Source organism: Apostichopus japonicus, chromosome 8, assembly GCF_037975245.1.
Source record: "Apostichopus japonicus isolate 1M-3 chromosome 8, ASM3797524v1, whole genome shotgun sequence".
NCBI classification, from domain to species: Eukaryota; Metazoa; Echinodermata; class Holothuroidea; order Aspidochirotida; family Stichopodidae; genus Apostichopus; species Apostichopus japonicus.
In genome coordinates this window covers 26,406,330-26,478,418 of record NC_092568.1, presented here as the reverse complement: position 1 = coordinate 26,478,418, position 72,089 = coordinate 26,406,330, and the positions used below count along the sequence as shown (strand labels likewise).

General features: G+C 37.9%; 1 protein-coding gene across 1 annotated transcript; it reads right to left on the bottom strand.

Moving 5' to 3' along the window:
- Positions 1–14,497: 14,497 nt before the first annotated feature.
- Positions 14,498–39,247, bottom strand: LOC139971353 (uncharacterized). Its single transcript, XM_071977714.1, has 11 exons — positions 38,296–39,247; positions 37,736–38,035; positions 37,093–37,159; positions 33,396–33,659; positions 29,901–29,952; positions 29,529–29,659; positions 26,242–26,402; positions 25,768–25,981; positions 22,675–23,821; positions 20,222–20,273; positions 14,498–16,832 (listed from the first exon to the last, which is right to left on the bottom strand). Exons 1-11 carry the CDS (start codon positions 38,365–38,367, stop codon positions 16,827–16,829), a joined length of 2,466 nt encoding a protein of 821 aa, XP_071833815.1. The 5' UTR covers positions 38,368–39,247; the 3' UTR covers positions 14,498–16,826.
- Between the last annotated feature and the right edge of the window lie 32,842 nt (positions 39,248–72,089).

Genomic DNA, 72,089 nt, shown 5'->3' with positions numbered 1-72,089 from the left:
TATGACTAAGTACAGAAGGTGCCCCTTCTTTCTATTTTCCTCAATTTTGCAATACCATGCCTACTTCATACGTCATACTACTCTTATACGACAAAAACACGAGGGGATTGGGTGGCGGTGAGGGGAGAGGGAGGGGTTACGCTACCAAGCCCACCTCACATACCCACCCCCCCCCCCATCTTCAAGTTTTCATCAAGTTTTCGTGCAGCTTATATGAGAAAACTAAAGCGAACGACTCCACACAATGCTACGACTATTCTCGTATCGACCAGAATGTATCTTATGTAAAAAAAGGCTACATAATGCCTTTGTAATTCTGCCTGGCATGGCACATTTTGTGAGTAGACTATATATAAATCTCTTGTAGTTAACATTTTAGGCAATATCTTTGCTTAAAGCAGCTGCTTCTGTCGCCTTCCAAATATAGTAACCATAGCAACTAGACGGCATTGCAGTGTTCCCGCCTTAACAACGCTTCGAACCTATCTATAGCATATTTCTTTTGCACAGTCCAATTGGCTATAGTATATTGTAATAATCAGCCTAGCAGATAATGAAAACAAGACCCAGAACTCGACTTTACATGTATATAATTATGATGGCTTGGCTTTATTTATGGATCTGCTATAACACTGTAGGTCCGGCAGGATAAGTGCTTTGTTTTCAAAACCAACAAACGTTTCAAAATGAAGTGAACAGCTGTCCAATTCTGAGTGAATGCAACAACGGCCTTACGTACGGCATACTTTGCTGGGCAGCTGGGCCGAATATGCTGCCACTGACGGAAAGGTATACTAACTGAGGTAACTTGTTTCGATCTGACCCGTTGCACACATCGCCTAGCCTGCAGGATGAGCGGTCTGTGTGATACGGCGTATTACATGACTGGCATTCATCATCGAAACATTGTGACCCGTTTGCGTGACAACGACGACATGTTATGTTGCGATTGACTCATACAGTATTTACTCAATAGCGGACTAATACTTTCCCATGTTTTAAAATTGGTCGTATTTGTATTTCACCTACATTGCAAGGCCACAACTCGTATAATCTCGTCTTTGATCTTGCATCATGCAGGACCAAAACCCACGGTACCATATACAGACACCTGTAATGATAACCACTTCAGTCAACATTAACAATCATTAGACTATTCTATCGACAGAATCACAATGGATCATAATCGTGAGAAAACGAAACTAGGAGACATTCTTTGCTTTTTTCATTAGGTGAATTGTCGTCTTTCAGACACAAAAGATATAAACACAAAAAGCCTGCTTATAAATTTAAACTACATTGTATCGATATGCGTGGGAATGAGCATTAAATTATTTTACACAAGGTATAATTAAACAATAGACATCTTTTGTAATCTAACAGAAATTTACCTTGAGCAAAGGAAAAATGGTGATTCTGATACTATAGGCTATGTGGCCTAGGTGTAAAAAAAAAAAAAACAAATAAAAAGAAATAAGTTCTCCTTTGAAGTTCAAACATGCACCCCACCTCAAATGGATTTCTCTCAATAAGAATTCGTTAGTCACTGAACTACTACTATACAAGAACATTTGTCCTTCCCAGACCACCCCCACCCCCTCCCAATTTCACTTTACCGCTCCCATTTCCTCTACGCAGTGGCGGAGCGTCCATACAGTCAGGGGGCGGATGCCCCCCCCCCCCCCTGACGGACTCAAATGGACTGCTGGCGATCTTTTCAGCTTTTTACCACGTTTTAATTATTCGCGATTATTGACTTTTTTTATTGCGCTCTCATCTACCTATTGACATTTGTCACATTTCTTTGGCGACGACACCTATTTATTCTTCTTTTATCTGCAAATTAGTAAGCAAGGAAAGGGTCATTTCCGGCGATCTAGGGAGTATCTTTACTCAAAAATTTCGGTACGCTCCGCGCCAACCCGTGGTGGCGCGCCGCTTAGATAGTGCCGGAAGCGCCCCTACAGACCATTCTCGCCCCCTTGACCAATACCCCTAGCTCCGCCACTGCCTCTACGTCGTCCCCATACCCCCGCAACTAATATCACGTTTTCATATGTTTGACGACAGCCTGCCAGCTACAAGGTGAGTTTCCTTCTTGATGGTCGAGGTAGATGAGAATTATGTACTACACAGAACAATAAAACGTAATATAAAGCGCTATATAGCTGTAGATTAGGCCTGTTTCCGTATTAAGATACTGTGCTAGCACTATATTGACAAATCCTACATCAAATTATTGATAAAATGATAAACCGTCCCATATCGAATATTCGACATTACAGATCAAATAAAATTTCTTTTCTCATACAATACGCTGTTTTTTATTATTTTTTTTTTATCGAAGATTGAAGCAGATTCCTGATTTTCAGTTCTTTGGCCCTTATAATCTTAAACCCTGCTGTAGGGAATTTTCATCGATAAATTTATCAGGTTTTCTGCTTCCTTCCTTCCGTTGCAGCTCTTGACCAGTTTCAAGGTAACTTATGTTTCAGGTTTTGGTTAAATGAGGACTGAATGAGAGACAATCAGCCATAGTTTGTTATCTATCAGTGTTTGCCGACACAGTGTGGAGAAGAGAGAAAGAGGGTATTGACATATCAATGATATGAGATTGTCGTACGGTCTTTGCTCGCGCTTGGCATAATTGAACAAAATTGTTCAAAATTTCAAATACCAGATACTAATTTGTTCTTCGATATATGAGTGTGTACAGACTACGACAGAATGGATATGTACCACAGTTCATTGCTACTGAAAGAAGTTTTGGTTTGGGGGTGGATGGATCTAGAATTTAAAAAAAAGGATGGGTGTGGTCCTGGGGTCGTTGAAGCCGATTCCCATGTGGGGAGGGGGGGTTCTGGGGGTCCTGCCACGGAACAAAAGTAGAATTTTAGACATAAGTAAGAGATCTATGTGGTTACAATGATTTGCTTCCTCTTGATTCGTCCAGCGTTCAGTCCAATACTGAGCTAATGTTTTTTTTTTCCCTTTTAAACAAAGCAGGTGCCTGGCTGGTATCAATTATATCCTGATTTTGGTGCACTGGCGTATACAATATTGTGTTCAGGTACCTCGTATATTAAGCCCTTTAACAGTTGAATATTGTACCACAAAATCGTGCCGTCAACTTCAAGTTTCACAAATGGGACTTTTAGGTTAAGGATATACTACCGCTAACAATTAAAATTCAATTGGTGTTTGTTGAGCTTAATAGAATTTAATATTTTCACATTTTTAATGTGGGAAAAGATCTCCATCCACTTCACCAGAAAATAGTTTTGCACATAAAAAAAAAAATGTTAAAGCAGGGGGTCTCAATAGGCGACCCGCAGGCTAAATAAGGCCCACGAGAGATTTCTATCTGGACCATGCAAAGTATGGCCAACAAAATTGTACTTTGATTGGGCCTTTAAATCCTTAGGTTAGTGAGTACCCTATCGACTTACCCTATGTACATATCTTCGAGAGATTCAGTCTCTCTCTGTCCCTTTTTCGCAAACCATTGTTTGTCTAGGGCCCTTGTAGAAATTTAACGGAGCATCTTAATTTCAAGAGATGCATCTGCCTTATTTAACATTATTAAACTCCTTCTGTATTTATATGTGCGAAACTCCTGAATAAATCGACCTCCTTAATTTCTACAACAAGAGGTAAAAGTTCCCCGTCATGATAATATACATATAGCCGTCTGAAAATGGTTGATGAACCGACCATATCCATACACAACTTAGCCCCCCTCCCCTTCCTCATCCCCTCCTTACCCCTCATTATCCCCTGCTAACCAACTGCTTACCCACTCAGTACCCACTGCTTACCCACTCATTATCCACTCCTTACCCACTCTTTACAAAGGCAAGAAACCCATCGCTCGGTTCTTTCTTACATTATTTTGGTTCACCGTTGCATTTAAAGGTCGTTGTACTTTCCCAAATGAAAATGATAAATAAAATAGTTGTATGAACATGGACGTTCACCACATTCACAATAATGTGTGGATGTTTGTAAATTCACATCTAACAAAAAATACTAAGTGAAAGATATAAAGGACTGTTCCTTACTTTTACCTGAACATTGTTTTTATTTACGAAAGACTAATATAAAAAAAAATGAACTACTTTGATGCAATGAAAGGGGTAATTATAAAGATGGTTTAGCGGTGCCACTTTCAATCAATTTGTCTGTACATAAGCAAGGCTAATCAATAAGAGTGGGCGGCGTTACTTGGAACAGGCCGGTCAAAAATGCAGTCGTGATTAGGCCAAAGGAACGTGAAAGTAAGGCGACGAAACAAGGTCACTAACATTTTTCGACCTAACACCACACCATGGTTTTATTTATTTATATAGTATAAACGCGTAGCGGTTATCGAGCTAGTTTTATGCTAATCATTGGCAGCCAAGTACAAATACATATCCATCATATAATTCTTGCTACAACTATTCAGCTGCGTGTAGATCTGTACATGTTACGGATCAGAGCCACGCATTTCTGGTGGTTTTCATCCTCCAAGTTATTCCCAGAGATTGAGGAGGGCTCGATTATACATAATTAAATTTCTAAGAGAGGAACAAATGTTCTGAGGATGGTAGTAAAATACTCGCTAAAGTTTCAACACGGGTGACCAATATTTGACTTGCTAGCATATTTCGGGCCAATACTGATGACCAACGTTTCTGCAAAATGCGAGCACGCTACGGTATATGGAATAGCAGGGTCGGATATACTACTTACCTACCGCATTGTAGTTCACGGCAGCATACATACAACATTTTTGCATTCATGCTGAACCATGTGTTATCATCACATTCCGTGTTCCAAACCACCGCTGTGACTGAGAAATTTAGAGTTGCCCCTCATTTGTTGAATCGCAAAGAAGTGAGTTAACACATATATGATGATGGATGCGTCAACATGCATGCCAAATTATACTTCCTGTTATACGGTACATAGTACTGTGATTAAGATGCTTTGGAATGAATACGTCCATCTGGCCCAATTGGGCAACGTTTGAAACGTTTCTGGGTTAAAGCAGCTTCAGTTCATCAATTTGCCACAATTTTGCCTAACATGTCGAATACTTTCTGAAATGAAAGTACAGTTGGCAGGCGAATATAAGACATTCTCTAAGATTTGTTCGTGCATGAGATGATTAACTATATACATTAATTAACGATTAATTCGATTCTAAAACATTTCGTCGCCCAGTTTTCTTAACATGCATGTCATGCATGCAAACCGGGTTTTATTATGTATATTGTATATTCTTTCTGGCAAATGTTAGCTATGTATGTATGTATCATATATATATATAGACTATATATAAAGGCTACCGGTACACAAATACTATATATAGGCTCTATAAAGGTTATATATATGCTATATATATAGGTTATATATGCTATATATAGGCTATATATATAGGCTATATATATAGATATATTTATATATATATAGGCTATATATAAATATATATATATAGGCTATATATGCAGGCTATATATATAGGCTATATATATATAGGCTATATATATATGGGATATATATGGGCTATATATATATATATACCTGTGTTATCATTTAGCAACTGCTTGTCTGTGTAGCTATGCATGGAGGAAACACGAAATCAAAACATGCATACACAATTGAATTTTTCACTGCAGATGACTCTATTATTGTCGGTATGATCAAAGAAAAACCGAGCCGACGATTTTAAGTGAGATCGTGTGAATAATTTGGGGATGTACCGTATGCATACACTCTCCCAATAAACGTGTATAGAGATGAACTGCATTCTATATATAACTGCCGTTTGTTCTTGTTTCTTACCTGGTTCCCAATTGATGCAATTAAGAATTAAAAATGGTTAATACCTTCTCTTGACACGAGTCTTTATATACACATTATCAATTATACCTTCAAGTTAATTTCACTATTTTTTTATTGTTAAAAGGGATGTGTATAATTTGCGATATTTTATTTGGTGATATTTTATGTAGACCTCCTCTCTTGTCTCTGGTTTCAAAGGTCATCCACCAATCAATGATTTCACCGCCATCCTTCAAGAAGTTTTCCATCACTGACGGACATTGCTTACATTCTTACTTTCTGTACACCCCCTCCCCAACCCCTTAGACAATTGAGCCCCTTAGACGTTGAGCTGATCTAAACCCCAAGAGCGGTACTTTAGAAACATGTATAGTAGGCCTATAGACAGAACTTCATGACGAATTCATGTCGACTACCGATGTACTGCATCCATTTAGACACAACAGAGTCTGCAGTATAGAATCAATGTGTCAGTGGTATAACCAGGGTAATCCCTCTCCAGATGTGACCGTAGTGAAGGAACCTGCCAATGACATTGGTTGCAAGCAACCTTTCTTGGATCCCCAAGCCAACACTGCCCTTCCTTGTTGATTTATAGCATGCTAAGTTTTGGGCTCAATATATACTTTTACCTTTGAAATATGGGAGGTTCTTACCTCGCTTTGCAATTCTTTTCTCTGACGCAATATGAACATTATTGACTTCCGCACAGTTACCGGTATGTTGACATATATAGGCTATTCAATCGCATACAACATAACCCGCGGGGTTTATAAATGTCATATATAAAAAAAACATTCAATTAGAGATCACAGTAACCATTTAAAACTCACTCACTATATAGGAAGGTCAATAGAAGGGATGGGCGTCATTGATTTGGTCTACGCCCTTTCGCATCTGATGATAAAACGTACACAACCTCTTTAATTACTATTGGCGGCGCCTGGTCAGCGACAGAATGGCTGAATCAACATGGTTAATTCAACTGACCACTGCATCCGTCTCATTTATATCAGTTTGTGCATGTTGGTTTGTAAAGCGCTTGGTAGAGGAAATGGCGACCAAATAATAATCAGTCAACATCGTGTGATACGTCATAAATATTGAATAAATAAAGGCGGCAATTTACGTAGTCTGAAAATTTCGTAATGAAACGCTAATCTCGTACAAGGTGCTGTTATAATATCAAATGAATCCAACTCCAAGATGTCGAACAAAGCGGAAACTATAATGTGGAGGAGGAGATAAAATTGCGCGTGTAATAATGTAATAGTGTGTGAGACCAATTAGATATGTATGCAAGCTGTATAGGCCTAATTCAAGAAGACTTCTCTCATGCACTGAGATATTTTGACATGCAAGGAGTGTTGTGAAAGTTCATTGTGTGGTTTTTAAAAATTCCATTTAGGAGATATCACAGGTTTAATGTTCCTTATCACACAAAGCTGAAGACTTGGTCAAGTCTAAATATTACATCATGAGGCCACCATTGCCTCATTTATCAAGTTTTCTTTATTTAGTAAACTTTTTGTTTGAACTGTACCAATGTTGATTATAACATTTATGGAGCCTCTTGAATAAGACGAAACGATGTCATTGGTTTCATTGTCGACACTGTAAACTTTTATTCGTATACATGTCAAACCTGGTGACGTATTTAAGACTCATGTCAAACTGGTTGTGAGATGACTGCCAGATTTATCATAGAATAAAGTTACGCCATAAATGAGATGATTCACCCAACCAAAGTAAGTCAGTCTTCTATGCTGGGTATAAAGCCACTCTATACATCCGTGACGTAATATATTCTTGACTGACACTTTTTCAATCGTAATCAAGTTGAAATGTATATATGGACGGATGTTCTGGTCCGGTTTTACAACTCAGATATAGGTTTTGGATGCAAAGGTCGCGTATGGAGCCTGTGCAAAGGTAGACCTACATGGTAAACCGTCACGTGCCTACATAGAAGTGTATCGACACTGCAAAAGGGAATTGGTAATGTGTAGACCTATACAGACAGTCCTAATTTGACGTTAGAAGTGTTAAGCGCCAACTGTAAACACCTTACCATGAGAATAATTATCGCCCTACAGCAATCAGCTGCACTCGCACAGTTTAGCATTTCTTAAAACCGAGTGAAAAAAGAATTCTCAAAAGCCATCAAAATATGTAAATTTCATGGCTTTTCCTTCGTCACTGTCAAACAGTTACCGTCATGTCAATTTGAGCATACTCGTATTCGGTTGTTAAAGGAGGACTGTAAACTAACTATACTAACAACCAGAGAAGTGCACGAGTTTCTTTACTATGAGATTGTCTCGTATCAGTTTATAATATCAAATTCTACAGGAATACATTTTTACATAACATAAAGTGACTGTTATTGACATGAATGAACACATCCAAGTGTTTTCATTTCATGCTTTCTTTCTATCTTTTTATTCTTCTTCTTCATCTTGTTTTTTAATCAGAGAGATTAATGGTGGAAGGAACGAGAGTTAGACAGGCATAACCGCAGATAACTATATACTCAAAAATAGTCAGTGACGGCACAATTTATTACTTTATCAATAATCTATATAGTATGCAAGGGATCTTGAAAACATGAAATTATTGCTGTCTTTATTGTATAGAAACATTGGTTGTGTCACGTACAGCTTCATTCAAAGTGATGGATTTAAGGAGAGGAATAGATGTGGCGTCACGTCCTCTCTGCTACCTCTACTTAACATATAATTAGTAATAAAACTAATACCAAACGGATAGCTGAGAAGAACGTGGACATTTATTTAATTTATTATTTAATTTATGTAATTTATAAACCGACAGACTGCATCATAAGCATTTCGCACCTACATGCTTTGTAGTATTAACCTTTCTTTGGTAATTGGGCCGATTGGGGGGGGGGGGGGTCCCTCGCATTTACACCCATCCGCCTCAAACGTCAAAACGTCACACAGCAACGTCACAATCAAACCTCTGTTACGTCCCCTCCCCGTCCATTCTCTAAAAAAGATACGTGAATCCAACATTGCATTTCGTTTCGTTATTTTTACGCGTATTTTTGTGATAATAGCTACTTCAACGGACTGCGATAAGCGCAGTTATATATGCAATTTTCTTGTTTTATTTATTAGGATGAGAGAGAGACACCAAACTTTATTACTCTATAATCAACTTGATGAGGTGAGCTGAAATGGAATATTGATTTAGCGTTACAGATAATTCACGGTACGGTGGCTATTAGGTTTCTCGCCGCATGTGCGCGCCTTAATTAAAGCAACCTGCCATTCAGCGTTGCTGTATACAATGTCTCTCGCCCCACACAGATGCGCTTCATGGCAAAAATAAACGCAATTGCAGCAGGGGGTTGCGTAAATGACACAGCATCATATATGATACCTGTGTCGAATAATAGCGTCGTGTGTTCGTTCATACACCTGATATATCAAGCAGTTTTATTTTAAGACCAGTTTCAATATATAAGATAAGTGTTGTAGTAGTTTCACAGCACAGTAGCAGAAGTACATCTGTTGCCTGAACTTCCAATTCATTTAAGAATCGGGACAAGATTCTTTTTCTCCGTTTAATGTACAATTACCGTGGTAACTGTCATCACGTGATAACACGAATAACCATCTATACTACTTCCTTTTCGGGTGACCGGGGAAGGGCGGGGGGGGGGGTTATATGACGGACACACGAAGCCATGCACTATAGCGGACGTGGAGAGCTGTTTTGTGAGTTTATTATAGAGTGGAGTACAATCAGTTACATTAAGGGCACGCATACTTTGCTATGTGTTGTATGCGACCGACCTATATACCGAACGGTACGGAGGAAAACATCTAATTAAAGGCCATATCCAGATTGAAATATAATTTAGTGCAGCTACTCTGGCTGGACATGGTCACTTTCTATCAATGTTCAAACCAATTTATTCACGTCAAAAGAGTCTGAATCTAGGCAAGGAGCTACACCGTTTATAGAGATCCCTGCCATTGGTGTCATTCTGTTACCATGTATGCTGACGGCATCGTAAAATAACAGCGTTCAGGCACGTGCGAGTTCAGGTTAGTATTTTATGCGCGCCTGAAAGATTATTATAAACAACATCAAGTTTGCTGTTGCCTTTCTAGTAAGATTTAAAACGTGGAAACGGATGAATAGATAGATCGCAATGAGCATGCAGAATGATATTCGTTGTGACGTGGAGAAGTTGAAGATTTGGAATCATTTTAAAAGTAATGGCAATTATAATGAACCAAAAAGTGAACCTGGTAATCTCCTTACACAGATCGACGTATATTGCATGCTGCCATCTATATTCTTTATTTCCTCTTGGTGCGCATGCGTTCTGTCTTAAATATGAAATTTAAAACATTATATCACAAGCGAAGAAAAAAATTATGAAAATATAATAGTCAAAATAGTACTACGAAATAAGGGATTCAAAGTGACTATACTGAAGCATACAGCGTGCGTGCATTTCATATTCACATTTTAACACATATAAGTGCACATAACACATTATTATAGGAGACACGCACCCAACCAACATCTTTGACTTATAGAACAAGATATCTTAGAGAAGAACAGACCCTGAACATTTAAGAAAAAAGCTTGTTCCGTTTGTGAGGTATCCTACATTAAAAGTCGTGTCTTTACAGGACTGTCATTTTGTAAATATGTGACGTCACAGTGCTTTCTCTTTGTATTTTTCAAGGCTGACCCTGAAACCAATGCTATCATTAGGCCATGTTAAGGTTTCCAATATATATGATTCAGAATTTGTAAAGCACACATGCAATACAAAATAATAATAATAATAATAATAATAATAATAATAATAATAATAATAAAAATAATAACAATAATAACAATAATAATAATAATAATAATAATTATTATTATTATTATTATTATTATAAGGCTTACGTCATAGTTCAACAAAAGATTGTAGAAAGACACGTTTGAATAAGCAGTACAGTAATGTTTGTATACAACTACTGAGTATTTCAAGATACTCACCATTGAAATATATTAATCTTGTGAATGCTCCTTTAAGGTAAAATATATGATGATGACGTCGGCTCCTTTGTTCAGGCTCCTCGCCGTGCCCTACATATTAATGTTAACAATTCTAATAACTCAACCTAAACATGTTCGTATAACTTATAACGTATATTCAACATTCGTTTGTCCTTGACAAATTTGTAATGTCTTGTAAACATGTCACACGAGGCCCTAAATTTTAATTCTTAAAATAATGAGCTGACATAATGGTCTCATTGGTGTGCTAGACTAGACATTACAGGCGTTTTTAATTGATGAACCTTTATATTTTTAATGGGTCATATCTCTCTCCCCTGCCCCCCTCCCCTTCCCCCTCCCCCGCCCCGAGTAAAAAAATGAAACTAATATACAAATACAACTTAATTGATATCAGTAAGTTTTAACGATACAACATATGGTATCATTATTAATGTTGTGCCTATATAGCCATCTTCTTAGCATCTCCACTCTGTTATTTTTAAAACAAGTCTCACCACATAGCCTAGCTGAGGTCTAAAAGCACTTTTCATGACAGATATGAATATCCAACAGCTAACCTCATTTGCATATAAAGATGGCGGGCGGAAATTGTTCTAATGATTAAGCGATTTTATATAGGCTAAATGTGACCAGTTGATGGCCCCGTCTTGGATATATGGAGCCGAAATATAACATGGTATTTAATAGAACTATACAAAACGACGTTCTGTATAAGTATGAGAAATGAGTGTATTCTAATAGGAAGGCTTTAAAGTGACGTCACGATATGAATATGACGTGTGACTATATTAAGTTCAACATTAGCTCTTAGATTACAGAAACTAACACAAATTTTACCTGCTCTTATGCAGCAGCATCGTTCCATGTTTGTAATACTAAACTCATTATATACTTTCTCCTGATTTATGCATAACTTACTTTTCAACAATTTAAAAAAAACCTCAATAAGGAGCATTATACTATAGTCGTAAGTAACTAACGTGGCTTTAATATTATAATATTACCTTTTATAACAAGTAAAACTATCGATTGGTTGAATAATACAAATAAAGCTTATATATTCCCAAAAGTACAAGATTTCATTTAATAAAAAGTTAAAAAAAGGTTTTTAATGAAAAGGGACTTCGACCTTATTACCCTGTGGTTGACCGTACCTTCCTTGCAGCTGTTGAGAGCCTATAGATAATCTTTTATCAACGCTGATATTGTTATATATTATACAAATACATACACAGATATATATATATATATATATATATATATATATATATATATATATATACCACAGACCAACTGATTGTAATTAAACGCGATTTATCATGTAACGTCATTCTTAAATAAACCTCTAAATTCGGTATTAATTGACCATGACTGTACGTATATTTGTACGTGCCAAAGCTTTCCGCATGGCTTACTCCTATATGGAGACTGAAACAGCTAATTTATATGACGTCAAAAATAGTCGTATTTTTTTGAAAAAGTAAATTTCATTTTTAATTAACGATAGTACAGTGACCAGAAAATGGCAAAGGGTTGATTGGTTAAAAGGACGCATCGCTTGCTTGTTAATATTGTCATAAAGATATAGCGAGACAGTTTAAAATATGAAGGGTGTGTATATACGACGAAATAGAGAGGCCAAACGAATGCAAAGTAATAAATTTATGTCACGTGACATTAAACTACAGTAATTGAACTCAATATGGATTAGTAATTAGTATATAGCGGCCTTTTATTGACGGACTGCAGTGTTATACACTGCAGTTAGTGTATAGCAAATGTTAGGCTTGTCATCGTTTTCTGCCATGCAAAACATTGACCTGAATACACAAACACACACACACACATACAGGCAAGATCCAGCCAGTAGGACACGAGGCAAAAAGGCGCCAATGACGTCACGAAATTGGCACTATTGTGCATATTCCATACACTCGCCGACAGATGTTGCATCTCTTTAGTACTGGGTAATAGTTCATGTCTTATACTTATGATTAAGTCTGTCTATCCGTCCGTTCAACTTTCTATCTTATTGGGGGGGGGGGGATATGCGAGATGAAGTAATGAATATGCATACGTTGCTTAGACCCTACCTAAGGTTACATGCACTCTCCTTTGATAAATGTTCTTAAGTTTGGATATGTGTTCACATGTCACGACCAGTTTGTACTTCAAGTCAGTGACGTAAATATGTTTTAATTCTAGAAGATAAGATCATCCAAACACATTTCTGATGGCCGTGCTAAAACTTCTGGAATTAAGCATATTACTACAATATGCAATCAATCGGTGTGGGTTTTTCCACCCTGGCCAAATAATGTGGTACTTACCCGCCCCCCCTCCCTCTTAGATATACGTTACTGATGCAAACAATCTTCAGAGTGGGGGAGGGGGCCTGAAATAGCGAGAATTGCGGTCCAACGATTCCTTGGTAAAGCAGCTTTTGTGTTTAGTATGATAAATGTCCAACATCATAGACCAATGCCGTTCACTATAGCTTCGATTATAACGGAGTGTATTTCAAAATGATAAACATCGCAAAATTGTTGAAAAGTGTCCATTTTCAAAAATTGTAGTTTTCTATAGGCTGTGTTATGCTTCCTTCCGTAATGAATTAGTCCCACCAATTGTCACCGTGATAAATAATATATCAAGAACTACTCACCATGTTGGAATTAGCCAGCTTGCTTCAGACGTAAATATATCGTCCCATCAAGAAATATCACTACACTGAACAGCTTTCCCCACCAGTGCTCTCTCTCTGCGGACTTCTGGACATAACTGGACATAACTCAAGGCGGCCATTAGTACTAGTCTTCCTTTATAATTCTTCAGTCTGCACAGGTACATTACCATTCACGAACGGTTCACAAGACAGGTGTTTTTGTTTTGCTTGTTTGTCTTTGCATAAGAAGTATTCTACAAGGAGCCGGATATATCTACATATCATCTACATATCATCGGTCCACTTCAGGTATATGTTTTCGTGTTCGAGACAAAGATTCATCCCTTTTTTATACCCATATTATGTTATATAAATACATGAAGTACAAACTTCAAACTGCATGTTATTGCTTATGTCAAATTATCCTTTTTAAGTGTTATCCAAGCTAACATTCATCAAAGCATGACTGATTAACGGATGAGTACATATAGGAAGAAAGTCAGAATTTTTACAATTTTTTTAGTTTCGAAGCTGATGGTATTAAAGTCTTGTCGATCTATCTTATAACCCATTCCGGTATTATTTCCGCATTTATTACAGGGAATCAAAGTACTGCTATACCCTAATGTTGCTAACCCCTAAGTAATGCGAACCCTATACATTGGAAGTTCATTTTGGACGATTATTGTATACATCTTGCTTTATTCGTCCACATCAGAACACGTACCGGTATATATGGTTGAGGGGACTATTTTCATTAAAGGGCAAATGAGAAAGAACGTATATGCAACATTAACTACCACTCACCCCCACCCTACCCCACCCCGTGGCTCCATGCAGTCCCCCTAATCCCATCCATATTCGCACCCCTGTCCACACACTCTCAGGCAACTTTCCTCCTCCCATAAAACAGGTGAGAACAACAGTACACAACAACAATAGATATAGAATTATTTTTCATTTTTATTCTTGCTACTTTTTGTATAACAAGAATACGTGCTCAGAATTTTTATTTCTTATTATTCACATGTAATGTACAAATGTACTTATGACGCCTATACAAATTTACATTACATCGCATGTACAATAGAAAAAGAAAAGAAATTCGTTGAAGGACCAAACTGTTTTTTTATCCTACTAATTTCTCTGTGTGAAAACATGAAAGCATTTTCTCTCTTTTTTTTTCTTCTTCTCCTTCTTTTTTCTTTCTGCGTAATAAATATCTGATTTAATTTTGGTCCTCATGCATAGTAATTAAAGAAAGGTTGAGAAAGAATCGTTAATGGGGATTTTTTTTGTCCTTCTTCTCACGGTGTCAACTGGTGAACACTGCTATACGATCACATGATATAACACGTGATTCTTTCTCTAGATTAGCAATCATTTTCGTTTACACAGATCACAAATTTTAAACAGGAAATAACATCTCACAAAAATATATAAAATATATCAAACTATCAATACACCGGTTGATAACATAGTTTCTTTTCTTCTTAAACCCCCCCCCCCGCCCCCCAAAAATGAAAAAAAAAATGAAATGCAATGATTCAAGAGAGAGAACTAGTTTGGCAATAAGAATAATTGAATAGTTGTCTTTTGTTTACACACATTATAAAAGAAGAAAAGAAAAAAAAAGATTTTGTTAAGAAGTTGAGAGATGTGGTCTTTGTTCGGTATGGAACGTTATGCCTCTGCTACCATTTATTCAAGTAGTTGACAACGAATACACTTTAAGAGTTAATGTAAGGTTACGTATAAGATCTAAAGTGTTAAAGCAATGAATAATAATTATACAGCCAGTCAGCCGTACAACAAATGGTTGTGTTTTTTAAGTCCCTAAGTAACAAATATTTTACGACCACAACATTTCAAAATGACGAGGCATTAAATATGTGACGGCATACGGAATGGTACTGACAAATATTGTGACCCTTCGGGAAGTCTCTCAGACATCAAAATACTTCTAACAAAACAATAAATTAAGAAAAAAAAAAGACGGTAACAATAAATAATAAAACAAAAAACATGAATGACATGTTCATTATAGATGTAGACAAACATAGATACATATAAGATGTATGTACACATACATGTATATATACATATATATATATATAGCATATATATACATATATATATATACATACATACATATACATATACATACATACATACGAATTATTTACGTTGTTAAGATATTACACATACACACACATATATATATATATGCATTTATGTATGTATGTATATATGCATATGAATATATGTATATATAAACATATCTTTCAATGTGAAAACAAAAGTCAGCCAGTCAACTTGAATAAAGAATCATGATGATTCTAATGAAATCTCTCTTGTATCATTGCATCAGGGTTTTAAACTTCCCGAACGACATTTAACTTAGAATACTGAAGAGATGAATGGTGCAAATAATGAAACTCTTTTGTTATGAATACAATTAGCATGACCTTTCATACATAGCAACATATGAAGTTTTCTTTTTTCAAAACACATAACTATTTGCGGCAAAATGCCATTTTTCTTTTAAGTATTTACCTGTACACTGTTACCAAAAAAAAAATGTAGAAAATTGTATGATGGCAACAAAAAGCGGAATGCTAGCACAAAAATGGTCACTAAATTTTGATATTTTATATACTGTTTGAAAGTTTGCTTTGCAAACATGTTTCTTAGATTCTTATATTGACAAGAACGCCCACACCGACATCAAGCTGACTAAATCACTCACGTGGTCACTCTGATACAAAAAAGTAGCTATACATTTCTGTGAACACTACCTCATTGGCGCAGTTTTATAATTGCAATCCCATTTGTTGGTTTTCAATTTGTTCGTTTTTTTTTTCCTTCCAATTTTGATTATTTGTAATGATCTCCAAAAAGGCACATTGCGGTTAGCAAATTTGTAAAAAAATTTAACAGTTATGATTCCGTTTATCGTAATAAAATGTTTTCAAATCAGAAAAGAGTTTGAAAAAGCTGCTACTTATTCATTTAATAATACAAAGGGCCTACGCTATGTTTTTGAAATCATTTTAACAATATATCTATATAGGCCTATGTATACTGCATAGAAAAAACAATAACGGGGGACCTCTGCAGGGCAGGCTTTTCCTAACCAGCCTGGGGTATCTCTCTCCATGTCGCATTATGATTGGTCGATGGTGTTTGGCAGTGAACACGTGGTGAATACTCTGGAACAGGAAGAATAAAATATTGCAACAACAGTTCTCGCATCTCACTTCATCTGCACCTTTTATACCTGGAAGATAAGAGGAAAGACGAAAAAAAAAATTGTCAAGTTTCATTCTATTTTATGTTATATATACTTCCCTTTAAACATATTCATAATTACATCTCTTTACTGTCTTTTTTAGCTCTGTAGGCTACAGGGTAGTTTACACTCATCGTTTAAGAGTAACGAAGAACTCTTTGGTTTCATCGAGTGCAGGTATAAGTCGCGCTCGAAAAACACTTCTCGTAAAGTCATATTGGCTTAGAATGTATCCTGGCATATTACAAGGAGCCTTACAGCGGAACTATAGTAGCGAAACACTGTCGTGCAGTTTGTTTTTTCCTCTCTCTTTTTTTGCATCTTTCCACCTCTCACTGGGAGATATGTTCTCTTCTCTGATCGTTGGAAGAAACTTAGAAGGCGACTTCCAGAAAGAAAAAAAAAAATTGGAGAGCTACTTTTGGTATGAGAAGAATGCGCGATGCAATGTGACCCCTGCTCGTGTGCTACGTGTATTACTACTAGGATGTAAGTTAATGTACACCACACGCTGGCGAGTGTGTTCAATAGGAGGCTGAGTTATAGTGGTGATGCGTTACTCATAGCATTAGAACAAGCAAGGCGAGTCAGGAGTGACTGTAACCCCTTGGTTATATACACATGATGGACTATTAGTTCCCATGGGCCCACCTACTGTGCCACGGGGCGTTCATTTGGCTTACACCCTTCTCGGGCTTCACACATTCAAATATTACGATGAGTCATAATGAAGTGTCCAGTACTACAGGAGGTCAACGACTCCAACAACACAACAGTCTTCTACAAACCCGCCGTCTTACTTGCGTTGTTAGCAAAACATCTTTTTTTGTTTTTCCTTGAACTTTCTTCTTGAGAGGAGCTATGTTTCAAATATTTGTTATGTTCAATTTTCTCTTCTTTAAAAACAAATGAAGTACCGGAACAAGTTTAGAAAGTTTATTCATTGAATTCAGTTAAAAAGAGAGTCAGTCCCTCATGCAAAGTCTCTTCACCAAGCTATATAGTTCTTATTTACTTCTTGAAGACAGAACGAGATTCCTCGAAACTGTTCTAATTGTTTCTGGTGCAGGGGTGATAGCCATATTGTTCGTTTATATATATATATAGGCTACTCGATAGCTCCCTGATCTAATGAACGAACATATCCCTACCCCTTTATCAATTGACATGGGCCTCCACCGAGCAGGAGGAAATGGAACATTTTCTTGGAAGTTCAACTTCATGTCATCCCGTGATATTGTGTGGAGGGGATTTCGTGTGCACACACAACACTCCAATGGGGAGCAGGAGCACTACCTCTTGGACGGTTGCATGTCTATAAATGGACATGTTTCGAATTCCGCGCGCCTACTAGGCTGCCGCGATGCCGTATTGTGTGTTCGGTAATAACTGAATATGATATTGAACGAGTGTGTATTTTTCCCTGCAGTAATTATGAATTGAATGTTAACGACGGACGGTTTTTTTTTTACCTCGCTTCTCACATATATACATATGACGACGAGCGCTCAAGTGGCGTTATGTCATGTGGAATTAATATGAAATCGATATTCAGTTTTATTGTAGGTTCTTGTTTTTGTGATCTAGCGGTTGAGATTGTGCACGAAAGGCTTTGCGCTATATTGGTACAATGGTAGGTGTTTCCATAGAGGCACATTTTAATGCAAAATACGCCTGCGATTCTCACAATGTAAATATGCTATACTGAAATGATGAAAAAAAAAAGAAGTACTACGTCATAGCATAGAACGTTAAACGACTGTCACGACGAAATACAGAATTCCAAAAATTTGTTTCGTCCTGTGCAAATCGATAATGTTTTTGTTTCCAATAAAATGCACTGCCAATTTGCACGAAATAGTAGGGGAAAAGGAGAGTTCATGGTATTAAGCGAGTAGTTAAGTAGGTTATACTGTACTGGCAGGGATAAATGTTTGCTCTTTGTGTTTAGCCAGTCAACTTGACTTGACAAGTCCTGATGGGTTCAAATCCTATTCAATCATAATGTGACATGTTGGCAAATCACTTTATTTCTCTCCCTCTCTCTTCTTTTTTTTTTAAATAGTTTTTTATAGTTTTTTTATATATTTATTTATTTGTTTGCGTGTGTGCGTCAGCTGTTCAGGTGAATGATTTTACTAAGCTATTAACAGTTATGCATATAAACATATCACAGTTTGTTATACAGGCTATATACAAAGTAAATGCGTATATGTATGTATATACATGTAAACACATAAACACACGTATATGTACATATATATGTACATATATATATACATATACCAATATATATATATATATATATACCATATATATATATAGATATTGGTATATACATATATATATATGCTACATATATATATATATATATATATATAGGCTACATATATATATATATATATATATATGTATATATATATATATATATACACACACACACTGCACTTCAATTAAATAGTGTGAGTGAGATTCGCCAAAGAGAACTACATGTACTGTTAATTGTGAACGGTAAAGAACTTTGACAATTGCAACGATTCCAAGACGATCTCAGGGGCCGAATTCATGCATAATTGATTGTACAAAATTACCGTAAGTTAAATACGCCTTGAGCGACTGGAGCCAAAGCGAAAAGTGACCAGAAACAGCACAGAAAACGCAATTAGTTCTACAGTGGTCTTTGAGTTAATTATAACGTCGGTGGATTGTCAAGAACAGTGCACTGACGGAACAGTTTATCTCCAAAGTCGATGGCCAAATACAGACCAGCAAAACTTGGTGCAAGACTTTAATTTAACTTCGTTTTGCAAATATAGAATGGCGATGAATCAATGAGAAAGTAACAGTAACCCGGATTTATTAACACAAGCAGGTATGTGTGTCGACTACTTTCTGAAGACAGATAGCAGGTATTAAATAAAAAGAATTTTAACCTAGCCAACCAACAGGGAACTGACACATATATATATATATAGATATATCTATATACACATATATATATATATATATATATATATATATATACATATACAGTAAATAAATGAACGGCATGTATCGAAGACTATTTACAATGATATAAAGTCACTTCAATGATAATTCTGATCAAGGTTATGATCAGGACGGTTATGAATTATTCATTTACTACAGCCAGTAATCCAGTTGAGACAACTTGCTAATACCACTCTTTACTGCCCCCACATCTAATGCTACAAAGATCTCGTACTGACAGTATAATATGACAGCTAACATGCATATAAAGACTAGTCTTATACTGCCACTACGAGTACTATGAAGCGGGACATGAAAGTACGGTATAGAAGAAGTTGTCGCAACTGGGTCACCGGGTTCTTGTATTTTTAGGATAAGAAGATGCTTACCTCTGTAGCATGAAGCGCCACTGGTGCATGGAAATTGTCCTCCACGACAGCGCTATGGAAGAGAAAAATAAAGTAAAAATTAAGTACATAAACTGAAATACAGTGTTTTGCATACAACAATCGGAGAACACAGTTATTTGAAATAATTCATCAGGTTTGGTATGGTATAGAATCTTCGCTTAAAGGTATATAAACATTATTGTACTACATTCATTCTCACTGAATACGACATGTACGAGAGAGCGTGCGTATGAATGCCTAGTTGTGTATCAAACGTACATGTTATTAAATGCAAGAAAAAGTGCATATCGGCTAAAACATCCTCAACCCTGTACGACGAATCAAGGATTTCACTGGCATGATCACCATGGCAACACCTATGCAACAGAATCATGAGTGAGTCATTCCGCGTGTAGATTTTGCTCTTTTTAAGTTGTTGTTTTTTCTCGTAAAATGCTATTGACCACAATATTCATATTAAAAAAATAAAAACATAAAAAAAAATAAAAAACGGACTAAATATCCAAGGGAAGGTGCAAATCTCTGGGCGGCGAGGTCCTTGGTTACGGTTGTGCACGCGTGTCCTAAGGTGAGCAATTCGCCAGCCCTCAAGGGTAAACATTTATCGAATTTGAACTTGTCAGGGGATTACAACACGTAGAACAAAAGAAACCTGGATGGAAATGATCCAAGGTTTGTATCGTTAGTAATTTGGCTATGACAAAGTATATACCTGGTAGCTTTTAGCCAACCCAGCAGAACTGATATTGCAGCAACAACAACAAAAAATCGACAAATTTATAGTCTTTTTCAGATCAAACTAAATGGAATCTGTAGCTATCACTTTAATGATCCTCCTTGGGGAAACGTCTACCAGGGATTCTAATAGTTTCTCCACCTACATTTTGTTATCTGACACGACATAGCCAAACGGTTCGTATCATTCAGCTCCAAACAAAAACAAAAACTGAACAATATATTTGGAGGACTACATTTGTTAGCTTACTGGTACCCGGCAAACAAACAAAAATTGTCATAAAAAAAGAATATTCGGTACTATGCGGCAATGTAGATTTAGTAATAATTAGGGGAATCAAATAGTATTCGCATGTCATAGATGGCTTTTGCAATATTCCTGCAAACACACGAGACAGTAGCAGAAACCTTAGCACGCCCTCTGTCAAACATACCGGTATATTATGACGTTTTTTATCGTAGCTTGTATGGACAAGACTCCATTATTTCTGTCCATTAGCACTCCGTTTTGTTTTTGTAAGTGTAAGGGGTTGAATGCAAAAGAATATCGTATGGGGTAAACCTAAAGCCCTTCCACAAGGACTGAAGACGCATGACATATCCCTCAAATCCCCAACCCCCCCTCCCTCTATAAGCAACAAAACGTGGTCTGTGCTATTCAGTCTTCGGTCTGACCTATACCCAGTCAATACAAAACAAACTGAAAATTTGCAGTTTCGTCACTCTTCGAGGAGCGCCACTAACTGGGCAGCGCCACCTCAGAGCAATGCGATACGGGGGGAACTTCATGTGTGCCCAACTGACCTACAGACTTGGGTTTTTTTCCTTTCTTTTTTCGCTGGACCGAAATGGAAAGGAATGATTACCATTTAGGATGTAACAAAGAATTTAATTACGATCTATAGTTGTCCCTGAAAGGAATAGCTAATTGTTCAAGATATCTGAGGGTTAAAGTTACAAAACGAACAACAAAAGTCAATTTTATATCAGGTCACATTGACCTCCGGAACGAGACGGCCGCTCAGTCTACTTTACCGGTCAGAGTCAAACGAAATACAGTCAGATGAAGCCGACATTGTCAATTCAAATGTAAAATCAAAATGTCGGATATCGGATACTCTATTCCCCTTTGAAATATCGACCGGAATGTGTAACGGTCTAGCCTATGCTTATGTATAGAGATACAGTTTATAACTGAATATATTATATTGCATTGCCTCATGCCCCCAAACAGAGCGCTAGTTGTGTGGGGGAAGATATTCGGGACAATACATTGTTAAAAACCCGCCACAAAGATTTTCAAAGTAAGAAGCAAATACATAATCTAAAAGATAAACTTAAACAGCAAATACAGGCGACAAAGAGCTGATCATTGTATTTTAACTTCAAAAGGAGCGGTATCGCCCATTCATTGGTCGGCTTTACAACAATCAATTACAATTGTACAACAAGTGACGACAACAATGAAAGGCTATATGATTGATGGAAACAACTGACTCTATTCAAACTCTGCTGGAATATTAATTAGAGAATCCATTACCTAAACAAGAGTCCGTGTAACGTATGAGTGGGTTTATACAACGCACGGGTGCAGACCTAACCATCTGTTACATACAGAACGTGCAGGGATATATATAAAGTTGAACTAAGAAACAAAACAAGATTACTAATCAGTATATACTGTAATATATACTTACGATATTTGTAAAATAGGGCACTTCGCTGTGTGCTTCGGCGTACTTTCCAGGGAAGAACTTTGGCTGTTTGTTAGTAATGAATCAGTTCTTTTCAATGCTACTTTTTTATCATCGTAATAAAAAAAATCGTCAGAATTAGAAAAGTCTTCCGAGTCACAGTTTCTCGGTAGCGAATGTCTCGTCTGCGGTACATACCGCACAACACTACAGTCTTCGTGAGAAGCTCTCGTCTCTCCCGAGCTCTGCAAACATTCAAATTCTTTCGAAGAATAGTCTTTTATTTTATACTCCTTACTAATACTGTTTTTGCTAAGTTGATTGCTACTTGTAAAATCTTTAAAATGGTTTGCTTTGCGATTATCTTGTTCAATCTCCTTGTTGCACACTTTCTCGCTGATGCTCAATAGAGGGAGCACCTTCTCCGAATTTGAGAAATTGTCTGTGTACGTGAGAACTGCGCGGTTATTCGGTGGTAAAGGGTTACTCTCTAAGTCTCTCGCAGTCCTCTCAGATTTTTGCTTCCTGTATATTACAACGGTCAGACATGACAAGCTCAGCAAAATAAGTACTCCAAAAACGATAAAAGCGATCATTTTAATGATCTGCATCAATTCGGTCATGTCGTCATCACCAGTGGTAGGAAACCCAGGGATGTTTTTGTCCTGACCGACTGTGGACTGCGGGTCCAATGCTTCTGTACTCTCCATGGGGATAAATGGCGGTGGACTGTCTAATGTGGCCCCACAAAGAATACCGCTAAATCCTTCGGGACAAGCACAATTGAATCCTCCTACACTATCCTTAACGCACGTCCCCCCATTCTCACATGGGTTCTCCAGACACAGTTGCATATGGCACGTTTCGCCGAAATATCCTTCCACGCAATCACACGAAAATGCAGTCAACGCGTTAACACAGGTTCCGCCATTTTCGCAAGGATCCCCAGCACAATGATTCGTCATGGTTTGGCACTGGTCCCCTTCGTATCCAAGTGGACATTGACAGCGGGCTCCATCAAAATTCGCAACACAACTTCCACCATTGTAGCATTTGTGGTTCTCACAGATGTCAATCGTGCAAAGTTCTCCCATATACCCCGTAGGGCAATTACACACAAATCCAATCACCGTGTTTATGCAGGTTCCCCCTGTGAGAAATAAAAATATGAAGAACAAAATAAATATATATATCTATATATATGAAATCATCATTCAGCCTTTAATGCATGTTTCAAGAAACGTCAACACATTTGCCCCCGAACTAACAAAGTCACACTGCAGTGGATTTTCCTACCTTACACTTTGCATATAAGCCACTGAAAGGGATTAATTTCCACAAAACTTCACATCACGACACCAAACAAATATAGATTCCAGTCGTGTGTTCGTGTATTATTTATCAATCATACTGAAAAGTAAACAGTTCACAACATACATGAATTTTTAATAATTATAGCACTTAGCGTTAAGTAACATCACTGTGTGATGTTTTCGAATGTCTACCCGCAGTAATTAAGCACACAGTTAAGTTTATACAGTGTGCTTTTTTTTTGTACACAATGAGTATAATGGATAGTGCATGTTTGATGGTGGCATAAGTTCACTCTGAATAGCATTTGAGTGCACACAAAAAAAAACTAATCGACTAAGAAAAACATTGTATATCCATAACACAGCCAAAGCGGGAAGATTGTTATGACTTGCTTCATGGTAATAGAGTAAATCATTTGTTCAGAGTTATATAAAAAAGGAAAAACAAAACATTTCCCTTGCGATATAAAAAGTGATATTCTTTCGAAATTAAATCCCCAACTTGATTCCCAGGGTATTCTCTAGTCGATGCGTTCCCCCCAATTTGCACATACGAGTTTCATCTGTCAACTCTGCCATGCTCAACTTGCACCAAAACAAAACTGATTTCTTCTGATTAATTCCCAGAGCTTATCTTTGTCAAAATGCTGCTAGATCAAATCCATTTCGGATGGGGGATTCTTATAGCATCGACATTATAAAGCAATAGGAAGGGTTTGCATGCCAAGCGTTTGGCAACAAACATGACTAACTCGTGGAAGATGGGGAGGAGGGATGAAGGGAGAGTTTGCGTAAGCAGACACGGGCACAGAGGGAGAGACAAAGAGAATGACATCAATCATGAGCTTGCGAGACAAGCTAAACAGAAAAGACAGACACTCGGGTGTGGTTGCATCTAGCTTGACATCCCTCCCATAACTGGAGTATAATATATTGCGTCCCTTCCGTTAATGTTTTAATTTCAACAGAAAGAAAGGTTATCTTATTATTATTATTATTATTGTTGTAATTATCGTTATTACTTTTCACGCAATGCAAGATATTTTTCCTAGCTCTGAATGTTGTAAACAACCCAAACTATTTTTTGCTGCCAAGTTCTTATTCATCCAAATCACCATATCATACCAGATATGGAATCTTCTCTACCCCCCCCCCCTCCCCCCTTCTTATTCCCGATTCTTACTTGGCTAATATTGAAACACATACGACCTTTTTCATAAGTGTGACCTCCTGTCTTTCTCACTAAAATAGGACTATATACCAAGAAATCAAATTGGAGACTACACAAGTCGTGTAATTGCCTTAAATTATTAAATCTTCTGCGTCTTTTCATCGCTGCTAAAATCGAGGTGCAGTCAAGAAAACTAGGCCAAAAAGTGCAAAACCCTTTGGTGAAACAAAAATTTCACAAACACAAATATATAGAGCTGAATTTTTGGAAATCATGGCGTGTATGAACGCCTTATTTAACATCGGCAGAGGAAAACGTAAAATAATGCCTGGGCTGGCGTACTGTAGACACTGGCTTTTAGGTCAATTGGTTGTCCGGTTACTGAGCAGTAAATTTGTCCACAAAATCAGCTTTGCATATAGCAATCAAAACGCTTCGCCATATATGGAGTAATGCACAGTGAGTATAGAGTGTATTAAGTTTATAGCGTGGCTGACACGACGGGAGAATGGGCTCTATACAAGCGGTGGGAAATCGTTTGTAATATCTTGAATTTAATTGGAAAGTAAATATATTAATATTTATATATACAAGAAAGTTGATGAAACATACCATTTTGACACGGAAGACTAGAACAATGATCTGCAGTCCCGCAGCTTGGACCTGTGAAACCACTGGGGCACTCACAAAGAATGCCTTCAGGGGTGTCAATACAAGTACCCCCATTGAAACAAACGTCCGACGACTGACAGGTGGGTACGTAGAGCTGACATCGGGGTCCGGTGGTTTCAGGGGGGCAAATGCAAGCTGAAGTGGTAGGGGTGATCTGTTATGGGCAGAATAAACACAAGAGTATAAGAAACCATTCATCTTTTTGGCGCTCGTTTTGATTTCTTAAACAATATATATAGTTGTTCAGTATTAGCCATAATATATTGAGTATTGATGGAAAAAAACCTCATGATGTTGTTACTAAAACAAAATGTGAGATAAATGATCTGTAATGGCAATTGACAGTAAAATTAATAGTTGATATGCTAAAGTGAAGTGAAAGTTTGAATCTTACAATGCGCGTTGAAGACTTACCACAGGTGTACCACCATTCATGCAGCGAGGAGCTATGGCTGGCTCTTCGCAGTCTACCCCAGTGAAGCCTTCTGCACAGTAGCATAGGTAACCAAGTGACCCCTCGTTTCGACAAGTCCCACCATTCAAGCACGGTGTATGTTTTGTACAGTAATTTGTATCTGTTTGGAAAAGAATCAAAGATGGAGAAGTCAATTATCAACACATTTCATAATATGAATTTAGGGGTTTGTTATGAGTATAAAATCATCCACAATAAATATTCTGTAAATATATATTCAGTGTATATTCATAATAAATATAATTCTGTCTTACTCTCATTTAACGTATTGTGTAATACTATAATATATTAACAAGCATACGGTAAATACTATGTAAGACACCGACGTACTATACAATCAAGCCAGGGTTCGGTTTCTTCCGGAAGAAACCTATTTCTTCCGGGGACGTGGAAGAAACTGGAAGAAACCTGTTTCTTCCAGGTTTCTTCCAGTTTCTTCCGGAAGAAACTGGAAGAAACCGGAAGAAACTGGAAGAAACTGTGAAAATTGGCATATATGCAGCACAACCCACATACATGATAAAGAGACAAATAGTTCACCATCATCTGACTGAAATGCCTACCATTGAAACCATCAAAATATGATATTTTTGTTTTGATTATAATTTTGGGTTGTTTTTCTACACCAAAAGATGTTTGCTTATAAATCACAATATTGAAGGACTACTTATCATCTCGCGATCCCCCCCCCCCCCCCCATCAACCAGAATTGCATAACTGGCCATACTGTATGAATGATTCATCTGGATTGGCCCATGCACTGAGGATTTAATTAATGAACACCAAGAAAATAGCCAAACAATATCTGTTAGATTTAGGCAACAGTTTAGTTTCTGCAACTCCCTAAATTTCAACTAGTAGTTAACAGGAGGACTTGTCATCCCAACAGCAAAAAGATCAAACATCCACAATTAAACACAGCTGGCCATGAGCCAGCCCACATTTCACACTACAACTTCCAGTCGAATTTGTAACCCTCATGTCTTGAGTTCAATCTCCACAAAATATGGTCATAGTGGTCAATGTACTTAATGAGTGTGCATTGTAGTAGGCCTACACTAGTTAGTTTCCAGGGAACACTTGCCCTCCACTCAGAAACTAGTTTTCAACTAAGAAGTGGGCTATAATCAGGACCATTCTGGTCTGCAAAATATTGCTTGCCCATAGTTGTTCCCTGAATTGTCCAATGCTAGTAGCCTAGTACTATATTGTGTACAGTATATGCTGGAAGCAGGTCATGTGCTCCAAACCTAGATATAGACTACCTAGATGACACTATAGTGCTTCTTGTCCATTTATTGCATAGTTAGAAATCATTGCAGGTTGTTATGAAACTTTATCAACAGTTTTTCCCCAAAAAATGAGTTTCTTCCATTTTGTCCGGAAGAAACTGGAAGAAACCTATTTCTTCCGAGTGGAATAAACCGCGGTTTATTCCGCGGTTTTTTCCACCCCCGGAAGAAACCTGCGAACCCTGAATCAAGCAATTAAGCAACCTTTTAACATACTATATAAGTGACCTATACTGACGCTCATCTTCATACGACCTCTGTAGCTTAGTGTGTATGTGTGTGTATATACACACACACACAATTTCTATCTTATGTTTTCTAATATAACGCATATCATCGCTGGACAACCATTCAACAACACAACTCGACAGTTTTTAATGTCAACAAACGAATCGAGTATGACGGGGATGTATAGCTTTTTATCTCGTTGCTAATGCCCACTTAGCTCTTAGAATTGCCGGAATCCCAATTGAGCTTATCTACGCAATGTGTTCGTCGATCAGTTTCATATCGTTAGATGCAATTGTTAAGATTGTTAAGAGAGTCTCAACGAAGCTTTTACACATATTTAGAGATCATCTTATGAGTGTATGGGGGGGATTATATGGAAGTCTGTGATTCAAAGTGATGCTTCAGGGACATAATAATGCCATTTAATTGTTTTAGTTACACCAAGTTCAACCAAGCTCCTAAATGTGTACTTAAGATCTCTCAGCAAACAAGGAACAGGACAGATATAACAACCATCAGGTTTTTTTTTTATTATTTTGTATTCTGCTATATTTCCGAACATGATCTGTGTGGGTTTTTTTTTCTGAGAATATTCTGTTAATATTTTAACGTAACCTGTACAACGTACCGTATGTTCCATTTCTACTCGTCGTTACATCGGCATATTCGATTTTGTAATGCGGTATTCTGTATACATCTGCATTGGCTCAACCTATCATATAATGTGTGTACAGTGTTTGTTTTGGCTTATATACATTCTAGAGTTTCTGTCATAGTTACCCATGGTTTACTTCTAATAGCAAGCCACGCTAGGCTTTCCTTTGTCACTGAGTTGACGTAAACATCACGTAAACAGACGTTACTGTTCATAATTATGATTATAATCGATTTCTCAAAGAAATATCGTCAACTGATTTTCGATTAGAAGACATGCGTGATGGAAAGTTTTAATCGTTAAGAAACTTGAGTCAACGGGGTTTTTTCCACCTAAAATGTTTGTGTTGTGAGTGTGCACACATGTACTTGAATTTCCACAGCCCCAAACCTTCTGCACACGTCGCGTCCTTGCTTGATTTCTTACCCGGTACCGTGAAGCAAACACGATACTTTGTGCCATGATTCAAAAAAAGGCGAAATTAATTGCTACGCTTGGGAATTCAGACATGTTTATTAACAGCAAAATGCGCTATCGGCGCACTTTACAGAGCGACCCAGCCATTTCTGACAGTTTCCCTCTTTATTTTATGTTTAAAACATTTTTGGCGAATAATAACCAGTAACGTAACCCGCAGCAGAATTACGCGAAGGGGGAAAATTCCGCCAAATTGGCTCAGATCTGACGCTGAGGAACTTTTTTCATCACATGGATTTTCCACTTGGATAAATTTCATTTATTATCTCTTAGCGTCCTTGCCACGGCTTAGCTAAAGCATATGCCCATGAGTAGCAGTATTTAGAATCAGCAACAAAAAAAAAGGAGAATTATACGTACAGCAATTGGCTAAAACTGTAACCAAAATATTATATTTAGCTCCCCATTGTCAAAACGACTAAATTTCCTGTCATGATCTGATCCGATTTCTTCTTGCTTGAACTGTCCTGAATGATTTTAGTGAATGCCCCCACCCCCGTCCCCGCCCCACCCTTTCGAGATATGAAATACCAGGGAGAATAACATAACATATTTGTGGTCGCACACTTACCAATGTTACAGAGGGGGCCAGCCCATCCGGCGTTACAATTACATTCGTTCGGTACATCACATGTCCCGTGCTCACAACCAATCTTTGTTTCACATTCATCACAATGATCTCCCATGTAACCGGCGTTGCAACTATCAGAGAGGTAAGAAGAAGGAAAATAGTTAATACTTGTGGTAAAAAGGGAGTTGAAAGTAGTACAAGTTAATGGGCCTCACAGTATATACCAGTCTTATGTGGTCACACATTTTACCATTAACGTCTCAGAAATGACTTTTGAGATAAAATCCTACGAGGAATATGATATTTCTGAGGACATTTGGAGGGAAATTTAGACCAAAACAATGTGACTTAGAACAAAAACGTTATACTCACTCGCACGTATCGGGTGCACTGCAGATTCCATTCACACAGCCGGAACAGACAGCTGCAATGAGAACAGACAATACACATTGACCAATTAAAAACTTGACATGAATTAAGGAGATTTCACACCTTAGATTTTGTCTATCTATGTATTATCAACATTATATTGACAGCAATACATGAACTGACCACTAGCTAAAACTTCAGTTTTTGTTCGGATTTCTCTCTCTCTCTTATTTCTTCTTTGAATTGGGACACTTCCTATAACAACATATTTGTAACCACTTTTTTGTTGTTAGATCGTCTTACTCTCGACGAAATATGAACTTTTCTTGGAAGGTTGTTCGATTCTAGTACTTAGTAGTTACACAAGGCTGCCACAAAACACATGTAATTTGGTCAAGGTTAATGTTCGATTTAAGATATACAGCCCGAAATAGTAGGAATGGGATAAGGAAAAAAGGAAGCTTGTTTCGTGCTCGATAAAATATCCGGTTCATGAATAACTTGACACGTTAGGGAACAAAATAGGAAGTCAGTATACGCCTAAACACGTATTGATAAATCCGAGTGGCGAGTTTGAGCTGGCCTAGAAATAATCGCAGTTCCATTGACACATTCCAAACAGAATATCTATAGTTCATTCATCTGCCTCTGCATGGTGTGTCTTGACTAATCTTCAAAATGTTAGAGCAGCAAGGGGTACGTGGTTTAATATCAGAGTGAGGCTATATCCATATTTGTTGCAATATTATCATATGGAATTAAAACATGTTAAATATATAAATATACATATACATCTGTATACGACTGATAAAATTCATTGTTTCCGGATGTATCGTACTTCTTACTATTCAATGTACCGCTGTTTAAAAGCTTCACTCCTAACATTTCATGAAGGTTAAATTGTTCAATCTATTCATAGGAATGCAAATAGCCATTAGAAGTCGATCTAGAAATGACAGAGGAATGCTCGCGTGCTGACAATAAATATGCATTAGTGACACGCGCTATCTCTTGACAGCACCCGGGGACGCGCGATTGATGGATCCCCTGCCGAAGCAACGTTAGTGCGTGACATCAAAACGAGGGCGTCGGCTTTTTTCTTTTTCCTTCGTGACAGTTCTCCTTGAGAGCGAAGCTCCCATCACAGTTTAAAACTTACTTAATATCATGACAGGGGTAACTTTCAACATGGTACAGCCATAGTGAAATTTCCATTTGGCAGGACACGGAGGTATGGCCTGGAGGCAAATGTACTGCTGACATGTATACCGTAGGTTCTATGCATAAGATTACTGGAGACAGTAGGAAGAATTTTAAATGCGCGTAGACGTGGCAAGTGCGAAATTGCGAGCACAGTGGGAAGCAGGTGATGTGCTCATTGCTTTCTAAGATGGGCCCCTTCCGCCTCACACTGCGAGAAGGGAATTGAGACATAACCTATGGAAACAATATAGTGTGCATGTCCCTGTGTATCTGTGTCATACGATGTGCTTGCTTTGATTGCGGTTTTATACAGTTAATCACACGGGGGGAGCTTCCAAGAACGAGTAAATCAAACTTGTGGTAAGAGAAATACCCCATGGGAATTTTAATTTTCATGAGATGGATTTGATCATCAATGTATAACCTACAGAAGCACAATATACCAATGTAGGTCTAGTTTAGCATGATAGGCTATACTACACAAGTTCCTTCAACATAGATTCAGATTTTCATTATTCAGCCCGTGTAAAGAAATTTACGATAGTTTTACCAATCAGCAGAGACAAAACAATGATGACACTATAAGTACCGTAACTCATATGTACAATAAGGGGTTAATATATGCCCACGTACAAACTCTGTGGAGACAGTGTGCTCGAGGACCCTGGACACAACGTATACGTATATATTAATTACGACTGAGGCTATAGACGGTCGCAGCTTGTTGAGTAATACTGTGACGAAAAGTTAAATGCTATAATGGACAGCAAGACTAGTAATAACAGTTATCGATCGCGAGAGGGATGTCACTTAAAAATCAAACGACGATGCTCATTTCTATGGCAGTTTCGCGATCATGCATGTATTCTCTGCAATTTGAGTTAAACTTCAAACCGACTAAGATAAAAAGGCGTCAAGAAACATGAGAAGGGATGCACGATAAATAAATAAATGTTGCCATTTAATGAGTATTTCAACAAAATAGCTGTCCCGTCACATCAGAGAGGCGGCTATTGATGGATTATTGATCTACTTCTCTGAACTAATGTTTCTGTGCAAACTCTTACGTAATCTCGGATTTGTCGTCAAACCTTACGAAGATTGATTTGAACAACATCTGTTCGCATCGACGTGATACCTGGTTATAAATCAGTACAACGAAAACACCCTGGTTTCTTCATAACAGCATGACGCCTTGGTCTACAAGTTAGGGAAACGCATTGAGCGTGTGCAGCCAAAAAAAAAACCTGAATAGACCACGTCTTACGTAACATGTTTAATCAGAGTATCACTATGCAACCACAAATTTGGCCCTCCTTATCCTTGACTAACTATAGAATAAACCCTCCTGGATAAAGCTGACGTGAGATGAACGTTACAAAGATAATACCGGTGGAATGCAAACAAAACTGTCCCCATTTTACCCCTTAACGATCGTGGGAAAATTGCTAAACGGCCATAGTGACATTGCTTCCATGTACTCACGTCAAAGTCTTGGTTGCTAAGAGAGGAACCACCATATAGTGCATCTTAACCTAACACACAAAGCTTCTGTTTAACCTCACGAAGTCTACTTTACCTCACTTTACAATAGCTTCATGTTTTGGACACAAAAAAGGAGACGTTTCATGTTTTAATCGCAGTATGAATAAATAGCCTTCTTTGCGTTCATTCGCGTTTCGATCTCTTGTTCAAAAAACCCCTATCGAATTCGCAGATCAAGTTTCCCACGAGGTTATTAAGGCTTGATTTTTTTCTTTGCCATTGTTCGTGATAAGCATCACGAAACATTTTGTATTCGTATCGCACTAAATAACCTGTATACTCTATATAGTGAGTGGTAACAGTGCAGATTTGTGTGGTTATTTAGTTTAAGAACCACAACACAGAAAACTGTTGCAAAAAGGTATCCTTGCATTTATAACAAGCTGATCTTTTCATTGTGACAGTTACCCGGTTTACTTAGCGCTTCAAAACTTTTCATGGTAGCGTGGGAAATCCGTTCAAGTGGTTCTGAAGGACTGTATATCAAAAGTCCTCTTTAACAATACTATACATATACCCCCGTAGCTCTCATAATAAAACATCACAATAGAGTTAGCAAATTGTTTGTCGACACGACAATAAGGGTGATACCAATATGTACAAAAAGCCCGATTGAGAACTATTAAACTATAAGCGGGGTAACAAAATAAATTGTAAGTATTTCGTAGGTATTTGTGAAGATATTGGAGTATCGCCAGCTACTGGCCAATCCGACTTAATTGTACAATTATATAAAGCGATGGAACTCACGTTGTTGGCAATTAAAACCACCGGTCCATCCTGGGAGACATTGACGGGACCCATCGGAGAGGCAGGTGTAATGACCAATAAAGTCATCCCTGCCCTCGCATTTCTTCTTACACTGATCTCCATAATAATCCACATCGCATATTACTCTGTACGAATACCGTAATGTGTGGGTTTCGGTGGAGTAGGTATCATTGAACCAGGTTGGACTGACATTCTGATGCCGCTGCGTGGCTAATCTAGCAATTAATTTGGAATTACTCTCGACTGAAAATAGAAAGAAATAGAAAACAAAAATCAGTGATCTAATTTGTACAAGGAAAGATTGAATGCTTGATCAAAACAGAAGAAGTCCACATGAATGTTACATAGACCAATATATTGTTAACAAATTTGACTAGCTGATCCCTAGCTCAAACGTCTTTCTAAACCAACACGTATAGGCAGTTATCTGCGTATACCCCTTGTAACGTATATAATCCATTCTAACTTACAACATTGAAGTTACAACTTCACACCCCGCTTGGACTAGAGAGCTCACTTTTCGACTACGTATGCTGTTAGCTCTGTTGTTCAAAGGCATAGGATTTTGTCAACAGAATATCATATTTTCACTATAAGCTTCCTTCGTGTACGGCCTTGCAGCGACATCTTTTGTGTTTTGGGGAAACTGACTTGCCCGTTAGGAAAGATAGCTGCGGCCGGGTAACAAACAAAAAGCCCCAAGGCCGCTACGCCACACACCTTTTGTTTGGCACGTGCTGCATTTGGCCTGCACCTGGCTCGACGGGGGAAAATGGAAGAAAACACAGGCAGCTAGAAAAAATATACGCGCTTCATATTTATAATGTAAATAGCGCATTAAAAACAATGTAGGCTGTAGCACTGTAACACAGTATCTATATGCATGTTCTTTGCATTAGTTAATAAGGGGTTTGTAACGCGGCTAATGCCTGTTGAGTGTAGTCTGCACTCTGCATAGGCATATTCCTCTTCAATCACTTACCACAGGAAGTTTGCGAATTCATATGATCAAAATAGTAATGCAAACCAAGTTTTGTCTGGTACCTTTCCTTGAATTTGTTATTTATAGGCTTCTGCGTATATATTATATATTGGCCTAAACATATATAGTCAAAGCATATAAATATATATACAGTAACCTATTAATAACAAATTCAAGGGAAGGTACCAGACAACCTAGTTTGAATGACTATTTTTATCATACGATTTCGCAAAATTGTTGAGGTAAGTGATTAAAGAGGTCAACAAGGAGATTCCTTTCAAATTTCAATTATAACGTGAAAATTAATTTTTCGTCTATTAAAGTGGGAGTTCAGATATTAGTAAATCTGCCCGCTTGACAACCTTGTTTTCACACTGCAGTGTGCTTACAGGGAGCTCGCTGTAACCTGACTTATATTTTCACCTGCTCGTTGGCGTTATCATCTTTACACTTTGATTCCACTGATAACGATATCATAACCAAAAGGTAAGCGAATTCGCGAGCAACATTCTCCCAGGGATGACGTTTTGAATTTAATATATGCAAACAGTCATGTACATGTTGGCCGGTTGGAAAGTGCACGGCTTTAAAATGGGCAATGTATACGGCTACCAATGGTTATCAGTAGTGACGTTTTCAACCTTAGTGCACCAATCCTGCATGGACATTGATTGGACAACTCGCTCTATACTGAATTTATTCAACAAAAATGATACCAACAAATTTATTTGAAAATGCGTATTCCGTGGTTGACCCGAGCTTGCTATTTTTATGTTATTATTCACAAGACAGCCTACCGATTCTGGTTTTTGTATTAAATTTAGTTTAAATGATGGTAAACACAAATGGCAAATACGTGAAACACCAGTGCAAACGAAAACCGCAAAGATGAGCATCAAAATCCGTTGATTATTCTCTTAGCACTATTTTCTCTTTCAACATTAGGCACTAGTTTGTTTTAAACGAATTTAAAGTACAATGTAGGGCGACATGTGTGTGTTATCCCACGGGCAGACATGCATACCTGGGAAAGATAACACTATATACCGTATATACTACTACCGTTACATGTAACGCTGATCATATGGCAGCTGAGTACGGAATTAGGCACTGTGCTGTACACAGCATGTCAATAGTCAACACACTTGAATTATTGGCCACGGTAGGTCAATTAATTGCGATTGATAATGCCAGATACGTATAAAGGCTACCTCTCTAAGGCAATAATAGTACCTTACCCATTCATTGCCTAATACTAGTGACTATGAGATGACATTAATACATCCAGACATCGTCTGCTACTAACTTCTATACACGGAATGTGAATAAGGTCATTGTAAGAAACATAAAACGACCAAGGACAGCCCCAAATTTTCTCGCGCCTATTACCTTACAATTCCCGTTTCCGGTGTGACTGGACGTGTTTAGACCTGTTGGAACCATTTTCTCACCCTAAACAATTTGACACACAGGAATGACTTGCGCTAAGCTAAAAGTCTGTTAACTCGGGGAACGAAAAGTTATATAAAGCCTTTCGTACAAAATAAGTACTGTTGTACCCATTTCCTGCTTGGTTACCAAGAATGTGTGCATGAACCCTAAAACAGGAAATACGTAAAAGGTATTCAGCTCTGACCGATAAGAAAAATATTTATCCTTTTCATAAAGGCTTTCTACATTAACTGTTTTAGTGTGGCGCTTGTATGCACACAGTTATTGGAATAATATTGGCATATTGTATGAAATAAGATGCATGTATGGGTGTATATATGCCTAACCTCTGAATGTACTTTATATATTCAAATTTAATGTGTATCGATCTACAATTGTGGCAAAACATCAAAGATATCTGTCGTCTGAAAGAATGTAGCAGTGGCGTCTGGCACATATTACACGTACTTAGCATATACAGAGCTAAACAACATATAGTAGTATATGAGTAAGCGTCACTGATCGCTGCTGTAAGGTGAACCAAGCCCAATGGTTGTGCACAGCGTGTAAAATATCAACTAAATTGCGACCCTGACAAACCCAGCGTGGAACGCATTAGCCGCTCGGCTGGGATGAAGACTAAAAATTTAAGAACTAAGTTAAAAAGAGAGACTAACTTGTAATAAGAGGCACGCGCGCTTTAATATATTTTTGAGGTTCTTCTTGCAGTATCTCCCGCTTTCAAACAACCGTAACACCTGACACGAGAACCATGTACGAAGGTATTTATGCATTGAGACGTGCGACAATAGAAAAAAAAAGTTTAAAAAAAAGTAATATTTGACATATCAATTTGAAGTGGTCTTTGAAGAATCCGTAAATAGCACAAATGCGGGGATAAACTTGTGTGTGTATTAGAACAAATTAATGCACGTGTCCAACGTGTTCTATTGGTTTAAATACTGCCTTCCATATAATACGGGCAATGTTGTATTGAAATACATAAACAAGCTTCACATTGTATACCAAATGAGGACATATTGTTTGTCAAAATCACTGTCACGCATGTACAAATTGATGATAAAACTATATGTTGGGTAGAAATGGTTCGCGTATGCTGGGTATGTGACAGTTCATTGACCCCTATACAAGAAGGGGGTGTGTCCTTCTTGCAACCAGTCACACTTGGTTGAAAGTATCACAACAATCCCCCCTAAAATTATAAAGTAAAATAAAATTGGAGAAAAAGGTTTCCAAACTCACCTTGTGCCGTATTTCTGCTGTTTGTCATGTTCGTGTGCAAGGCATCAACGATTAAAGAGAAATCGTTCTACACAGAGGGAGAGAATGAATAATATATGGTATAAGTCAAAGGGCTGACAAGCCAGGGGTCAGAAAATAAACAAAAAGGTAAACATAGCGCTTCTGGAGGGGCAACAAAGGCTATCCAGTGAAAAACTTTATATTTTTAAATTCATATTTACTCCCAATTCCTTTGTGATGGATAAAACACGGAGATGGGAAGCGTGGGTGTGAGTGAACATTTTGGCGCGATAATTTCAAGCCGAGAGGGATTCGGGAGACCGTTGTTTTGACTGCATGTGCGACTATAGTAGACTACGACTAGGCTACTACTGTGTTATAACAATTCTGTCGTCAAGGTTGTGTGTCGTTATGTACCGATGTGACCCCTCGTTAAAAAGGCAACAGAGTTTGAATTCTTACATGAAGTACGAGATATCATATTTTTCATGGTAATTATCATCAGCAATAACGAAAAGCTTAAATTTTGGACATTATTATGAAGTATAGTAAACACTACTGTTATACCAAAATGTAATATGACACATGTCGAGTTTTCTGTGCCACTGATAATTAATTGGGTAGGAAATAAAACAGGACTTACCGGCCAAGCATAGTCAAATGGTAGCTGTATTAATCCTTCCGAATCGTTTGTAGGAATCTCAAAAGTATTGTTCCCCAGAATTTTTGTGGTAGAATTCCCATAAGTACACTTAGGAAACGGTTCCGTATCAATGTGTTGCACAAAATTAAAAAGGCAAATTTTAAAATAAGTCCGACAAAGTGTAGAACACTGTCGGTCCGTCCGATATGGGGATCCATCACAACAATTTCCATTTATGTCCAATGCTAATTCATTTGTGAAAGATAATAGGCGCAGTTGGAATAGCCCCTTTCCCGAAACCTGTTGAACAAAAGTAAAAATACAATACAATGTCATGTTTTTGTTGTTTTTTCTGCTGTCAGATCATTTGTCAAAAGGCAAGCAACTAATGATTAAAATACTTATGGAATGAGATTCCATGAGATACATTTGTTACCTTGGAAAATTAAAAGCCCTACACACCAGAAACTCCAGGCGATAAGACAGACCTCCTACCTTTTCAAGCATAAAACACGTTAACAATTTACACATTAAAAACAACAAAATTTGGTATGGCTCACCTTGTGAAAGATAATGCTGAGTTGGACGGCTAAAAAGGCAAGATATCTCCACGAGAACCGTGTGCTACCCATTCTGAGCCCGTTCCGTAATCCAACAGTGGGCAAAAATACGGGTCCACGGCTTCGAAATAGGGAATAAATCACAATATAAGTCCGTATTTTTCCAGAGCGATGGAGTCAAGTTGTCCCTTGCCACTATCCAATTGCTAATGGAGTGTGTGTGTGTACAGAGCGGTTACTGCTTTGTGCGGATTTACTAAGCTCCTCCCCCTTTTGTGAGCGGCATTGGCAGTGTCGAATTCAATAGGACTCTGTAGTTTTAACTTCGACTGCAGCGGTAGTAAGCTAGCTTGCAGATGTTTGTAGGTGCTGTAGACACTGTTTTGCTTTTCTCTCTGGAACAAACTAGTAAGAAGTTTACTGCCAAGTAGGTTTCAGTAAGTTAGGAAAAATGAGACCGCACTGAAAATTCGCCAAATAATAATAATAAATGTTTTTGGCGACAGATTCAGATTTATTAGATATGTTCAACGAGAAAACTGCGAATCACATAGGCTTTGAATGCAATAGATACTTAGTTTAAATATTAGATACACCTTCTAGGTGAAAATATGAAATAGCGATTCCAGAAGACAAGAGTGATAACTTTGAGTTGTTGCACCCTATGGCAACCAGCTCAAAACTAACCAATCAAGAGTTTGGTTTCGTATAATAAGAAACAGCCGAAGTAATGCTTACATTTAATGATCGTCTGTTTTGAGGATTTCCAGGACAAAGCAGCCACAAGAAAGATGCACAGACCTTATCGAACTGCTAATACTGTGTCCACATTGAAGACCCTACTTAAGTCTTTTTGTCTGCCAGGCTTAAGCCGGGGCACGCGAACCAAGCTTTTTGAGTCCATTATAGATCCGTAGCCTCACTAAGTTGACTTGTGGTGAAATGTTGTCAACTGCACACCCCATAAATCACCCTACAAGCTGCGTGGGTTTGTTAAATTCATTTGCATAGGGATTTGCCAAATTCCATCACAGTCATAATTTCTTTTAATTCCCGCCATAACCGTTCCGAGCATAGTCATATCGTCAATTTGTTATCAAATATTGTTTGGATCTGCCACGCGCCCAAGTTTTGGCAATTGCCGAGAATCCACTCGTTGCCCTCAATAGTAATCTTTGTTCTATAACCCTCTTAGAAAGAAAAAAAGTTTGTCAATTTTGGACTCTTTGTTCGTGTCGCGTGCGGCCTGTCAGTGAAGCCCTTTGTCCTACCCTTCATTCTATTTGTTGAGGTATGGTAAGAGCCCGTCTGTGCACCTGTCGTGATTTTAGCACACCCCCTTTGTTCCCCTCGTATTCATATTCAAATATACACTCACATAAGCAAGGTGACCTACGTCGGGGACCAATCAGCACACAGCGTATAGCGTTACATACCAACGTAGGGAATGAATCTGTGAATGAATCTTTACTGTGTAATGCAAATGAGCCACGCGAATGGGTCGGTCTGGCTCCTGTCAATCCAAGTGTTTCTAGCTTTGTAGTACGGGGTGACAATTTCTAGGACAAAATTGTGCTCTCTGATATTTGGTTGAAGCAGAAAAATGACAAAAACAAAACATCTACAACAACACACAGTTCTTCTTCTAAAATCTGCATTTATAAAGTTTACACGTGAATGGCTGTTTGCGATATTTTGCACCAAATTCAAGATGCATGTTATGAGACTAAGGCCCTATTCAACTCTGTGAAAATGATTTTAGTGATTAGGGTTCTGTGTGAGACATATCAACCTGACTATATAAACAGGTGGTCGTATCGTTTAAAAAAAAAACGTTTGATTTAATATCCACCCTTTTTATAAACTTCTCAGCGGAAATATATCAAACGACCGCGTACACATGCAGTAACGTAATAGTAACTACAATAGTCTGTATTCAAGTTATTGTACATTAAGTTGTGGACATATCTCCTTCAATTCGGTGCCAGAAAGGTTGCCCTACCCAGTAGTATAATCATGACACGATCACGCAGTTCTGGCCAGAGAGAATTGGGTTTGGAAGTGGAGTCAGTTTTGGATTAGAGTGGTTGGTTTCAGTGTCCATTGCCTTCCTTGTAGCATGGACTTCTTGCTTTTAAAGTATTTCGGGGTGGGGGAGGGGGGGGGGGTATGAGCAGTAGATATCAGCTCTTTATAGGTTTACATGCTATGGTTCTCTTTTTTGACAACCAAATGGTCGCAGTCCTGGATGAATAAAGCCTGGATTGAGAATGCTGTTATAGCGTCTTCTGGTTCTGTTACTTTGAATTTAGTATTTAATTCAACAACAAAAAAATCCATAGGTATGAATCGAAAGAGTCACAGACATATGCTAATCAGATTTCTAAATGCTTTGGAGATATTTTTCATGTGTAGTCTCTTAAGCAACTTGCTCATTTGAAAGCTAATTTTTTCCATTGTCTTTTCATACTGAAATTTTGTTCTTGAACTGTTCTATTTCTAAGTAATCCTTGTAAACCCTAATTATGTAGGCCTTGTGGAAAATCTCTTATAGGCTACATGTACCGTACAAACCAATGTGCATATACATATATAGAATGTGTGGTGTACCAATAATTTGGGGAAAGGTGACCGCGTTATGCCATTACCAGCGGAAATCCTAGGCAGCCATATTATCAGGTCATTTTCATAAAAACCACATAACAACCTCAGTGAAAATAAAAGGGACAACATTCCGAAACATCAACACACAGACATCGCCCGGTGTATGACCTACGTCCCCTGATCAGCGACGGTACAGTTTTATATCACTCTTGATGGTTATATATTAACCTAGCCATATTTATGGAGTGGTTTAGCACGAGCGTCATGCATGCCACGTGCCACAGCCAAAGTTATCTGTTTATGTCCTCCTCAGCGCTCCATAAAGGCACCGTCGAGTGCCGACTTGCGAACCCTGTTTGTTTGTCTTCTCGTCTTACACAGTATAGTCTACTCTTCGAGTGGCACGCGAACATTCTGTCGCTATATGTGTGCTTCCCTGGCAACGTGCCAAATCTTTGGGACATACAAGCAGGAGACGCGAGCTAATTTGCGTTGGATTAAACTCTACAAAATAGGTGGCGCTTGCTCAAATAACATTTTCGTCAAGTTTGAGCAATCTTATATAGGCCTAGGTCTATATCTCAGTAATAATGTATTTGTTTTGTCATATCACACCCCATTGTTTTCGAGGGTTAATTTATCTGGTGTTGGGGGGGGGGGGGTAGGGGTGCCATATTTGTTCCATTGGTGATATATCTCGAACTTAAATATGTGAGGACTCCATGATGCAATTAGGTAGTATGTCATACTGGCCTGTACAAGCAAAGATATTGATTGAATTGGCGTAAAGCGTTCGCTATCTATAGCCTTATAACCTGAACTTATTCACGGCGACAATTTTCAGCATTATCGTTTGGTCTTATGGGCAATGTGTCGAACGTTAAAACAGGTACAACTGCATGTATATAAATATAGTTGTCACCTCGTTTCCCCTAAAACTCGTAAATTACCAGATGTTACATCACATCATGGTGATCACTACTTCCGTTCAAGTTGCTCAAAGAGTTAATAACGGGATAATTCATATTTTAAGTATTTTGCCATTCATTTTTAGCTCTTCAATATGCAATTAGACTGCTGGGTGGGATTTGTACTTCTGATATCTTGGCAAACAGATGATGTACTAATATCTTAAACCATACAAGGTTTGTATTAATACCACGCATAGTTCATAATTGTTTCCAAATGTAACACACCCAACAACTGCATAATACTCTTTTGATATAAGACCAATATCCATATTTGCGATTACCCTTATAAACTATATATATATCAGCTCTTGTCTTCTATCGTGCCCTTAAATGATTATTAAACGGAAAATAGAGACTTATAGAGCACTGACAACTTGCCCTTACTTTTCAAGGATTTCTTCCTGTATATGTCTTTTCATTTTGAAACTCTATTGACAATCAAGAGACGTGCTGTAATGTATTAAACTAAAGTGACCAAAAGAAGCGATTCAAGACTGCATGCAAGACTGATGGAAGAAACAAAAATATGATCTAGGAGAAAATCAAAAACCCCATCGAGATGACATGCAGTTATAGGCATGTCAGTAATACTACACATGTTTTCAAATGCTCACTAACAGGTTTACCTCATGGTGGACACAAACTATATATACATACCGTGTAGGCCCGACGAAAAAGGGGGGGTAGATATTCATCACTGGGGTCAAGTGGGGAAGAGACGGGGCCCGGTGAAATATAGGCTATGTAAGTTCTTATATTCTTGAATTTATGAAGACGAAAAGAGGGTCCGGTGAAATTGGTTCATTTAACCCCTTGGGGTCAAATTGGATCTCGATGCGCCTGCACGTAGACCCCCGATTAGATACAGTATATATATATATATATATATATATATATATATATATATATATATATATATATATATATATATATATATACAGTCATATATGTATAGTCATGGTTTATTTGGTTTTAATTCCATCATTGCAACTTGCACTTATCTATAGCGTCATACTTTCATTGTGTCACTTTTTGTACTTCTCATTCGACTGCCAAGTATTGCTGACGAAGGTCCCAGGGGGACCGAAAATTCCAATATATTTTCTAAAACTTACTCCATATATTTGTCAATTATGAGTCATATCTTATTTCTCTGGTTTATATATATATATATATATATATATATATATATATATATATATATATATATATATATATATATATATATATATATATATGCACCAGCAGCATGTAGGTATAGGGGGAAAAATCTCTCTTTTCAACTTTGACAATCAGCTGATTGAAACTTATAATATAGTAGGAAGATAGGCAAACCAAGGAGTCTCGATAAAAAACGTTCTGATCACTTATTTCTTTAGGGTATTATACCAATAATTGTCACGGTTCAGGTACTCTGTTTGATCTAATCCCTGAATGGCGCAGCACTAGGTCAGTCAATAACAAAGACTTATAGTGGGCACGCGTCCCCCCTTTGTCCATGCCTTGACCATGCTGCAATCAATGAACTTCCTCCTCTTCTTGTTACGTAATCTTCGCCATGAACGGATTTGACTTGGTTACATTGATGAGCGAGCCGTTGTGTTCACTTGTCATCTATTGTGTGTTGGTAAACCCCTTTGTAATCTTCGTTAAAAGGTAAGCTTATTAGCGTGTGGCACGCGAAGCCATCCAATGTATTGGGTCACACAATGAGGGCCATCTGCTTGGTAAAGAGGAAACCTCAACAAACATTATAAGACCGTTTCGTCCCCTCTTTTCGGCTCTTTGTTCCTACCTACGTTATAAATATTTATGACTCTTTTTCAGTAGTAGACACCTCTTTAGCTGCATACAAAAGATTCCACTTGTTTAATTTACTTTTAGGTACCGTACGTAAAATTGTTAAAAGAAAAACAATATATATATATAAAAGCCCCCCCCCCCAAAAAAAAAAACGGGGTTGTGTCTTTATCAATCTCATTACACATTCATGATTCAACAGATGCGTCTATTAATTCGATTGAACAGATCTTTATAACTACACAATAATTTCAGCAGTACAGACCTATATGTCTCTTTTCCCCCTCATCTGACAAAAATGTTTATTTATATTGTTTGTTAGAGATTTTCAAACCAAGACAGATCCTTCTGGAAACACGAACACAATTATAAGCAGTTGTAATTTTTTTTGGCAGGATATGAGGAAAATACAACCATTGGTCAAAAATGAGATTTTCAGTATTTCAATAAAGTAGATCCAATTATAAAAACGACGAAGGATGAGAAGCCAGATAGCAGAAGCGTTTATGACTGATGTTTAAAACGAATTACATATTATTAACAGAACATCTGGGTTTGGGGAAATGACGATTGATATCAGGGTTTTCTACTCTAGATAGATGAGGTCAGGAAGGAGGGGGGGGGGGGGGGAGGAAGGGTTCGGGTGGAGACGGATGCGATGTTTGTAATGTCTGTTATTATTTGTTCGGGTTTTGTTGTGGCATTGTCATGTTGTGGCATTGTATAGTGTTAACCTGTTGTGATAATTGGTAATTGGGTAACTCTGAAACACGCACGCACACACGAGCACGCACACGCACACGCACGCACAATTTGAAGAAAACATATCATGAAAGCACACTGTAAAAGTGGTTAAGTATAATTAAGTACAACATTACAGGTAGCAACCTATATAGGAGATATTCAGTAACGAATTAAAGGAAATGTCTGCGACGAAATTTACAGTTGAAATTGATTCCATCACGAGTCACATGGCTATATGGTGTATGAGAGGTAGATAACTAGGTTCCATCCCTTGCCTCTTCGGTTCAGTTACCGACATTGGTCGGTTCAAAGATACGTCAAGTTCAAAGGCCTGTCGAAATGAGAAGAACAGAAAGAAACAATTCGGTACTTAACTGCCAACATTGTCTATCAGAAAGTTGCTGTTATGGGCAGAACAAGAGTAGGCGAGAAGGGGATCGGGTCGAGATGAGGGTCGGTATCGTGATGCATGCTACAATAATCCATTGCGGGTCCGACACGAACTGTCTGGACCGCTTCCGTGCACCACTCGGGAACTCTTCCGCTTATACAGCGGTTTTTTTTCCCGCCCCGTTACGTTTGTTGGCCATGTGGGTAGTGATACATCGAAGCCACAAGTTACCCCGCCCCTCCCCCTACCCCAACACACACACCTATACTCGTAGTACTGACTGCACGGGATGGGGCATACTTACATATAGTAATGGAATACATTTATGTAACTGAGGCATGAACAGTAAACGGTCATTCACGTATCTCTCGTGGCATGAAGGTGAAGAGAAGGGTATTTCACTACATAGGATATCAAAATGATCCGATTCCCCCCCCCCCCTTTTTCCCATTTTCTTTTTGTTCTTCTTCTTCTTCTTTTTAATTTCTCTTCTTCTCTTTTTTCTTTGGAACACGTTTTGTCAACAGTGCTGTGTCTGATATAGTGATTTTCTAGTCTTACAGAGCAATTTTGAGAGTGGCGTCATTGGGGACGTGTAATTAATTCTTAGTTAATGTATACCTTGTATAACAGGAAATCTTTTAACTGATTGAACATTCAGTTGAGCGATGCTTTAATGTTTCAAATAATTAATCCGGATTCGTCTCATGTCTGAGTTTTTATATATTCTCTCACGTTCGGTTCTCTCAATAATTAAGTATTGAGACCTTAAAAGACAAAATAAAACTAATCCTTTACTAGTAACATGAGCTCGCTGTTTGTACAGTTCTTTACTGACTTTGAGACCTATAAACACGAAGAGGGGCAACATTGTCCTGCTGCCCTGAAGATCGCAAAATACGAAGATTGATAAGATGCTAAATACGGCGGTGTCTTGACATGCCGAATGCCAGATAAGATATTAAAAGTTTGCAATTAAAAATATTGAAGTTTTGGAAAGAACCTAGGTCAATTACTCTTATATCGTTTTCATAGAAGGGGAGAAGGTGGAAAACGTATTTCAATACACAGCATAGTCGTATAGTATTTAGATCTTTTCCTTCAACGTTCAACGTTCAATGTGCAAGAAATATATCCCTTTTCATACCAGTTTTGAACAGACTACATTGCGAAGGCCTGAATATTAAGACACCTATATTTAGACAAGGATTTCAGATGCTCTATACGTTTATTGGTTTATTTCTTGAACAAGAGTAACCTGATTAAGTTTACATTACAATTAAGCTAAAATTCCGGTAAAAAATAATTATAATAATAATGAAATATTCGTACAGGTTTGTTTAGTTAAATTTCCTTTGTAGTAAGTTATACTTTCAATTATTACGTGAATGCACTTGTATTCATTCACCACCGTTTATTTGATAACTACAGCTTAATTTTGGTTAGTTATGAACACTTACAATGAACCTACTCGGCTGCTCGTAGCCTACGCATATTCTACAATAACGTCTCTATAATCTACAGACAATTGTGCCGAGGGGGGGGGGGGGAGTGGGGTATAACGTACTCACCTGACTACGTTTACACCATGTAAGTCATTAAATAGCCACCCCTTCTCGCAGCAATCATATCTCACATGCTTTCATTAAATATCATACAGCCCAATTAACGATATAACAACAACATTATACAAGCAATATATACATTTTCCTGCATATAGAAGATTATAATTGAAGCAATTGATTGTTTCACTTATAACAGTCCACCTGATATTTACTCTTTACATCTTGATCGATCCTGTGAAGGCAATACTTCAGATGACACTTGAATTGCTCCTTTCAATGTCCTGTAAGTGTTAATGTTGTTGAATCGCTCCAATCAATTTTCCTGTTAGTGTTAATGTTATAAAATTGCTCCATTTAATTTCCTCTAAATGTTAATGTTGTTGAATTGCTAAGTCAATGTCCTGTAAGTGTTAATGTTGTTGAATTGCTCCTTTCAATTTCCTGTAAGTGTCAATGTTACTAAATTGCTCCATTTAATTTCCTGTAAATGTTAACGTTGTTGAATTGCAATACGTAATGTCAAGTAAGTGGTAATATTGTTGAATCGCTCCTTTCAATTTCCTGTACCGGTAAGTGTTAATGTTTATTGGATTGGGCAATTTAATTTCATGTAAGCGCTAAAGTTGTTGAATCACTCCTTTCAATTTCCTGTAAATGTATAATGTTATTGAATTGCTCCATTTAATTTCCTGTAAATGTTAATGTTATTGATCTCAATCAACTGAAGTTTCAAACAGTTTGTTAAATTAGTCCCAAACTTCCAACCCTAATTATACACACACGCAAACACACCCATACAAACAAGAATAACATGAACTTACGCATATAACACGCATAAGGAAGCTATATGCTTATTAACAAAAATTCAAACTGTTTAGCGTCTCTTCAGCGATGAAAAAAAATAGTCAACTCCAACCCGCGGGTCCGGTGCCGGGTATACGAATACAGACAAACCCCGGAACAAGTGAGCAGGGTACAACCCGCGCCAAAATTTTCTGATAGTTTACGTCTCATACAAGTCCAGTTTTGTCACAGGAGTGTTTACATCCTTAGCATTCAGGCGGCCCTCAATTTGATACACAAATTTACTATGGCTCACAAGAGCATTTTCGTGCCCACCCTATACACAAAGAGCAAATTATTGCTAAAGTCAATGCAAAAGTTACCATCTGAGATCACACGAAATTATGATGTTGTTTTACTTTATTTAACGTTTATTTATTTCTTACAATATTGTTTAAAGACGGTTAAATATTGGAACTACCATTAACAAAAGTATATATGTTACGTTTGTATGTTTGAAATATTCTACATTTATGGATATAGTTTATTTGAATGTATCATTTACAACAAAGTTTGTATTTCACAACCAAGCAGAGGGATATAGGCTATTATAATATGATTCTCTTAACATTGCCTTCATGTCACAATAAACCGCCTTAATCCCCGTAAACACGACCTGAATTTCTGTTGTGTTTTAGTTATTCCTATATATTTAATCGGGTCAACACACAACGGGGGATTTTCACCAACATCGTGATGTCAATATGTCTGTTTGTTATTTGTCTGCCCCTTAACAATCTTTACCCTCGTGTTATAACTTCAAAAAACTAAAACAGGCTTATTTCGTAACGAAGTCTTGTGCTTGTTAGTCAATGGTAGGCCACACATGTAAATATAATACGTATAACAGGCTTCTCAAAGGATGTTTAAAGCTTTATTATAGATTCAAATTGCCAGGTTCTTGTGGTATGCCCTATATATTCTCTAAACTGTTAGAGGTTCGAGAGCTTATAGAACTACGGGGACAATGATGTAGCCGGGTCCTCGGTTTGTACTCTTCACTGTTTTTTTCAGTATAGGCCCTATGATATGAAAATATGAACAGGCCTACACATTTTTTCTTCATCCCATTTTCCCCCGTCCCATCAACAATCCACGCCTCCCCCCCCCGCTTTCCCATCCCCACCCCCTAACAAGCAGCAAATATGCACGGTATATATTTCAAATGAAGGTTTGCATTAACGTATATTACATGTAATATGTGGGACGCAACATTTTCTCTGAAATAGAGACAAAACTTTACCTTGAACAAGTCAATGGTGAGTCCAAAACAGTTGAATATCAATAGTAGCTTAGGCCACTATAACGTTTACGACCTGTCCAATGTATGGACCTTTAACTATAGCCTTAATATAGGCGGCGAACATTATTATTGTAAATTAGTAATTAGGCTGCTTGTGTTAACACTTTTAATGTCGAAATTAAGAAGTGACGCTTTTAGAGTGTCCAGATAAATGATCACTCTTTAGACAAATGAAATATATTATCATCAAAGAGTGACTGTTTCTAATATGAAAGAGTACTTACAGTCTATAATAGCTTTAATTTGCTAGAATTCTCACCGAGGAATATATATAGACAGTGAAACGAAAACAAAAAATCAATTTGGACACTTTCAAAAAGTGAATTCTCACTCTTTGCGGAATTGATAGTCTGGGTAATCGGTGATTTAAACAATGCACAACCCCTGAATATTTAAACAAATTGATATATTCAATAGTTCATCTGACTCCCCCTCCACACTCCCTCCACACCCCTCTGCCCTTCTCTATATCCTCTCCACTCATCCCATTATGAGTGCATAAACAACCCGTATTGTGTTCCCTGTATATCTCATATTTGTTGCCTTGCCTCACTTCACTACATTCATATCAAACTGAAGAAACCGAACATGGGTTTCATTTCCCTCCCCCTAAATCTAGAACGTATGTAACAATGTTATATTCCCGAGAGTAAATTTGAAACATTTGGTGAGATGTTTGTTTATGTCTCATACTGTAATTGGTTTTATCTATTGCAGATTATAAGGACTCCGATACGCTCTGTGATCAGTCAGGAATCGTCTTTCTCACCAGCTCCCACCGGAAGAGAACGACAGTTATAAAGATGTGTTTTTATGCGAATTAAAATGGTTATTTTGTGGCGGTAAATTGTTAGAACATGTCAAAGAAGAAACACACATATTACGTGCATACATGATATACATATGTATGTTATATTATTTGCATGCGCCACTGCGTATACGTTCGTTATTACATCTTTCCTTTATTTATACTAGGAACATGATTCAGGATTTGATTTTAAAATGACATAAAGAGTTTTCTTCATCACTCGTAACTAAGGATGTAGTCCGACCTGCCGAGAGGGGAAGGGTCAGGGGAAAGGGGGGGCAACACCCCCTTGGCCCTGGGCCAATCAGGGGGTATGTTAAATATGAAGAAAGAATAAAAGGTCTCTATTTCTGATTGGTGCGGCTGGAATAAGATTGACTGCCAGTAAATGTTGACCGCCGCAGACCAGCGTAGCTATACATCACTGTTCGATTTACATATATTGCATAACAACTTCATGGTTATATATATATTTCTCGTTACTTCAGATCCATGCATGGCCACTTTTTATTCATTTTATCTTTTCACATCATAACTCAGTATAATATAACAATGGGATCATATTAGTATAATATAACAATGGGATCTATACTGTACCGGTATAGTGAACTCAACTGAACTTCATGGTTTTCTTAATTTTTGACGTATGCTATTTCGCAATTACAGAATGTTTGCCCGCGTGAAACTGTCACCGATGTGTTGTAGGCTATATAAGCTATACATAAAGTTATTCGTGATCCCACTGCAAAGCCCTGTTTGCCGAGTAACACTAAAAAGACGTGACAATCCCCTATACTAAGAGCTGCATCAACAGGCGTGGACGTCTTCTCCAAGAAATGATGTCTATATACGTTTTATGGGTGTAATTAGTATAGTTTCACAACGTATAGTACTGCATGGTGCGAGCCTATAGTGACTATAGAGTTTGTAATGCTGGATTTTTTGCTAGAGAATTTTTGGATGAGATTATAAATTAGGAATGGGAGGGGGGGGGGGTGGTTCTCTGATTTCGGAAAATAAACGTTTCATGTTACGACGACTGACTAAATGAGTTCCTCCTCCCGTACCCTTCCCCAACCAACCAAATTCACAATCTTTCATCAACTTTTATTTAGCCTAGTTTTATTTTCCGGAGGGGTGGGGGGGGTGGTGGTCCTTTTCCAGAGAACAATTGAAAGTTTAAGCGCCTCCTGTATGGAATCCTAGATCGATCTTCTCTCCCTTCCATATAGGTTCCTGTCCTTACCTAAAGCAGTCGAGGTATTTTACGAATTGGCCCCATGCACCTGTGCACGTCACAGTTCATACACATATTTATAAACACATGCATATTAATACACATAAAACTGCTTATCACAACTATATATGGCGACCTTAAAAGAAACATTAGTATGCTATCTGCAATTGATTGTCCTTATTTCTTCGGAATAATCGGTGCTTGAGTTAAATATGACTCGATATCAATTTCAAATTGAAAACATGACTGACGTCATAGGGAGAGTTAACCCGTAGAAGAGCGCGGCACAAATCTCTGTCATTTTATTACCATCTGCAGTATGTCAGTCGGGTCGGACTCTTATACCTCTGCAGTACACACAGTCTTTACATTATCGTAGCTCAGGGGCATATGTCGATAAACCCTTGGAAATGACCGCGAAAAACATGCAACAAAGAAAAAGTTGTTTTCATTTGCTAAAGTTTCTTGATTTGTGGTAGATATTGAAATCCCACGGTGAAGACCTATATATATATATATATATATATATATATATATATATATATATATATATATATATATATATATATATATATATATATATATATATATATATATATATATATATATATACATACATAATATAGGTCTTCATCGTACATATATGGTATGCTGATGGTTCGCCAAAGTATATCCCGTAAATATTTGCGTCAAGTTCAGAAACTATAGCCCTTATGCATATGTATATATGCAGTTTATTCAAAGTTAATGGAAACATTTTAATTTAACCTTTCAGCCAACAAGGACAAAAAAAAATCTTATTCCTGCTAACGGTCTCCGTAAATCATTACGATAAGTTGACAACATATAGATAGACCTAATATCGTCTCAATTGACATTAATGTTTTACTCATTAAGTCTGCGTGATGGATCGAGAGAGAAGAAACGTAATTTTTTTACCAATCTTGCCATTAGATCTTTCCTTTTCTGAGTTTAATTTCCCGACAGTCTGTGTACGTGACCCTCTACACGGTTTCCCTTTCTTAAACAACTTTCATTAAAAAAGAAAAAAAAAACTCGTAAAGTTTGTAGGCTGATATTCGTTGACGCCGGGATATATTTGCACTAAAATGTGCTGAAGCGTTGAGTTTTCTATCATAATAATTGATGAATCAGCGTCAGTGAAAAGAAATTGAGAGAGAAATACACGACGAAAGTCTCTTTTGTTTTAGCTTATGTAGATTTTTTCTTCTCCGTACTTATCGAGATATAGTACCAGGTAGATATGTAACAATATCAGTGATAGCAAGATTCATAACGACCAAGAGGTTAATTAAAAAGCATGTCTATAGAGATTCGCCCCACCCAGTGTCCTGTCGCCATCTAAGCCCCCTGTAAGAGAGCTCGTCCTCCGTGCACCCGCCACTCCGTATTGTAAAGCTGGATTTTCAGCCGGGCAAGGGGAACATTTACTGTATATCCCAGGGTTGTTAACTGTAATGTGTCGACCTCAAAAAGGTTTATAATCCTTTCCTCTGTGAAGCTTAACTTCAACAGGGTGCCATAATAAGCACCGACGAGGGGCGGGGAGGAAGGGGTGGGTGTATATGTACTTCCCTTCATTTGATACATACCATATATCATTATGGTATGTGTGATGCATGTCTATTTTGCAGATATACATACCGTAAACAACTTGCTTTATACCCTGGTATATATATATATATATATATATATATATATATATAGTTAAATAAATATTTATAGTTTCATATATACATAGACATTGATACACTTTTCTTGTCAAGTCTTATTTCCCTATATAGATTACAATCACGTACAGAGTAGCTAAGAATATGACCTCGTGTTTCAACGCTAGTTTACGTGATTGTGTTTACAACTGGCTGAACAAAATGTATGTAGGCCTATCCTCAAAAGTCACGTGAAAGAAATTCGGAAACATCAGGAATGCACAAACATCATACATTATTAGATCTAGAGTGTCAATCGTATATCGGAAGAGTATACCATCCAAGTATCCCCGTTCACGTAAAATTGATTATTCCATCCTTAGATCGTACTTTCGGTCTATCCGCTCCGACCTATTTGAGAGCATCAGAGGGATATTGGCATAACGGAACTATTAAAACTTCTTTATTTACCTCATACATGTGGATGGCTTGTTTCCTCCCAGAATGCAAAGAGATATTAAACTCCCACTCTATGGGCTATTAGTGACTTTAAGCGTTTGTCGGGTACATTATTGAAGTATACGGTATCTGAATTAAGTGCTCTTCTTTTCAGGAATTTGTTTCAATTATGCCGTTCTCTCTGTTCTTCGACACTTTATTAACTGATTTCTGACACTATTTTTATGTTTCTCTATATTGCAAGCGTTGTCGATATAACGGATTGATTAACTGAGGTAACGTTCAATATGGTTAACGTTTTTAATTTTGGTTTCACTTTAAAACTTGAAGCATCCAGCTGAGTTTTAATTCTCATATAACGACGCTTTTTATAGTTGTTATAAATATGGAACCATATTTCATTATACCATTGGAATGTAATGAAGATACTCTGTCTTTCCAAAGATGATCAAAGTGACTTTGTAAAGCCATCAGTAACACACCCATAAGATATATATATATATATAGGCCTATATATATATGGCATGTTCTGATCTCCATTCATGAACATTGCGAAATTATGAGGTGCTTGTGCGTTGGTGGAACGTTAAAACAAAAGACCGTGCGAAGAAAGAGATATGTAAACCCAAATAATCACAAAGACAACAAACCCCGATTTTTAATGACCATCGATATTGTGACGTAAGACAAACCTTGGTTACAGTGGGTAGGCCTTTATATAGAAAACGTTAAAAGTACGGTCATGCATAGGAAAGGTTCTTATAAACATTACAAACACGACTCGTGATTTACAATTGAAACTAAAAGTGTAATAGGTAAAATAATCCACAGGTGATGGATGCACGATATACTGTGACGGGCAGTGCAGTATACATTCATGTGGAAGTCGTGCATGCGGAATACTCCCGCCGAAAGTCATGAGAAGAAAAAAAAGAATGTTTAAAATCGGCCGGGTCGGATGACTTTGATATCAGACTGTAAATCTAGACAATTTCACTGCAGCAGCAGTAGCAGCAGTAATTGCTATAAATGCGAGTCATGTACATCTTCATTTAAAGTTCGATCGTATATCATTGAGACAGTATACGGAAACATAATGACTGTGATAGCTTGTATATAGCTATATACCCACTTCTTCTGATATTAGGGCAGTCAGTAATATAGTCAATGGTATCTTGAATGTAGTGACTGTACTATACGTGCGACTATACACTGGCTCAGTATAACAACAGTCGCATGTAGTACAATTACTACATTATAGATACCATTGACTATAAACTAAATTCAGTGCAATTAATGTATCAATGGCTGACGAGAGAGAGATCAGGCAGCCTGGGGAAGTGCATGTCAGGGCCCGGGAAACAGTAACCCAGGGGATCGGGGAAATATGGGATAAAAAGACATGTATTTTGCATTTTCATAACACTCTTAAGGGGCTGAGAGAAGTCCGATAACATAATTGTCCCCGTGGCCCCGATACGCAGTGGCTCTCAACGCGTCTGCATGACTGTATTATACCAGGGAGCTGCTACTGTACCGTTTGCTATAATCACCACTATATATACTGTGTCGTCTGTTGTAGGCACTACATATCCCCTATTATCGCACTATTATACAGGGGCACACCAACCCGTCGGGTAATCAAGCAGTACCCGAGGGCCTAGAACAACAAGTGGCCCCACTAGCAACCATAGCCCCATAGCGAAATCCGATATTTAGTACGCTTGCGTACATGTACTGTTCCAATATTTTGGGCCTTTTTCGTGTTTGTATACATTATTTAGAAGTATAGGCTAAAGCTCGACTCTTTTGTCTCAAGAGATTAGTCGAGTATCTCATCACAGTATTATTGATGGCTTGGCCACTGGTTGAGGGAGTCTCAATGAGAGTTTTTGCACCGAGGATCTCAGATCACTGTCCATCCGCCCCGGCTAATGTACCTACTGAGTTCTGCTGTATCCTACCATATATTACAACCACTATGTTGGGTTAGGTAAAGTATATAGTCACAATCTAAAGCTATGGCTGTGTGGTGGTTTACAGTCTCCCAAGCACTATATCATTCGTTGTAGGCAACAAGGCTGTATCGCTTATTGCAAGCGTTAAACCATCTGTATTTTCAACAGTGATTTTTGTCTTGTCTCACCTATAAGGACATCGTATTTTGTTGAAACTATGTAGTCAGTAAAGATACCATACTGTATCGTCTCCAACTTAGTCACTACATCTGTATCGCCTGTTGCAGTAACATATATGTAGTCGGTAAAGTCAGTACACCAACACACTGTATCGTCTCCAACTTAGTCACTATATATGTAAACACCTCTTGCAGTAACTATGTAGACCAGCAAAGTCACCACACTGTATCGTCTCCAATTTAGTCACTATATCTGTAGCGTCCATTAAGTTTCTCTCTTGTAGGATGCTCAGTATTCCACAGAAACGCTGTTCAGTCAATCCCTGTAGCCGGAGCCAGTAACTCTGTGGTCAAACCGAACTTTTTTAGGGGAAGACTCGTAACAACGAGATTTGTCCTGCATGTCGGTTACTCGAGAAGCTGGAGCATATCCCATGAGGGGCTATCCGACTTATTTCAATTTCGGAACGGCAAGATGAGAGTCACGTGACTCTGGAGTATTGCTGCTATTGGTTAAAGACTACCCTTTCAACCTCTGAATAATTCCCTGTGACGGTCATCCTTTGTATAATATGTGATTCATAGGTCCGTCAAAAGTTTCAAAAATAGTTTGCTTACTTTCACAAAAGGCGTATGATTCAGGTATGCATATAGGCGTTCCCCTGTTATGATTCAGAAGGCATTTGCCTATCTGAGTCAATAACAGCGGTGCTTCACCATGGGTGACGAAGCTAGCGACAGAGAGCTGAAATAACAATAGCTGCAATTGTATCTTGGCAGAGGGAAATAGTGTTCTATTTGATCTCACCTTCCTGTTGTCCAAACCTTAAATTAGCCGCTCTCGAAGGTAGCCCGCTGTCTGTTTAGTGACCAGGTGTGCAACACTTGGGTTAAGTTCAAAGTATCCGTGATGCGGAGCCACACAGAGTGAGAGCACTTGCTACCGGTAAGTATCGAGGTGCGACCTGCACTCTGGACCCATAGGAAGCTCCCAACCGCGGAAACTTGCACCATGGGGTGTTGGCCTTTATACGAATATGACTCGAATCTGGTGCTAATTTAGCATTTTAAACTTCAAAGGAAACTTGAGAAAATATACTCCTTTTTTGACTTTCTGTCTTATGTGAACTTCGGGGGGACCACTACATTTTCCTTTGTGCAATTATGGAGTTTATGTCATGGAGAGGCTAAGCCTGTGGCAGATGGGCGGGCAATTAGTAATATCCAGCTTACGGGTGCACACTGGGACAATTTAGCTGCAATTTGCTGGGAACATAAGGAGTTTGTTGATAATGGCCTGATTTGTATTTAGAATTAAAAGGACACCGCGTTGTGTAACGTGCTCCAAGGGGTTAGGGCTAGACTCACCTAAGGATAAGAAAAAAAAGTCGTTACAGAAAAAGACAAGAAATTCGTAAAGAAAAAAAAACGTGCTTGTGAACATGTAAGTGAACTTGTAGGAAAAAGTTAGTTCTAATTATTTGTGATGGTTGAAGCCTTTGAGGAATGATTGAGACCGAAGTCACACAAACTTAAAGGTGAAAGGTTAAAGAGCGTGGACTGCAGTAACATTGCTGTGCACCCCGCAAGGACGATAATTTGTTCCACTGCCTGTAAACTGTTTTGAAATATGAAATCAAAAGCTTGGCTAACTATAAATACCTCTTTCTCAATTTAGATTACAAAGCTGATGCGTTCATATATACCTTTCACTAATGTGAGGGGAAAGAGAATGTCGTGTCAGTGGTGGTTACGTTAATATTCATTGTTTTATGTAGATGTATAGTAAGTAAACATTATGCTGGCATTGAGGTCAAAGCATGAGGTAAGAATGCTGTCATGGCAAACTATCTTCATAAATACTTCACGTTTATATACTATATATATATATATATATAGACCACAAAAAAGAGAAAGAGAGGGAGTTTGCTCTAGCGTTCAGTGACGTTTGAGCTTCACAGGCGAACAGCAGACGGTACAGAACTGCTAGGCTTTAATGTATCTCAATGTTGAAACTCAAATATATATTTTCATTTTAGACTAATCAGTTTGTGCCAATGGGTTGCTCGTGTTAGGCTATATACACGATCGCATTGACCTACTTAAAGTGCAGCAAGCCTATAGAAAAGATGAAGAAGACGCAGTTTGATTAATTATGAAATATTAATTAATAACAGCGCTAACAATAGATAGAACTGATAATTGTTGTTTTCACCCGGTAGCAGAAACTATTTATTCGGGTCGGCCCGGGTGGGATGTCATGTTTTGTGGGCGTTGGGCAGCCGTTCCTCACATTGATCTTATACACAACGGATGTTCGGAATAGTAGTGGCGTGTTATAATAAACATGACTGCATGACATACTTAGTATTGCGCGCCTTTTGTGGACTAGCACGGTGAGAGGACTGGGAGGGGGTTGGGTGTCTGTCTGCCCCCTTTTCTATCATGAGTGGTAATAGTTCCAATACAACGTTGCATTCAATGTTACACTTAAAGAATTTGATAGAATACCTTAGCATCTAATTGATCAATTCATTCTATTCAGTACAAAATGCAATACATAGTTCAGTGTGACTATATACTGAATTTGTCCTCACAACAAGTGTATACGTGTGTACCGTACGTAGATACACTTTCAATTGACTTCCAATACAAGTTGACCGAATCTCAATGACAATAGGCGTGACACCTTTGCGATTTACCATCTGGGACTCTTGCACGAGAGAATTTGCATTTTCCTGTTAAAACAAGGACTTGAACATTTATCTGTCGCTCTGTACGTTTATTGATTTTTGGCGCACTATACATCCACTGAAATCCTTGAAGCTAGCTCTATATGTACACCTATGGTTGAACCTTCATCGATAAACGGGAACAGGGAACAACGTATGGAGCGCCCTTGACAACAAACCTTACAAACTCAGCATATAAGCTAAAAATGATGAGAAAAATCTCTGCTCTGGTGGTTAACGAACTCGACGTATAACCACCGTCAATTGAGCGTATCAAAGCCATTTCACAGACATGAACTTTAGTCAGTTTTACTGGAGGGGGAAAAAAGGCGAAGACTTACTCAGAAATCAGGGCAGAAAATTACCCGGGAATCGACAACGGCTTGGTTTTCATAAGCTGCTTTGAGGACTGATTTAAATAAAGAAATAACCACAATCGCAAGGAGGGCGTATGGACTTTTTCATTATTTAAAAAAAAAAATCATAATGAAAAGCAAAACTTGCCTATAACGTGGAGGATTGAATACAAACTTCCGGCGATGCCGAGCTTTTATGAGATAAAATTAGGACACTATAGATTAGTTAAATTGTCGTGGACTTACTCTTGATATATATTTTGAGAGGAAACGTACTTTCTCGAGCTGGATGAACTGCACGAATTGAACAAATAAACAATATATTTTGTACATGATGTATTAGCTTAGCGAAAGGCGACATGCATTTACCCCTCCACCCCCCCCCCAAATAAAAAGGTAATAAATGAGAAACATATATATATATACAGATTTCATTTGGGAGTTAAAGTATTCATTCAGGCATGAACATTGTTGTGAGGAGGTTGTAGATCAGGAGTGGGCAAGATGTTGGTTTAAGCGTTCCGCAGTGAAATCTTCTACCGATTTACTCCCGCTTACTTTTGGAATTGTTCAAAATCTCGGTCATTTCAATCATAAATTCAAGTTAAGTTAGACATCTGCTTTGCTATGTGATATCAAGTCAGAATGTCGATATCATGTCAGTGATTAACCTAATTAGAAAGCTGCTTTAAATGATAAACCGTATTATAAATGTTCGCATTGAAAGGAATATAGCGACAAAATAAACGTGACGTCGACAATGACAATTAGACTTAATGCTGAATATCTGTCAACATACACTGAGCTAAGCCATTATCTTCGGTTCATTCCCACAAGACCACTTATACAATTTTATCAGCTTATGGTTTCAAAAATTGCTAGAAAGTTCAATAATGGTCACTCCTGTACAACCTTCCCGGATCTTCCGGTCGACCACGTTGATTTTGTTATTCTACAAATTAAAGTATCTAAATGGTTGCGTGTTTATGAATTGCTGCTTTCATGAGAGCACCTGACTGGGGGAAAAGGGAGGGGTGGTGGTGGTGTGGGGGGGGGGGAGTTTAAAAACTAGCTTGTTTTCTGAGCGAAACGGCATAGGTGACACAACTATCATTGTGAATTAAGTACAATTAAACAATGATACAGCATATAGTAAACAAGACGAGTGCATGTGTGTCAGCTTTGTCATTGATTCCGAATAGTATCAATCATAATGAGAGGTATAGAGATAAACTTTTGAGCAGGGACGCACGGGCAAAGTGGGTACAAATATCTTGATAGAGATACTTCTTGGACTTCATGTCAAGACTGTCAATCGTGCGAAGCTCTGACGTCAGATCTAAGGTGTATGTCATGCATATATGCATGTGGTCGAGTTAAACAAGATTACGACCTATACAGTCGTCCTGCTCCTTTGGGGGCCGTGAAGTTTCCCCACTTTCCAAATTATGCTAATACTCCCGATACACGTGATGGATATAGTCAACTGCATACAATTACGGAGAGCCAAACGTGCCATAAATGTCGAAAAAGAAAGTGAAGTGTCGTCAAACTTAATATGTATGTCCAATTTGATATCAACATGTTACAACTCCATATAAACATGTCATGCATGCTTATGTTGAATTTGACATGTTGATGGACGTAATGACATTTTGTTGTTTCGACATGTTCATGTGGAATTGTAACATGTCGATATCGAATTGGACTTATGTAGATATAAACATGGACACTTCACTTTCCTTTTCGACATTTATGTTATGTTTGGCTCTCCGTACACAATGGAAACAAGCTTTACGGTCATAGGCGCCATACTCATCCGAAATTGGGTTGGGTGGTGGGGGGGGGGGGGGGTACTGCATAGTTAATATAGTAAAGAGCCGTGACCAAACGTTACCAAGGTTGAATAGTCTCACACTATAGTAGCATATCTAGAAAACATTATATAGAGAGAAATATTTCAAGTTATTGCCTTCATTTCTCTACAGGGATAATTCTCTTGCGCTTTAATGGATTGAAAGCCGTTGAAAACTTCGGCTTGTTTTCAAATTTCCTTTCCTTTTAAAATATTATTACCTCACAATGCCCACGAGACAGTCTGTCAATCGCGCGTGACTATAAGTTAATGGCGAAACTTTATCGACTTTATCGACTGGAAATTACAACAAATTTGATCCGAGAGTACTATATTTAATTTACTACTTTAGGTTCAGTCGTAAAAGCTGAGAATCTATGGCGATCCGTCAAAGACAAACTTGGTGGATGTTTTATTTTTCATTAGGATATGCCGAGTCGAGTACAGATAACACGAAATATCTACACATGTTCCTGTATGAATCTGCTTAAAGGCATCTATAGAAGGACGGGCAAGTTGGGAACATTTAAAACTGAACCATAAACCAGAAGGATTAAAATATGAACCATAAACCGAACCACAAGACTGTAATACTATACATGTAATACAATATATATATATATATATATATATATATATATATATATATGTTGATACTAGTTGAGACTAGTGGAACACTAGTAGTTTTAACTCGGAGTTTCACGCATTATAGCGATCGTATAATGCGTGAAACTCCGAGTTACAACTACTAGAGTTCCACTAGTCTCAACTAGTATCAACATATATTCCGCTCTGTCCACTGGACATAGAGCACTCTGCGCCAAGATAGACGCCAACCAACCAACTCTCTCTATATATATATATCTTCAATATATAATAATATATATGCAATATATTTGTATATGTATACTATATTGTAATGCTTTAATTGTAAATTAAACTGCTAATGCACCTTTCGGCTTTTAACATCATTTCGACCGCATAATCATAGGAAGAGAAACACGTCACATCTAGAAATCCAAGGCTTTTAATGAGTTTGATTTATCCCTATTCTCATTCGAAAACATTCAAAAACAGAGCATACTTTATCTTCATGTTTAATAAAGCAGTTGATGCATGGGTGAAAGTTTGTGTTAGTCATCGTATAGACAGAATGTGACTTTTGTAAATTCCAACATGTGTCCCCATTCAAGAACGGTAATTTGGTGAGTGACATAAAACGAAGGCAATATTTATTAACGGTCTCGTCATGAATTCATTTCATTTTGCAAGCTAGCAGGTAAAGTCCCCGGGCCAGTCTCGGCGGTGACTTCTTAGAGATCACCGGGAGCACGGTCTTGTGTATTCATACAATAAATACTGCTGGGAGGTGTTGCATACTTTAATTAATTGCCTCATCCCTCCAGGTTCTTTACCGTTTATGCTCAACTATATACAATATGGTATATCAAAACAAAATCTAGCGCAGGGTTTAAAACATCTTGTGTCTTAGATCGTCAAGCCAGTGGTGCTGTAATGTTGTTCAAAAGAAAACGTTAACAAAATAACCTTGTACCAGAAAATATATACCTTACTTGAAAAGTTTCCCCTAGCAAAGGTGTACGGAAGCAAATATTTCCAGTTGTAATTGTGTGTGTGGATGTATGTATGTATTTGTGTGTAGTGGTTCAACCAATAAATGTGTGCCACCAATAAAAGTGCTCTTCCGCTTCCCTTGTGATTGTATATAGTGTGTATGATTATGTCTACGTTGATCCAAGTAGGTATTATGGTCCCATATTCATAACGATATAGGCAAATAGGGATATATCAACTGATTCGCCATGAATACGGTTAACTACTACCAAACTTAATCAATGTACCTGAATACATCATCGCAGCCACAGTGCGTTAACCCGGCAGAGCCTGTTAAGTTAAACCTAGAAACGGGCGTGCGTTCGTAAAAGGTATAGGCCATTTTTTCAACAATAGGCTATATACTACTACTAGGTCATGCTCCATTCAAAATAGGCTAATATACATCTATCGAATGCAAATCTTGAGCAAACCTTGAACAAACACACAGTTTGCTTCTAGCACTTATTCTAAATTATTTGTTTATTAAATTAGGGTGAATTTGCGTCCAGCCTAACTCAATGCGTACGTTTAATCAACATGTTCGTGATGTCATTTTGGCTTTCGACGTAAATCGTAATCTTTCAGTGCAATCGTGATGGCGTGTATATATATATATATATATATATATGTATATGCATATGTATATATATATATATATATATATATATATATATATATATATATATATATATATATATATACATACATATATATATATATACAGAGGTAAAATTATAAAACATTGTAAACATGATATGATGATATTCAAGAATTGAATATTGGAGTCTCATACTGAGTATACCTTGGTGCCCAATTTGAATAGATGGACCGTCTTGTTTGTATTGATTGAAGGTCAAAGACTATTTCATCTCATCAAAGGTTGAAGTCTGAAACCTTAAATATGATATCCCGAGCAAAGAATCTTGGATACATCTCATATTTAGTGTGTGAAGGCTCCTAGATGAGCCCTATTATTTGTTAGAGATGAACGTTCATTTGATTCGTCAGAGATCAAAATTTGAAAACGTTGTAAACATGCTATCTCAAGTAGGGAACATGGAATGAATTCCAAACCCTATAATAGGAATTGAGTACCAACGATTACCAACCATTTTTATCACAGCTATAGGTGTACATTTAAAGGTAAGTAAAATAGAAAATACCTTTTAACATTCCTTTTTCACATTTTCTATATATAGGCTATAGTTTGGAGCAAAAATGTGGATAATAGGTGATTCATCATATCTAATGAATATTCAACGAAGAGGCGTGGTCCTACATCAGTAATTACTAATTGATATATGTGTACTTTTCTCTTTCCCTCTGAAACGTAAAACTCTGTGTACGTTTTTTTATTATTATATTAAATATAAACGTGAAAGCGTTACACATTAAGCATAGACCAATTAATTTCTTTTATTTGTTTCAGCTGTGTAGCAACACCATCCGATATCAACTTTTTAATTGGTATCAAACATTCTTTGCTGTTCGTTTTCTTGTTCAGGTCTGCGGTTTCTAATGAACCAAACATCTAATCAAAAGATTTGTTAAGTCACCGAGGCTTATCCTTCCAGCGAATATGTTTAAGATTATCATAAACATCAAGCTGCTCGCTCCAGCTACCATCGGGATCTACCCTGGATTTCGTTCTACGTCACTGACCAGGAAACCTCATTTGAGCTCAAGCTTAAAGGCCAAACCTCTTAATTTGTGTTATAACTCAAAAACGAATTCGATAACAGATGTTCAAGTGGATATTGTTTAACTTCCTATATATTAAGAGAAATTTTGGTATTTATTATTGGATTGAAATAATTTCACTTTGTTATACTTAATAAAGTGATTTGATATTTCAGTCACGAGCTAGAGATCATAGGAAAGTATATGACGGACTACTAGGAAATGTATATAGGCTATAGGAACATCACGATAGTGAAGATTACTATAGTATAGTCACTGCCAACTGATGGTTTGATGGTACTATGCGGTATAGTATAGCCTAACCGTCGGAGTATATATAGCTTTAGTCTAAATCGTAACTTTGATCCACCGATATTTGGAGTTCCTATCGATCAACGTGAAAATAAATGAAAGTAAAGTTCATTAGACATTGTTTTGTTTTTCGTTCAGGTTTATGTGCACTTTTCAATATTCTGTCCACCTGGTCAAATATGTACCAAGAATGACGTCATCAAAATTCAACCGCAAGACATCAATCGAACGAAAACAGTACAGAGCAGAAATTAACAGGTGCTGAAGATATTTATAAACTGATCTTTAAAAGGTTTGGAGCTTATTTATCAAATATGGAAGGAAAAGTTGAAAATTTCCGGTTTGCTAGTTGTATATGATTAATAATAATATTATAGTTACATATGTGCGAAAATATTCTTATGAATATAATGGCCTACAGTATAGGCCCACTTACCTACTCATTGAGGGCTATAGGTTGATGAAAACCAGTTCGGAGATGTCTTGGTTTGACCAATTACTTATCGTAAACTGTTTAATTTGTACCGCACATACTTGTTATATTTTGCACATATTTTGTATATGTGCTGTACACTATAGGATTTACGGTTTGCAATATTCTGTCCGCCGGTGGGGGGGGGGTGGGAGGGGTTGGCTTGGCTTGACCCTCTCGATTTACTCAGGGGGTGGGAGGCGTAACAATCTCCAGCAGCCCACGTGGTTGCGCCTCTTCCTCATATAGCATTCATTTGCAAGAAATAGCCTGAAGTTCAGTAATGTGTCTTACATGTTGCTTACTATGTATCAGAACGATTCCAAACTACAATTCTTTCTTCCGACAGTAAAAAAGATAATTCTGACCAATGTCCCCGAACTCGGTTCAATATATGTCCCGTGAGTCAATAAAAAGGTCAATACATTTCTGATTCAGCCCTTTAATCTCAAATTATCTTGATTCCTGTTTTTATCCCCTCCTTCATTTGTGTAATGGAACTATTCGTCTATAGCCTGTAGCAGCTTGAGTGAGTTACTCTTTAATGTAATTAGAAATAGATCATTTGTCTCATCAAGTACAATATCGATAAACAGGGTATGGTTGGCTGGTTTCACCAGCATGTGTTTCCTGCTGCAATGAGCCTGCGTGTATATTTGTTGCATGAAACTTAACATATACATTATATCGGATTAAACATTAAACAAACAACCAAAATCGGCAGAAGTCTCGCTAGGTACTGTTATTTAACGCAAATGTAGAAAGAAACAAGGCGGCCATTTTGAATACTAGTTGCTGCTAATACAGGAGCTTATAAGGTGCACTGCCGTATATGACAATACACTACTCAGTATTGAAGAAATTGAAATACACTGCAAAAGCATTGATTCCAAATAGCAGAGTATTCGCCCTATCCAGTTGAGAAAGTCTTAAAGTACAAGGATTCTTCTGAAGTAATTTATTTCTTTTCAATCGTGCAATCATTGCACCATTCGCCAACAGTCGGAGGGGGGGGGGGGGGTCGAGGGCCAGGTATGTTTACAATGACGATTATATCTTTATGATTCATCAAGTATATTATGAAAATTAGTATACATTTATCTTTAGCCGAGAGGTCCACGAAACCCTATAGTTGGCCCTTAATCCCATGACGTAGCCCCATGACACCACTCCTCCCTCTCATACGGCAGGTCTGTATAGGACCATCCACTTTGGGCTTAATGTAGGTAAGTTTGTGTAAACGCTATGTCGCCACACCAAATTGACTCCGCCATTCTCGGTCCACAATCGTCTTACATTAGGATTGTGACATGTCATTACTATTCTTAGTTACATGGCACGACATGTTTTGTCAGGGATTTCGCTGAAATATTAGTGATCAGGGCCAAGTTTGATAAGAAGGGGCTGGGGCGTCACGAGAGCAATATAGCCCTTGGGTCAAGTGTTAAATATGTAGAGGGCCGGGGGAATAAGGGGTATGGGTTTACAGGCCCGTTACCATTCTGGGGAAATGTCTCCCGAATTTCGATTATGCCCCCCCCCCCTCCAAATTTGTTTTCTTCAAATTTATGGTTTAGTAATGGACCCCTATGATAGATCCATGCAAAAGCCACCCTCAAAACAAAAGTTCTGCCCTCCAAACAGACGCTCTGCCCCTCAAAAGTTGACAAGCTGGCTACGAGCCTGATATGGCATAATGTATCATCATTTTCATAATATCGGCTACTTAAAGATAAATGAAGGCTTCAAAGGAGATTATTAAAATCATTGTCCCTGTTTCCTAATGCGGCTCTCGACGTCTCCGATCTTTGATCTACCCTGAACAGTTTTAAAAATTGTAACGACGGTTAGACTTCTTGAGCTAATCGTTTCGATATAGGAACATAACAAAGACGACTCTTCTGAAAACTAATAGGAAAAAATTAAATACATAAAAATCAACAACAAAACATGATCAGCCCGTTTATTATAGATAAATTGTTAATTACACATGCATAGCCCAGAAATTAATTTGAAATAATAATCTCCGGGTGCCATTTAACAGAAGGAATTATATATACGTTTGGCCGCCCCGTCTCGCCATACTACCACGTTATCAATCATTCTATTCTTACCGCTGGCGTTATTGTATAAGTAAACAATAAACGCACCAACATTGCATATCGCCATATTCCAGATCGTGACTAAAGAAACGGCCAGAAAAGTATTAATCCGCTATATCAGTCATAAATTAGAGTATGATCATTCATATCTCATTGTTTGTTAGGAAAGAAATACCCATGGTCTTGATCATATTCCGTTGCAATTAGTTGCTTGTATTTATTTCTAACAATTAAGGCACGGTTATATTAAATAATTGCAGGAAATATTGAGAGTAGAGAGGAGAATTCCCTTTAAGACTGCAGATGAATTTAGATGTAAGTCTCACGGACACGTGGCCGATGGTCGCTTAGTTAAGTCATTTTACCAACTAATGTTAGGTGATTCTTTATTAATATGAAGGACTTACAAATGCGCATGCGCATAGCATACAAAGAACTTGGGGATTTGGGATAGGGATGGAGATCGCATGGAAATAAGTTTCTTCTTCATAAATAACTCGCCAGTCTTATTTCGCCAGTCATATTTCCAATATGAATTAAATCAAAGTCGCATCCAAATATGTTATCATTTATCACGTGTAAGCATGCACGTGATGTACATTATTTCGTCGTGTATGTTCAGTATGTTTAACCTTGCAATATGGCAGTTTGCATGGAAGCCCGAAAAATACATTATTCATTTAAACGTTTAAATCGTTATCATGCATTTTCCCGCCGTGTTAACTCTCTCGTGCATGATCGCAATCCGAATATAGCCTATACTAAACATGACCGTGGTCCCTAGATAATAATGCGAGAGTTACTAACGGGAAATGAAGAGTGATTCTCAGAATAGGCTTAAGTCACATTTCGTGGATAACCCAAACACGTCAGAGGGAGAAGAATTTTTGATTTCATGCTTTTAACCGGCCTCCTAACAGATTCTGGGAATAAATCCATGAAATAGAACAGTCGCTGTCAGTTTCTGATTTCGGAAAGAGAAACGTCACCGCGTGTTCACAACAAAAATAAGTAGCTGAAGATAGTACCGGTAAGTAATAATAGTAGTGTGACCTTCACCGTTTTGGGTCATTAAAGGTTTTACTTCCCCTGGGAAGCAATTAAACCGAGCTACGTTTAGTCCATTAATGTATTCCAAGCAAACCTGCAGACGTTCTTCTTCGTATAGAATATTCCCCGAGTAGGCAGTTACGGTACTGAAGTACAAATTCGAGGAATACCGAATAAAGGAAACATGACATTTTGCGAATAAAATGTTAAATATTTGTGAAATCAAAACTATGAGGGAGGGGCAGGTGGTGTAGTCCTCACAATACAGTAAATCATCTTTTTATAAACTCTCCTTAGGCCTATGTTGTAAATTAGGGCTATGTGATACCCAGTGACTTGCACTTACAAGATTCAAAGGTGGGATGTGGTAAGGGGGGGGGGGGGGGATTCTAAATATGCCCGGACTGATTTCGTTGAGGGTATGAACTTTTATGGACAGGCACCAGGCGCATCAAGAATATGAATGAGGTGGTGTGGCTTTGGGTTCGTTGGAACGCGACTCCCACATAGGGGACCCGGGTGCTACCCCAGAAGAAAAGTAAAGTTTAGATGTTAAAATGGTGCATTCTGATGCATATTTAGTCCTGCAGTAAATTACATGTCTAAACGCAAGGTCGTGTTACAACAAATATCCCTCGACTGAACTCGCCCCCCCCCTTTCCCCCTAGTAACGATGGAAGGTGGGTTTTGGAGCATCGCCCCAGCCCTTTGTTCTCGGCGCAACTGGTGGTAACTGACTCATTTCGCTGTATAAGCTTATAAAGTGTACATTATCATTGCATGGCACGATAAGGCAGCTATTCAATGCTTATATATACGGGAGAATGAATGAGAGAGATGAATGAGAGGAGGGGAAGAGGGGAAGAGGGGAAGAGAGAGGAGGGGAGGAGGGGAGGAGGGGAGGAGGGGAGGAGGGGAGGAGGGGAGGAGGGGAGGAGGGGAGGAGTGGAGGAGGGGAGGAGGGGAGGAGGGGAGGGGAGGAGGGGAAGGGAAGAGGGGAGGGAGAAGATGGAGAGGAAATGGCAAATGGGAGGAGTCATTACGTGTCGTTGGTTTCTCATTCAATACATTATAAGCTACCAATATAAGCTTAGGTTTGTACGGTTATCTGATTGGTAATGCCCGTCGGATACCCACCACCCAGTGACGGTCAGTTTACACACGTTAACCCCTTCAACCAGGTTATCATTACCACCCTCTCTGTCGGACTACACTCGCCGCCCCAAAACCATAGTCCTTTATGTATACTAATCCTGGAAAAGTTTCCCTACAGGAATTCGGAATATCTTGCGAAAAGATCTGGAAAGTGAGAGTTCACAATTTGACATGAACCAGAAAAGGTTTGAAGTCAAACAACGTATTGTGTGAAGTTTATTTAAACTCTTTACACCATTTCGGACTGCGTAAACTCTTATTTTATCCTTCTACATCGCAATTGAACTCTCCTCCCAAGAGGGTATGGCGGCTAATTGGCCAATTCTTACACACGCCGTAAACATCTAACTACCGTTTACATTGTACGCGTGCTATAAAACCTTTATACCGAAGGCGAAACTACTCGTTAAAATAAACCAATATTGCTCTGACGAGGTTTAACCACTTTTGAATTCGAAACGACGCAAGGATAGAGTTTACAGTTAGCCAATTTGTAATTTTTTTGGAAACTGCTAGCTTCACAATAAACGACGATTGATGTGTATGCCCTTGCGCCTGTATATACTCTCTTTGTGTCCTCTGTCCGATGGTAGAGTGGTTCCCCATGGCCCCATCTGTTTTGATCATTAACTCTTCAAAAGTTATACTTGGATAAATACGAGGAGGTATCTCTAGGGTTTCGATAGGGTGCGCCACGTGCCCTTCTTTGTTGTGAAAACCGACTCCTTGCTTCTCTGCCAGACACAAACACCGAGTCTCAGTAAACATGTCTTTCCCTCTTCTACACCGTAAGTGGCCTATGTTGTATCACGTCGGCTAGTGGGGGCACACGACAGTTTGTGTATGTTCTCGGCGAGGCGCGTGCCACTGTAATCTACACCGCTCAACAATGAAAACAATTCGCGCGCTCAAAAGTTGTTGGTTTATCATATTGAATTGTTCAATAGTAGTATGGCAGCACTTCAAAGGAATTTCTCTCACCTAGTTTAAGGACATCTCCAGAAATCATCATTCTTTTGAAGTTCTTTGTAGATGGGCGTCATTCATCGGTAGCTCAAGGAATACAACAGCTGCTTGTAAACTATACGGTGCTTCACAAAAGGCAATCAGACATATATATAAGAACCGCCAAGATGATGAAGATGTTGGAAGAGAGTGCTGATCATTACCACGGTCTTGTAATTATTATAATTATTTTTGCCAGCTGCACGAAAAAAAATAATAAAAAGGCAACACAGCCAAGAAATACTTTCTTGATCCAGTGTGGAGTTACGTGTTTTCCTCCTGAGAGAGATATTGTGCTCTGTAAGGAGTATATGCTGTAATGCCTTTAGCTGATGTAACAATATAATAATGTCCGCATCATGCGAATTTGGACACAGTACTTATATACATAAAGTCATCACGGTTAAAGGACCAGGGTCCAAATGTCATAGGAAAGGGATAGGGCCATGAGAATGAAGTCAAAAAGATATGTTTGATATAGTCAGGTCTCTGTTGAGTGACCCTTCATTAGTATAAGCAATGCTTCATGCTAAAAGAAAAAGCAACTAAAAAAACAAACTATACCTTTGTTATTAATTAACTTATGAGATGACAAAAATGTTTTCTCAGTCAAAAAAGATGTTAATTTATGCAAGTAATCTACTCTCCGTGACGTTTAATGTTTATATAATTTTTCTCCTGAACGGGCCACACCGTTTTGGGCAGTTTTTGCATATTTGCAAACTGAATAGTGATTTGAGGTAAAACGGAACTTTGGTGACACCTAATGACTAGTTAACTAGTTAACATTCCCGAATACGAAAATTGAGAGAAATAAAAATGGCAGGCCAATCTCTTATTCTGAGATTAACAAGTATATAGTGCTACGCTTGTAAAGTATTCGGGTTCACTGTGGTCAAATCCTGCACATAGCCTATATTAAAATGATAAAACCGAAACTAAATACATGATATTCTTATTCATAGGCTAAAACCAGTATTTTTCTGAGAAGTAATTAGATTTGTATTAAACGGAGAAGAAATTGCTGTTTAACTACGTTACACAGAATATGTCGATTGTAAAGAAGATTGTGAGGTCATCAGAATCACTTGGGAGGAGCAGCTGTATTTCTGAGAATTAAGAGGCCCAAAGCAAATGCTTTCGTCTTTAAGTGGTAGTTTTAAGATGAATTTACGGTCAGAGAAAGTTTAACTCTAAACTCTGTAGAAAAAGAATAAAATAGTTAAAATTTTAATCGAAAGTGATGGCAGTGTACGGGGAATAAACCAGTAGTCTATCAAAGGAGGTCATAGCAACGGGAAATTTCTGTTACTTAATTTCGATTGAAAATGAAAAAAAAATGTTTCTGTGATATCGGTGTAATTAACGTACACCCTTTACAACGTGTGTAATATTCAAATTTGCTAGAAAAAAGCACGTTTTGCCGTAATGTGGGAGGTGGGGATTGGGGTCGGGCAAGATGGTGTGGGGGGGTATGTGAAACAATTAGAAGTCAGCAGAATGTTATAGTAAAGGGGAGGGGTCGGAGACACTTTACACCGTGGAGAAGAAGCGTTCTTCACCTACATAACAGAGATAAAAGTAATATCTGATTGGAATAACTGGGTGCAAATGTACTGGGTAAATTGCCGTTGGGTAGAGGGTGGGTGGTGGAATGGCGTGCCTGTGGTGACGACAGGGGTGTACGATGACTACTCAATACAGACCGTCTTCAGCCAGCATAGGTATGATTGTCGCGTTCATCCGTATACTTCTTTCTATGTGGGACAATCACCATAAAGGGCTACGTGCGAAGTTAGTGTACCTTTGAGTATAGTGTAACGACGACAACGTTTCAGAGCCATATAGATTATATTGCACTGTATAACTTTATTTATCGCTGTTTGCGAAGCACCTAAGATAGATATTAATAGTGTAAAACTGTTATCAGTTTACTGCCCAACCAGCGCGTGCCTCTAGGTCAAAGAGCAGGAGACGGGTTAAATAAAGTATTGGCTAGTTACTGCTGACTCTTTACATGTTATTGGTGCACTTGACGTTGTAATTAGGAGCAATACTTGATAAAAATCCAGATAAGAGCAATTAGAGTCGCAAGAACCTGATTATTAATTTTGATAACACACTATATTGTAGCCTATACCTGGCGTATCTGCAAAGTCTCGTTCACGTGCTGTATAACATACCACACAAGTACATATCGTTATTAGAACGTTGACCATTGCGGCAGGGACGTGACAGCCGACCAACTTAAATCTTGCATAACCTTTGACTGTGAATATGAAACTGTGCATATTAATGAACGGATTTGGCGGTAATCTCTTTTGAGCGAGTCTATAGGCCTACATGACCATCGAAATGGTGTAAGGCCCAATGTACGTAAACGATGAGATTGCGTCCAGTGTAACGTCAGAATTCCATATGAACTTTATTAAACGGACCCACTAAATGCCAATATGCTAACAACTGAGTTTTAGTGACGTCATAAGTGACCAATAGGGCTATAATGCGCCTGTGATGTAGAGCATACCGAATAAAGACGCTCAAACTCATTTCTTACACAGCCCACAGTAAAGTAACAAGCTCGTCTGCAAAATGTTTTATTTCATTTGATCTTGGCCTATATAAAGTTCACACTATGCGTACACATATCTTAGGACATTCCTGCGCATATACCTAAGTGAAAGGAATAGGCTATATATCAAATTCCACAATCCATAAACACAAAATATCTGTCGATTTTATGTGTAGTTTAACTTTGATAATCCTCTTTGTTTCTGAAATACCAGAACTGCACCATATATAACACACGACAGACGTAAACAAACACGTGAACCATCTTTTCTTGTAGTTTATCGAAGCCGAGATTATCCCCTACTGAGACACGCGCCGTGTAACCTTTGACCTTTACAGGCAGCGCCCATATCGC

Coding starts and splice junctions, on each gene's coding strand:
- LOC139971353 (XM_071977714.1), bottom strand. CDS start 38,367: ATGGGTAGCACACGGTTCTCGTGGAGATATCTTGCCTTTTTAGCCGTC. Junction 37,160..37,735: donor CATTTGACTATGCTTGGCCG/GTAAGTCCTGTT, acceptor CCCTCTGTGTAG/AACGATTTCTCTTTAATCGT. Junction 20,274..22,674: donor TGCCCTATTTTACAAATATC/GTAAGTATATAT, acceptor TCTCTTCCATAG/CGCTGTCGTGGAGGACAATT.